This window comes from Coregonus lavaretus (genome assembly GCF_964263955.1).
Source record: "Coregonus lavaretus genome assembly, chromosome: 12".
NCBI lineage: Eukaryota > Metazoa > Chordata > Actinopteri > Salmoniformes > Salmonidae > Coregonus > Coregonus lavaretus.
The window spans coordinates 14730951-14798592 of record NC_139999.1 but is presented as its reverse complement, the minus strand read 5'-3'; the positions used below and the strand labels follow the sequence as shown (position 1 = coordinate 14798592).

Sequence of the window (67642 nt, the reverse complement as noted above, 5' to 3'; positions counted from 1 at the left end):
CAATTCAGAGAAACAGATCATCATTTTGGTGTGCATAGAAAGGAGTCATGAGTGCATTCAGGTGCGTGTTCTGTGACAAATTTTCTTCACAATAGATAAACAGGCTCATGCTGTTCAGAACAATCCAGGGTATGACGGCATGTCATCTTGCAGTTGTACATCAAACATAGTGATCATAAACGTTGACACTGTACAGTGGGGAAAAAAAGTATTTAGTCAGCCACCAACTGTGCAAGTTCTCCCACTTAAAAAGATGAGAGAGGCCTGTAATTTTCATCATAGGTACACGTCAACTATGACAGACAAAATGAGAAAAAAAAATCCAGAAAATCACATTGTAGGATTTTTAATTAATTAATTTGCAAATTATGGTGGAAAATAAGTATTTGGTCAATAACAAAAGTTTCTCAATACTTTGTTATATACCCTTTGTTGGCAATGACACAGGTCAAACGTTTTCTGTAAGTCTTCACAAGGTTTTCACACACTGTTTCTGGTATTTTGGCCCATTATTCCTCGCAGATCTCCTCTAGAGCAGTGATGTTTTGGGGCTGTCGCTGGGCAACACGGACTTTCAACTCCCTCCAAAGATTTTCTATGGGGTTGAGATCTGGAGACTGGCTAGGCCACTCCAGGACCTTGAAATGCTTCTTACGAAGTCACTCCTTCGTTGCCCGGGCGGTGTGTTTGGGATCATTGTCATGCTGAAAGACCCAGCCACGTTTCATCTTCAATGCCCTTGCTGATGGAAGGAGGTTTTCACTCAAAATCTCACGATACATGGCCCCATTCATTATTTCCTTTACACGGATCAGTCGTCCTGGTCCCTTTGCAGAAAAACAGCCCCAAAGCATGATGTTTCCACCCCCATGCTTCACAGTAGGTATGGTGTTCTTTGGATGCAACTCAGCATTCTTTGTCCTCCAAACACGACGAGTTGAGTTTTTACCAAAAAGTTATATTTTGGTTTCATCTGACCATATGACATTCTCCCAATCCTCTTCTGGATCATCCAAATGCACTCTAGCAAACTTCAGACGGGCCTGGACATGTACTGGCTTAAGCAGGGGGACACGTCTTGCACTGCAGAATTTGAGTCCCTTGCGGCGTAGTGTGTTACTGATGGTAGGCTTTGTTACTTTGGTCCCAGCTCTCTGCAGGTCATTCACTAGGTCCCCCCGTGTGGTTCTGGGATTTTTGCTCACCGTTCTTGTGATCATTTTGACCCCACGGGGTGAGATCTTGCGTGGAGCCCCAGATCGAGGGAGATTATCAGTGGTCTTGTATGTCTTCCATTTCCTAATAATTGCTCCCACAGTTGATTTCTTCAAACCAAGCTGCTTACCTATTGCAGATTCAGTCTTCCCAGCCTGGTGCAGGTCTACAATTTTGTTAAAGAAGAAGTTACAGGTATGTGAGAGCCAGAAATCTTGCTTGTTTGTAGGTGACCAAATACTTATTTTCCACCATAATTTGCAAATAAATTCCTAAAAAATCCTACAATGTGATTTTCTGGATTTTCTTTTCTCATTTTGTCTGTCATAGTTGACGTGTACCTATGAAGAAAATTACAGGCCTCTCTCATCTTTTTAAGTGGGAGAACTTGCACAATTGGTGGCTGACTAAATACTTTTTTTCCCCACTGTATATGACATGAGTTTTATGATATCAAAATGTGAAGTGAACATTTGGACTCAAGGGTGTTTGTCTTGCTTGTATGACATCACAGCGGTATTTATTATCATCCTCAACATCTCATCTTTCAAAATACATCGAATCCTCTTAATTTACAGAATTTCCCTCACTCAGACAACAAAAAATGTGCAACAGTTGCACGATTAGCGGAGGGATGGGGGTAAATTCTTGTCGCGTATGGCGCTCAAATTCAGAACGGCTGTCAGTCAAAACCTATTCAGTGTTGTGAAGCGCAGAGCCTGAGATCTGACGTCATTGACAGCATGTTACTGTACAGCCACTGCATTCCAATTTAGCTGCTTCTCAGTGCCCAAATCTGCCATTTTTAATCCGTATATGGGTACGAGTGTCACGTTCGTTCATCGACGGGTCAGACCAAGGCGTAGCGTGATATGCATACATGTTTATTTGCACTGAATAAACAACGACAAAAACAATAAACTAACGACACGTGTCCAAGGTACATTTACATTTACATTTTAGTCATTTAGCAGACGCTCTTATCCAGAGCGACTTACAGTTAGTGAGTGCATACATTTACACAAACAACATACCTCACACGGAACAAGATCCCACAACCCACTAGTGCCAATAGGCTGCCTAAGTATGGTCCCCAATCAGAGACAACAAGCGACAGCTGCCTCTGATTGGGAACCACACCGGCCAACATAGATCTAGAATTACTAGATCCTACAACATAGAACCAACACAACACGGAAATATACACACCCTGACTCAACATATATGAGTCCCCTGAGTCAGAGCGTGACAGTACCCCCCCCCCCCCCCCCAAAGGTGCGGACTCCGACCGCGCAACATAAACATAACAGGGTAGGGGCCGGGTGGGCATTCCGCCTAGGAGGCGGATCCGGCTCCGGGCGTGACGACCTCTTACTCTCCGCCTCCCTGTTGCGCCCCTGGTCTGGTCTAGACCTCGGCGCGCTGCTTCCCCTCTCCTTCCTCCCACGAAGTACCAAGCCCTGTCTGGACCCTGGTGTGGGAGACCCCGAACCTGGAGAGGGGCTGACGTCTGGGTCTGGACTGGAACCGCTGACTGGAGCTGGACCCGACAACGGTGGAACGAACTGCTCTGGCTCCGGAGTGGAGCCACTGACCGGAGCTGGATCAGGCACCGGTGGAGCGGACTGCTCTGGCTCCGGAGTGGAGCCACTGACTGGAGCTGGACTGGACCCCGGTGGAGCGGATTGCTCTGGCTCCGGAGTGGAGCAGCTGACCGGAGCTGAACTGGGCACCGGTGGAGCGGACTGCTCTGGCTCCGGAGTGGATCCGCTGACCGGAGCTGGACTAGACCCCGGTGGAGCGGATTACTCTGGCTCCGGAGTGGAGCAGCTAACATGAGCTGGATCAGGCACCGGTGGAGCGGACTGCTCTGGCTTCGGAGTGGAGCAGCTGACCGGTGCCGGACCAGGCACTGGTGGAACAGGCACGGGCCGTGCCGGACTGGACACACGCACCACTGGTCTGGTGCGAGGAGCAGGCACGGGCCGGACCGGACTAGGAACACGCACCACTGGCTTGATGCGAGGAGCAGGAACGGGCCGGGCCGGACTGGCGACGCGCACCACTGGCTTGGTGCGAGGGGCAGGAACGGGCCGGGCCGGACTGGCGACGCGCACCACTGGCTTGGTGCGAAGGGCAGGAACGGGCCGGGCCGGGCTGGCGACGCGCACCACTGGCTTGGTGCGAGGGGCAGGAACGGGCCGGGCCTGGCTGGCGACGTGCACCACTGGCTTGGTGCGAGGGACAGGAACGGGCCGGGCCGGGCTGGCGACGCGCACCACTGGCTTGGTGCGAGGGACAGGAACGGGCCGGGCCGGGCTGGCGACGCGCACCACTGGCTTGGTGCGAGGGACAGGAACGGGCCGGGCCGGGCTGGCGACGCGCACCACTGGCTTGGTGCGAGGGGCAGGAACGGGCCGGGCCGTCATCCACCCCGTGTGCCCCCCCCCCCCCAAAAAAATGTTCTTGGGGTTGCCTCTCGGGTCTCCGTCGTCGGCACGGTTGGCGCCGTTTCGCCTCTCCTGCCTGGGCATCTACCTTCGCCCATGGCCCTTTCCCTGCAAATATCTCCTCCCATGACCACCATTTGCCCACCGGTGACATGGCTATTCGCTCTTCCTGGGCACGCTGCTTGGTCCTCGTTTGGTGGTATCTTCTGTCATGTTCGTTCATCGACGGGTCAGATCAAGGCGCAGCGTGATATGCATACATGTTTATTTGCACCGAATAAACAACGACAAAAACAATAAACTAACGACACGTGAAGTCCAAGGTACACAAACAACATACCTCACACGGAACAAGATCCCACAACCCACTAGTGCCAATAGGCTGCCTAAGTATGGTCCCCAATCAGAGACAACGAGCGACAGCTGCCTCTGAATGGGAACCACACCGGCCAACATAGATCTAGAATTACTAGATCCTACAACATAGAACCAACACAACACGGAAATATACACACCCTGACTCAACATATACGAGTCCCCTGAGTCAGGGCGTGACAACGAGTGTAAAGGGCTACACAGAATTCAGGGGGTCAACTGTTTAATAAAAAATGAGAGTGCTATTGCGATAAACAAATAAATTGATGTTGGGGTGGTCCTGGAGATGATGAATATGAAGTTGAAAAATTGCGACATTTCCCTTTAAGTTTTGGGATAGGCTTAAAACTAAAATATCCAAACCAACTTTCTATCACTAGATTTGAACATGCAATCTTTGGAACTAGAGGCAGATGCTTACACCCATCTGCCATCCCCGTCCACAATGCTTTGGCTAAACCGAAACCTACTTGAAGGTAACAGCGCTCACTGTTGCCCCTAGTGGCCGGTTTCCACATCATCTCCTGACATCCTCAGACATGGATGGACGTTGAATACTGACTTGTATCACGGGTGACTTGCCTGGATAGCATATGGGGAGATGCTATTACCTTTCTTTTTCTGGAATACCAAGGATCTACAAGGATTATATACAGATAAGCACTCCATTCCAGGAAAAGCTTCAGTGGCGCCCGGCACACCTAAATACTAGCTAAAGAGTTCTCCGTTGCCATTGCTCTGTTTTTCTCCTTGTGCTCTTACCATAATCCCTCTCAGTGAAGGAAAAAGGGAACTAAAAAAACATGTGTTCCCACAACCTAGGAAGGATGATGTTTTGCCCTGACACTGTACAGTGTTGATTGCATACAGCCTTCAATTTCATTGATCGCTTAATGCATCTGTGGTTCCTGTGCTGCTGCTGAAATGTAGAGTATATGCAAACCTATTTTGGAGACTGTGTCTCTATTTTGGAGACTGTATCTCTTGGACTCTGTCTCACCCAGTGTGATCTCTCCTGCTGTCCTGTCCATCAGAGCATGGCAGCCAGGACAGCCAGTTCAGCCCTCTCCCATGTGCCAGGCCTAATCCTCCTTATCTTAATGGCATCCACCTGCTATTGGCAGCATGGTGGGAACAATCAACCCTCTGTGTCTCTTTATCAGCATGGCCACCTCCCCCTTCAATATCTCACTGCCACCTACTGTGACAGGTATCCCTTCTCAGCCTGATCCTATCACCCACCCTGACCCTTCACTGTCCATCACTATCTCTATGTTGCTCTATATGCTTACTGCTTATCAAACATTATTTCAAATGAGGAATATAAGAGGTGTCACTGTCAGGCAGTAAGCCTAGCCCCTAGACAAAAGTTTAAATCATAGAGTCAATATTTTAGAATCATATAGTTGAGATGAAATCATATCTTAAATCGAGAGGTAGCAGAGAGAGGGGGATTCCATCTCTTTGTGTGGCATTTACCTTGCCCTGGGCACCTTAAAAGAAAGAAGGTGGAGAGATTTAATGTAATGAAATGATGAATGATGATGGTGATGATTTTGCAATAAAACCAACTGTACAAATGATGGTATGTTCTGTATTAAATGGGAACCAATCCAGTCAGAGAACACCTTATGTGACTTATACAAACATTTGATGTATATTTACATTGGCTTTGGTTTATTTTTCTTTCCATGTACTGTAGCCTACTTCGACTGGTCTCCGTAGTCCCATAGTGACGCCTGCAGTTACGCAGCAGGGGAGCCCACAGGGAATTTCAGTTCAGAGGAAATTAGAAAGAGCAATATCATGTGGTAAAAACAAGGTTCCCATCTAGCCGTGAAGGACCCACAGTATTTCTACACCATGTAAAACTATGACGAGATCAATACATTGAGCTACTCCAGATGGGATTTGAAAGTAGTTTTAACATGGTTGGAACACTTAGCTCAGCCTCAGCATGAACACAGTGTCCTGGTTTGTTTGGTAGAACACTTTCATTCTTGTGTAAGACATTTCCATTTGTTATTGACTTTTACAGTTCATTCTTATCTAAAATAGTTATTTTAAAGTCACACGACATTGCCCTCTAGAGGGTATGAAATGGATCATATTAGAGACATGATTTAGTGTACCACAGTATGAGTCTCAATACCCATAAAACCTAGCGGTCAAACATGGAAATGGTTCAATCATTTTCCACCATTCATTTTTCCCATAGGGTATTTTAGAAACACTTCACATAATCGTGTAAATCTCTCTTGGACAAAGTGACTTTGATCAATATATTCGCCTGTATTTACATCCCCAAAATGAAATGCTAATTAGCTGCTAATGTCTATCATACAGAACTACAAATGCCTGTCTCAAGCTTCACGCCACTCACCAGGGCCATGATGATCTGGACGAGACTGCTGAATCAAGGCAAAGCAAAAAATCTCTGGATGAACTATCTAATGTTAGCTAAATTTAGCAATGAATAAATTGGCAAAAAAATAAATAACGGACAATTCTGTGAACTGTCTTAGGCAAGTTTTATATCTAGCTAGCTCATGGTTAGCTAGTTAGCAACATTAGTCTGGCTAGATGGCTACTTAAGCCGTCTATTTGTCTAGCCATTTAAATGCATGAGAAATTCATAAAAACAAGTTTAGATTTCTTTGGCTTTAATAAACCAACAGTCTAGCTTGCTAGATAACTAGCTAGCTAACTTTGATGGTGTCTGTGGGTGAGGGCTGGGGGGTGGGTAGTCTATTTTTCATTCTATAGCTTGTTTTCCATCTTCTTTTTAAATAGTGAGTCAACATGTTTTCAGCACTTTTATTTCCATGACTGATCAAAACTCATTTTCTCATGGTCTCTCTTCTCTCTTTGCGGCAGACATACACTGAGTGTACAAAACATTAAGAACACCTTCCTAATATTGAGTTGCACCCCCTAAGTGACCACACACATTCAAATGGACCTACAGCTGGGGTAAGACTCTTCCATCATTCACACACAGTAGACATAGTGTAAACCACCATGTTGTCAACAAAATGCTGTCCTCATCAATGCTTAAGTTGTATTGTGTATGACTCAATTTGTGGAAATGCTGTGATCACTCATCGTCTTTAATGATGTGATTCACAGACACGCAATGACCACGATTTGAATGCTGCAACTGAGACGGAATGGCGTCGAGGGACACACGCTAAGACCCCGAGTATGACTGGATATGGGCCAGATATTTGTGACAACGACCTAAACGGTTGCAGAAGCACACCCGCACCCCATCTTATGTTTATTCCATGGCCAACCATCCCTCTAGCTACCCCTTATTCCACACTATGACTTTTATGCCCCATGGTCCCTCAACTTCGGACACTTTGGAATTTTCCATCTTATCTCTATAAACCCACCCTACCTTCACTCCATCTTATCTCTATAAACCCACCCTATCTTCACTCCATCTTATCTCTATAAACCCACCCTATCTTCACTCCATCTTATCTCTATAAACCCACCCTATCTTCACCCATCTTATCTCTATAAACCCACCCTACCCTCACTCCATCTTATCTCTATAAACCCACCCTATCTTCACCCATCTTCCCTATGCTGCTTCCTTCACTTGTTCTTCTCCTGATTTGATAACATCTAGGCTCAGTCACACGTTTAAAGGCGCTGACACACGGGCCGTGGTAAACCTGCCTACCGTGTGTAGAGACCAGCTGTCCCGGTTGTTGTCAGTTCAAATGTCATTAAAACATCATCTTCGCCGCTTACCGCGGCCCGTTTGTAAGCGCATTAAAAGTGTTGTGGTGTACTGTTTTTTTCTACCTTTTTCCCCCTGTGTAATGCTGTACTCCTCTTATTCTGGGGTTCAAAGTGAATGCTGTGGTAAATGTGCTGCTCATAATTGACAGCAGCAACATGTTAAATTGACAAGAAGTGTATTGATATAGCTGCATTTAGGCATGGCTTCCTTGTTTTGAGTCTGTTAAGTGTGTTTCTCATTCTGCTGGAGTTGACCTAGCATTTTATATTAAACCTACTTTACGCATCCAGTTGTTTCTCCATTTGTAACTGACCCACCAAAAATTACAATATGCTGTTTTACATGTTGTGTTATTTGTGCTGGTCTAATTCCTAAAATGGAAAATCTGAAGAATTGTGCGCTCTCGGTTAATAATAATTACATAATGATTAATATGGTGCCCTTCGATGTCCCAGGTTTGAGGCATTGGTGAATAAATCATTGAATCTCTACTTCAAGTCAGATTTTTATATGTTATCTATAAAAGGCATATTGTATGCATTGTTTACTATTTCGATTTATTTAAAACAATGTAATTGTTGGAGTTCAGGTGTTTGACATGATTGATGGGTGACTAGGTGCATTCTTGTCAAATAAATATGCTTATTCATGATTCTGCAATTAGTTCATCTGGCTTTGAATGTCATCAAGTTAGTTCTCAATTGCTTTAATATACAGTATCTCACAAAAGTAAGTACACCCCTCACATTTTTGTAAATATTTGAGTATATCTTTTCATGTGACAACACTGAAGAAATGACACTTTGCTACAATGTAAAGTAGTGAGTGTACAGCTTGTATAACAGTGTAAATTTGCTGTCCCCTCAAAATAACTCAACACACAGCCATTAATGTCTAAACCGCTGGCAACAAAAGTGAGTACACCCCTAAGTGAAAATGTCCAAATTGGGCCCAATTAGCCATTTTCCCTCCCCGGTGTCATGTGACTCGTTAGTGTTACAAGGTCTCAGGTGTGAATGGGGAGCAGGTGTGTTAAATTTGGTGTCATCGCTCTCACACTCCCTCATACTGGTCACTGGAAGTTCAACATGGCACCTCATGGCAAAGAACTCTCTGAGGATCTGAAAAAAAGAATTGTTGCTCTACATAAAGATGGCCTGGGCTATAAGAAGATTGCCAAGACCCTGAAACTGAGCTGCAGCACGGTGGCCAAGACCATACAGCGGTTTAACAGGACAGGTTCCACTCAGAACAGGCCTCGCCATGGTCGACCAAAGAAGTTGAGTGCACGTGCTCAGCGTCATATCCAGAGGTTGTCTTTGGGAAATAGACGTATGAGTGCTGCCAGCATTGCTGCAGAGGTTGAAGGGGTGGGGGGTCAGCCTGTCAGTGCTCAGACCATACGCCGCACACTGCATCAAATTGGTCTGCATGGCTGTCGTCCCAGAAGGAAGCCTCTTCTAAAGATGATGCACAAGAAAGCCCGCAAACAGTTTGCTGAAGACAAGCAGACTAAGGACATGGATTACTGGAACCATGTCGTGTGGTCTGATGAGACCAAGATAAACTTATTTGGTTCAGATGGTGTCAAGCGTGTGTGGCGGCAACCAGGTGAGGAGTACAAAGACAAGTGTGTCTTGCCTACAGTCAAGCATGGTGGTGGGAGTGTCATGGTCTGGGGCTGCATGAGTGTGAACATTTTCAATATATATTTTGTTTTGGATCAAGGTAGCTAGTAGCTGACACCAAAGGTGCCGGAGCTTGCAGGGATTTGTAGTCTTGCACAATGTCTATGATGCTAATTAACATTTTAGAATCTGAGAGTAAATAGAGCCAAATATTTTGATAAAAGTCACCTTGTCCAAGAGAGCTTTACACGGTTATCAAAACGTCACACCGGGGAAAGCCTACATGAACACAGACCTTGTTTGAAGTGGTTCTAAAATCCCTTATGGGAAAAACGAATTGTGTAAAAACGATTGGAACCATTTCCGGATTTGACCTCTACGTTTTATGGGTATTATGACGTGTCCACTGTGGGGCTATATTCTCTGGTTCACCCTTTATCCTTTTAGTCCCCAAACAAGCTCCCAGAACTCTGGTCCCATGCACACATTAAGAATTGCCAGAATTGCTTCACATTTATCCACGATTACCAATGTCAAATGAACCAGGACTTTTACAGTACTGAGTTTCCCATTTATTCTAAATTCTAATAATGATATGTTTGTAAATTTTGTGTAAGTCCCTCTTTTGTTGTTGTTGTTGTGATGTCCGTTATCAGTGGTTAATGGACGATGAGGCATTCTGGCAGCAGGCAGTTGCCTAATTGCCTGGAGCACAACAGTGGGAGAGTAATTACAGGGACACAGAGGAGTATATGACTTCATGACTGGCACCATTTAATGATAATGGGGTGCAACTCACAGTAATGTGGTCAGCCAATCACACTGGACTGGCTGGGACACATCTCAATGCAAACGAGCCATGACTGGAATACAGAGTAGCAGCTCGCCCACACAGCTCAGCACCGTTCAACACGGGAGCATGCATATCATTATGACTGTGACCCCCCCCCCCCCCCCCCGCCACCTGCAGAGCCATGATTATGTCACCACGGATGGACAGGTTTAATTGTAGATAAACTAATCTCCTCCTGCCAGTAAGCAGTGGATGAATACTCAGAAATATCTAAGCTTTTACAAGCACAGATTGTCCTTTAGGATGGCACAATGAAAAACTTTGCATTAACCTTGTCTAAATTTCACATGTACCAGTATTCAGAAACGAATTAGGAATATGCCCATTATATTAGACAGTCATTGCACATCATACAGACAATCGGTAAGGGGGATTATAAAGTGCATTCAGAAAGTATTCAGAACCCTTGACTTTTTCCAAATTTTGTTACGTTACAGCCTTATTCTAAAATGGATTAAATTAATTTTTTTCCTCAGCAATTTACACACAATACCCCATAATGACAAAGTGAAAACAGGTTTTTAGAATTGTTTGCAAATGTATTTAAAAATAAAAACAGAAATACCTTATTTACATAAGTATTCAGACCCTTTGCTATGAGACTCGAAATTGAGCTCAGGTGCATCCTGTTTCCATTGATCATCCTCGAGATGTTTCTACAACTTGATTGGAGTCCACCTGTGGTAAATTAAATTGATTGGACATGATTTGGAAAGGCACACACCTGTCTATATAAGGTCCCTCAGTTGACAGTGCATGTCAGAGCAAAAACCAAGCAATGAGGTCGAAGGAATTGTCCGTAGAGCTCCGAGACATTGTGTCGAGGCACAGATCTGGGGAAGGGTACCAAAACATTTCTGCAGCATTGAAGGTCCCCAAGAACACAGTGGCCTCCATCATTCTTAAATGGAAAAATGTTGGAACCACCAAGACTCTTCCTAGAGCTGGCCGCCCGGACAAACTGAGCAATCGGGGGAGAAGGGCCTTGGTCAGGGAGGTGACCAAGATCCCGATGGTCACTGACAGAGCTTCAGAGTTCCTCTGTGGAGATGGTAGAACCCAGAAGAACAACCATCTCTGCAGCACTCCACAAATCAGGCCTTTATGGTAGAGTGGCCAGACGGAAGCCACTCCTCAGTAAAAGGCACATGACAGCCCGCTTGGAGTTTGCCAAAAGGCACCTAAAGGACTCTCAGACCATGAGAAACTAGATTCTCTGGTCTGATGAAACAAAGATTGAACTCTTAGGCCTGAATGCCAAGCCTCACGTCTGGAGGAAACCTGGCACCATAACTACGGTGAAGCATGGTGGTGGCAGCATCATGCCGTTGGGATATTTTTCAGCGGCAGGGACTGGGAGACTAGTCAGGATCAAGGGAAAGATGGACAGAGCAAAGTACAGAGAGATCCTTAAAGAAAAATCTGCTCCAGAGCGCTCAGGACCTCAGACTGGGGCGAAGGTTTACCTTCCAACAGGACAACAACCCTAAGCACACAGCCAAGACAACGCAGGAGTGGCTTCGGGACAAGTCTCTGAATGTCCTTGAGTGGCCCAGCCAGAGCACGGACTTGAACATCTCTGGAGAGACCTGAAAATAACCGTGCAGCGATGCTCGCCATCCAACCCAACAGAGCTTGAGAGGATCTGCAGAGAAGAATGGGAGAAACTCTCCAAATACAGGTGTGCCAAGCTTGTAGCGTCCTACCCAAGAAGACTTGAGGCTGTAATCGTTGCCAAAGGTGCTTCAACAATGTTCTGAGTACCTCCTGTACTCCCTGTTCACCCATGACTGCATAGCCATGCACGCCTCCAACTCAATCATCAAGTTTGCAGACGACACAACAGTAGTAGGCTTGATTACCAACAATGATGAGACAGCCTACAGGGAGGAGGTGAGGGCTCTCGGAGTGTGGTGTCAGGAAAATAACCTCTCACTCAACGTCAACAAAACAAAGAAAATGATCGTGGACTTCAGGAAACAGCAGAGGGAGTACCCCCTATCCACATCGACGGGACAGCAGTGGAGAAGGTGGAAAGTTTCAAGTTCCTCTGCGTACATGTCACTTTCAAACTGAAATGGTCCACCCACACAGACAGTGTGGTGAAGAAGGCACAACAGCTTCTCTTCAACCTCAGGAGGCTGAAGAAATTTGGCCTGACACCTAAAACCCTCACAAACTTTTAAAGATGCACAATTGAGAGCATCCTGTCGGGCTGTATCACCGCCTGGTACGGCAACTGCACCGCCCACAACCGCAGGGCTCTCCAGAGGGTGGTGCGGTCTGCACAACGCATCACTAGGGGCAAACTACCTGCCCTCCAGGACACCTACAGCACCCGATGTCACAGGAAGGCCAAAAAGATAACCAAGGACAACTACCACCCGAGCCACTGCCTGTTCACCCCGCTATCATCCAGAAGGCGAGGTCAGTACAGGTGCATCAAAGCTGGGGCTGAGAGACTGAAAAACAGCTTCTATCTCAAGGCCATCAGACTGTTAAACAGCAATCACTAGCACAGAGAGGCTGCTGCCTACATACACAAGTCACTTTAATAATGCCACTTTAATAATGTTTACATAACTTGCATTACCCATCTCATATCTATATACTGTATTCTATACTATCTATTGCATCTTAGCCTATGCCACTCTGATAATGACATTGCTCATCCATATATTTTATATATTCTTATTCCATTCCTTTACTTAGATTTGTGTGTATTAGGTATTTGTTGTGGAACTGTTAGATATTACTTGCTAGATATTGCTGCACTGTCGGAACTAGAAGCACAAGCATTTCGCTACACTCGCAATAACATCTGCTAACCATGTGTATGTGACCAATAAATGTGATTTGATATGAATACTTATGTAAATGTATATTTCAGTTTTTTATTTTTGTTTACATTTGTAAAAATTTCTAAAAACCTGTTTTTGCTTTGTCATTATGGGGTATTGATGAGGGGGGGGGGGGGAACTATTTAATCAATTTTAGAATACGGCTGTAACGTAACAATGTGGAAAAAGTCAAGGGGTCTGAATACTTTCCGAATGCACTTGGTCTGTATATTGTATATTGGTCTGGGGCATGTGTTATGTCACTCCTTGTCATTTGAATTACAAATAGAATCCTAACTTCCTGACAAGTCACAGAGTTTTGAAACCTAAATGTACACTGAGCGTACAAACACCTTCCTAATTTCATAGATAATATACAGAGAGGAGCAGCAACGTAAAAGGGGGGGGGGGGGGGATATAAATAGTCTGGGTAGCCATTAGATTAGATGTTCAGGAGTCTTATGGCTTGGGGGTAGAAGCTGTTAAGAAGCCTTTTGGACCTCGACTTGGCGCTCCGGTACCGTTTGCCGTGCGGTAGCAGAGAGAACAGTTTATGACTAGGGTGGCTGGAGTCTTTGATAATTTATAGGGCCTTCCTCTGACACCGCCTGGTATAGAGGTCCTGGATGGCAGGAAGCTTGGCCCCAGTGATGTACTGGGCCGTACGCAGTACCCTCTGTAGTGCCTTGCGGTCGGAGGCCGAGCAGTTGCCATACCAGGCGGTGATGCAACCAGTCAGGATGCTCTCTATGGTGCAGCTGTAGAACTTTTTGAGGATCTGAGGACCCATGCCAAATATTTTCAGTCTCCTGAGGGGGAATAGGCTTTGTCGTGCCCTCTTCACGACTGTCTTGGTGTGTTTGGACCATGATAGTTTGTTGGTGATGTGGACACCAAGGAACTTGAAGCTCTCAACCTGTTCCACTACAGCCCCGTCGATGAGAATGGGGGCGTGCTCAGTCCTCTTTATTTTCCTGTAGTCCACAATCATCTACTTTGTCTTGATCACATTGAGGGAGATGTTGTTATCCTGGCACCACACGGCCAGGTCTTTGACCTCCTCCCTATAGGCTGTCTCATCGTTGTCGGTGATCGGGCCTACCACTGTTGTGTCGTCTGCAAACTTAATGATGGTGTTGGAGTCATGCCTGGCCATGCAGTCATGAGTGAACAGGGAGTACAGGAGGGGACTGAGCACGCACCCCTGAAGGGCCCCCGTGTTAAGGATCAGCATGGCGGATGTGTTGTTATCTACCCTTACCACCTGGGGGCGGCCCGTCAGGAAGTCCAGGATCCAGTTGCCGAGGGAGGTGCTTAGTCCCAGGGTCCTTACCTTAGTGATGAGCTTTGAGGGCACTATGGTGTTGAACGCTGAGCTGTAGTCAATTAATAGCATTCTCACGTAGGTATTCCTCTTGTCCAGGTGGGAAAGGGCAGTGTGGAGTGCAATAGAGATTGCATCATCTGTGGATCTGTTGGGGCGGTATGCAAATTGGAGTGGGTCTAGGGTTTCTGGGATAATGGTGTTGATGTGAGCCATGCCCAGCCTTTCAAAGCACTTCATGGCTACAGACATTAAGGCAGGTTATCTTAGTGTTCTTGGGCACAGAGACTATGGTGGTCTGCTTGAAACATGTTGGTATTACAGACTCAGTCAGGGACATGTTGAAAATGTCAGTGAAGACACTTGCCAGCTGGTCAGCGCATGCTCGGAGTACACGTCCTGCTATTCCGTCGGGCCCTGATGCCTTGTGAATTTTGACTTGCTTAAAAGTCTTACTCACATCGGCTACAGAGAGCGTGATCACATAGTCATCCGGAACAGCTGATGCTCTTATGCATGCTTCAGTGTTGCATCTGGTAGGCTTGTGTCACTGGGCAGGTCGCGGCTGTGCTTCCCTTTGTAGTCTGTAATAGTTTTCAAGCCCTGCCACATCCGACGAGCGTCAGAGCCGGTGTATTATGATTCAATCTTAGTTCTGTATTGATGTCTGTTTGATGGTTCGTCGGAGGGCATAGTGGGATTTCTTATAAGCGTCCGGGTTAGAGTCCCGCTCCTTGAAAGCTACAGCTCTACCCTTTAGCTCAGTGGGGATGTTGCCTGTAATCCATGACTTCTGGTTGGGGTATGTACGTACGGTCACTGTGGGGAAGATGTCATCGTTGCACTTATTAATGAAGCCAGTGACTGATGTGGTGTACTCCTCAATGCTATCGGAAGAATCCCGGAACATATTCCAGTCTGTGCTAGCAAAACGGTCCTGTAGCAATAAAATGCAAATGAATTACTTAAAAATCATACAATGTGATTTTCTGGATTTTTGTTTTAGATTCCATCTCTCACAGTTGAAGTGTACCTATGATAAAAATTACAGACCTCTACATGCTTTGTAAGTAGGTAAACCTGCAAAATCGGCAGTGTATCAAATACTTGTTCTCCCCACTATATATATATATAAAGAAAACATGGGGGATTGGAAGTGATGCAGACAATTACATTGATGGAAGTTACAATCTATTTGCAATATTAAGTTGATCTACCCCCCCAACAACAACAAAAACGTGTTAGTCCTAATACAAAGTTGTTACCGTAGTAATTACCTTGTTACTACATAGACCGTATCAAGAAAGGTTACTACACACAGGTATATATTCTCCCACTAGATGGCACTGTATTATCAAAGTGGAGCAATACAACTGCTTGATCTACCATTGAACTCACTGTTGTGTTTTTATTAAGCGGCACATTCCACCTTTAATAGTCTCATTAAAAATGTTGCCGTCTGCTTGTGTCCATAGGGGGAGGTGGGTAATGTAACATTCCAATCCCCTGGACTGGCGCAGGCGTCAGCCTCAGAAAGACAGCGGCTGCAGCCTTTACTGGGCCATGACTGAATAGCAGAAATGAGTTCTATACAGAAATAAAGCTACCCAATCAGTTTAGTTGGGTAGCAGTTGAAATGTTTCTCTGTTTGAAATTGATGCACTGTTTTCTCCTCCTCGCTTAGGGACTGTGGATGCAGAGAGCTCCAGAGTGCTCTGACCAGTTCTTCAGTGATCTGCACACTTTCCGACAGGTCAACAGAGATGCGTGTGTCCACAGCCAACAAGCAGGGTAATTGCATTCACTTAATCTAATATATTTTTCTTGAGCTGTGAATATGATTTGGTGTTCAAGTATTTTTAATCAAAAGAATATGAGGGCTATGACTTATTATTTGATGAATGACTGTTGATATACCCTCCTCACAGATTATCTGAAGAGGACCTCTCACGCCAACCACTGTCAATAAAGAAGAAAGACCCACAGCACACCATGGGCATTCACCAGTGTATGAGTAACTTTAGCAAGCTTTTGGATTAGACCTAAATAATGTCACTATTGCTTACTGAAGAAGAGACCCTGAATAACTGTCCTGTCTGAATCTATTTATCCTTGTTGTTTAGGTACGTTCTGTTACAGGATCAACAGCCGACTGTTCCCAACCCTGTTGGATTCTCAGGAGTCATACCCCGTGTGTAAGAAGCCCAAATCCCAAATCCCCCACACTGCGGCCGAGACAGTCTTTATCAGGTGAGATCACCTCATCCTTTTGGTGTCACCTTTCATCCCACTGAATCTCAAAAATTATAATAAAGTTAAGTCCATTACAAACCAATATGGTGTATTAATACCATCATGTTATAACACTTGTCCTCGTCATAAAACATATGCTTTTGTTCCTGTGTTTCTGTCCCAGGGTAGGCATCCCTCGCTCTACCCTGTTGCCAGCATACTAGTACAAAGCCCATCGGAGGTGTAGCTTTGACCCTGCCGACAGCCTGGATCTACCATCGGTGTGTGGCCTGTGTGTGGTAGTAAAAGAAGGCATACTACATATCGCCACACAATGTGGATTTGACATTGAAACACTTTTCCGTCATATGAATTCTACTTAAGCAATTAGGACCGAGGGGTTGTGGTATATGGCCAATATACCATGGCTAAGGGGCTGTTCTTAGTTACAACGCAACGCGGAGTGCCTGGATACAGCCCTTAGCTGTGGTATATTGGCCATTTACCACAAACCCCAGAGGTGCCTTATTGCTATTATAAACTGGTTACCAACCTATTTAGAACAGTAAAAAGTTTATTTTTGTCATACCCTGTGATATACCACGGCTTTCAGCCAATCAGCATTCAGGGCTCGAACCACCCGGTTTATAATCTCTGTTAACTGTCATCTTGCTCATTCTCATTGTTTATCTGACCCATAGTTCAACCACAGGTTTTAGTTCTAGTTTTAGTTCACATCACAAGCCTTTGATTTTATATCACATCACAAGCCTTTGATTTTATATTCCCTACAGCACTGTTCTGTCAGGCTGGTCCAACACAGTCCAAAGCACTGGGCCCCAGCTCAGCAGCCTGGATCTGAGGAGCTCTGTGGACACGACGGCAGCATCCCTGGATTCCCATCTGCACAGGAGCAGCTGGTGAGCCATTGCAAGATGGAAGAACACATATCACAAGTCTTGGTGGTCATGGCAAAGCTTTGTGTGTCTTATGTTAGCATGTGTTTGTTTGGCATACTGGTATGGAGTGTCTGGTTGATTGGTTGTCTGTTTTTTTTCTTCAGGATCCCTGTGTTCAGAGTGTCTGGCAGCCAGCGCTCGACCGCTACTGTTTGCAGGGCCTGCCTCCCATCAGCAAACCACACAGTCCGTCCAACCCTGTGTTCTGACAACCTAACAGTACTGTAAAACCTGTGTAGTTGGATGATTTCATATTATTATTAATTGAACCTCAGAAGTTTTTAAGTAGGATTCTGAATGACATTGTGTATATTGAATCATTAATGTATCTTAATTTGTAAAATACGTTAAGTGCATTTGATTTTCGTGTTGGCAACGCTGAGCTACTGATTTTATTAAGATTGGTACTGTAGTGTATTAAGATTATGTCTTTGTTAAATGTTTTTCATGAAGAGAGGAATGTTGTTTATGTTAGTATCAAAAGGGAATGTTTTAGGGTGACGCCCCAGGGGAGACTGGTGATTGGCCAGAAGAGGGAGATAAATAGGGGGGAAAACGAAGGAGAGGGCAGAACGAGCAGCCATTCTGAGGCGTCACTCTCCGGGTGTCATGTCACCTGTCACTCATGCTGAAGCTTCTGATCTGAATAAACCTTATGATCAACGTTCAGTATGAGCAGACTCCTTTTGTTCATCAGCAATAATTGCCACCACTCACTCGATACGACAAATGGCGAGCTTGCCAGGAGGGGTCTGCACTTCTCCTCTGCTGCATTTGGAGCCGCCAAGCTAACTCAAGCTAACTTCGGTCTGGAGTCATGACCAGACCAAACACAGCTAAGTTGTTAGTTTTGTTACTGCTTGTGTACACTGGAGGAATGTACCATTACGACTGTGCCTCTGGTGGTGTTTTTGCTGATGACTGGGGGGTCTGGCTAATCATTATACAATTTTGAAAACAGCGCAAAAGTGGTTAGAGTTTATGGATTGTTTATAGAGATGTGTTGCTTGAATAGTAAGTCAAGAACAGTCGGGGCCAAGATATGTATACAATTTTAGAGCATTGCAGGTTTAGATAAGCCCTCGTGACGAACGAGGCGACCGCAGGATGGGCCACAAAATCCTGGAAACGCATTAGGAGTTTTCAGGTCAGTCTGGGACTGGGGTTGGTGGGAAATTTTCTTGGGGGTTGGCTGCTCATCTTCTGTCTGACGGGATATTTGCATGGGTGGAACTGCTCATTTAAATAGCCATACTCACGGCAGAATAAATGTAGGACAAACGAAACAGTAATTAAAGACGCAATGCGGGTTTTGTTACAGGTTGTAGGCCGCAGTTGGCTAAAGGCTAATGCTAATGCTAAATGCTAAATGTGTGTTGTGTCACATTGTACCTAAAGCTAATGCTAATGCTAAATGCTAGATGTGTGTTGTGTCACATTGTACCTAAAGCTAATGCTAATGCTAATTGCTAAATGCTAATTGTGTTGCGTGCTACATGATAATCTTAACCTTAGAGGTCCACTGCGATGGATTCAAGCCTCTTAAACTTGTTTGTATGTGGGGGGAACTGAAAGTTCTACGCAAATGTGAGCTCTGTTATGTGTAATTGTGTGAGTATAATGTATAAAATAGTGAAGCTGTAGCGTAATGCTATCTTTCTATTGTATGGCAAGCATGGGATTAAATGGATGTGCGCATGTGCATGATTTTACGGCGCTAAAACTACGACATGCGGTTGTGCTAAGCCTACAAAACAAAATGGTGGGTAAAGGTCATAGGTCCCATCTGGGAGCTGCAGGGGGAGACAGAGAAATGGACACAGACAAAGAGGAGAGATTTTAACACGAGTATTCTAGTTTAAACTGCGGTTGGTTAAAGATGAAACTTGTTTTGTGACCTATTGAATTTATAAATTAAATATATGTTGACGGAGTATAATGAATTAAATTAAATGACGGATTAAAATAAAATAAAAATGTTTTTGAGCGATCTATTTAGTTCTGAGGTTAGTCTTAGAGTGAATAATGGGTGAACGAAGGAATATTGAATATGGTTGAAATAACTCAGTGATTGCATTAACTACTAAAATGTGATGCTGTGTCTCTGTTTTTCTGTCATATGAGGCTATAGAACGGAGCAAAGGAGAGAGAGGGGGGCTAACGTGTGCGTGACGTGACGTGACAAGGTGTGACGAGGCAGAGGATCAGATATCAGGCTAGTTCACAAAATCATCCTAACAAAATATGTGATGTTATGACAATTCTACATAGGCTTGGCAAATGATTCATTAAAAATTGCATTTTGGAGGCTATGTGCATCACTGGGGTTTGATGGGAATTGTGTTGGGAATCAAGGACTGACATTATTCTGTAAATTTAAGATAATTAGGTGCCTATAGAGCAAGGGGGTTTATGGGAATTGTAGTATTGAAGGGTTAGAGGCTTTGTTTATGGGTATTTTAGTCTGAAGTTGACTACTTGCATTTGATGGGTTGTGGTAAGATAGCCACCACTAATTGATAAATTGGTGACATAGGATATAGGAATAAAAATTGGTTTTAATTATTCAGGATTTTTAATGGATTTATTTAAAAAAAAAAAAATATATATATTAATAATTAGAGGGGGGAAGCCATAGGCTATACAGTCTAAAATAAAATAGTTCACAATAAAGGAATATAAAAGGGTTAATATAGGGGAAGAATAGTAATCCTTTAACTAAAGTAGTCTTAGAAAAACTAATGGCAGAAGTTAGTACACCTTTCTCACATACGGATTCAGCAAAAAGTAGAGCTTAGGGATGTTTATCCTCAGCTTTCAGTGATCATCCAGCAGGGTGATTGTTGCATCAGAGATGAAGACGAATAATAGATAGAGGACAAGCCCATCTCCCGGCTATCTACCTCTCTGTCAACCGGACGGGACCACCTAGTATTGACACGGAGCCCCGCCGATCCTACACGACTGGTCTGCCGACGAAATCGTCTGATGTGGTTACGACGTTAACCACGAAGATTCCATCCATCTGCTAGCCCCGGCCCGCTAGCACACGCTAGCCGTGGCCTCTTACTCACTAGTTTACCACCGGACCTTATGATAACTCAGCTATACAGCTGATATCTGCTGGACTGTTCCTTTTTACGGTACTACATCCTGTTTATGTTTAGCCTCAGCCCAAACATGGTTAGTTTATTGTTGTTTCGGTTATTTCTAATTGTACTATATCACTGCAGACCCCCCAGCCTAGCTAAACTTGCCTTAGATAGCTCCTTTGCACCTCCTCCAATACACGCGGAGACCGACTCAATTTATGCCTCTAGAGATACCTCCAGCGATGCTATCTCTTTCATCGTTACCCAACGCTTAGGTTTACCTCCACTTTACTCATATCCTTCCATATCCTTGTCTGTACATAATGCCCTGAATCTTTTCTATAACACCCGGAAATCTGCCCCCTTTATTCTATGTACCCAACGCACTAGAAGACCAGTTCTTAAAGCCTTTAGCCGTATCCTTATTCTAGTCCTCCTCTGTTCCTCTGGTGATGTAGAGGCTAACCCAGGCCCTGCAGCCCTCAGTATCACTCCTACTCCCCAGGCGCTATCATTTGATGACTTCTGTAATCGCAAAAGTCTTGGTTTCTTGCACATAAATATCAGAAGTCTACTTCCTAAGTTTGAGTTATTCACTGCGTTAGCACACTCTGCCAACCCTGATGTTCTAGCAGTGTCTGAATCCTGGCTCAGGAAGGCCACCATAAATTCTGAAATTTCCATCCCCAACTATAACATTTTCCGTCTAGATAGAACTGCCAAAGGGGGTGGAGTTGCAATCTACTGTAGAGATAGCCTGCAGAGCTCTATCATACTATCCAGGTCTGTGCCCAAACAGTTTGAGCTTCTACTTTTAAAAATCCACCTTTCCAGAAATAAGTCTCTCACTGTTGCCGCTTGCTACAGACCCCCCTCAGCCCCCAGCTGTGCCCTGGACACCATATGTGAATTGATCGCCCCCCATTTATCCTCAGAGTTTGTACTGCTTGGTGACCTAAATTGGGATATGCTTAATACCCCAGCCATCCTACAATCCAAGCTAGATGCCCTCAACCTCACGCAAATTATCAACGAACCTACCAGGTACAACCCAAAATCCGTAAACATGGGTACCCTCATAGATATCATCCTGACTAACATACCCTCTAAATACACCTCAGCTGTCTTCAACCAGGATCTCAGCGATCACTGCCTTATTGCCTGCGTCCGTAACGGGTCCGCGGTCAAACGACCACCCCTCATCACTGTCAAACGCTCCCTAAAACACTTTAGCGAGGAGGCCTTCCTAATTGACCTGGCCCAGGTATCCTGGATGGATATAGATCTCATTCCGTCAGTAGAGGATGCCTGGTTGTTCCTTAAAAGTAATCTCCTCTCAATCTTAAATAAACATGCCCCATTCAAAAAATACAGAACTAAGAACCGATATAGCCCCTGGTTCTCCTCAGACTTGACTGCCCTTGACCAGCACAAAAACATCCTGTGGCGTACAGCATTAGCATCAAATAGCCCCCGCGATATGTAACTTTTCAGGGAAGTTAGGAACCAATATACACAAGCAGTCAGGAAAGCAAAGGCTAACTTTTTCAAACAGAAATTTGCATCCTGTAGCACTAACTCCAAAAAGTTTTGGGACACTGTAAAGTCCATGGAGAATAAGAGCACTTCCTCCCAGCTGCCCACTGCACTGAGGCTAGGAAACACTATCACCACCGATAAATCTACAATAATCGAGAATTTCAACAAGCATTTTGCTACAGCTGGCCATGCTTTCCATCTGGCTACCACTAACCCGGCCACCAACTCTGCACCCTCTGCTGCAACTTGCCCATGCCCCCCCCGCTTCTCCTTCACACAAATTCAGACAGCTGATGTTTTGAAAGCGCTGCAAAATCTGGACCCCTACAAATCAGCTGGGCTAGACAATCTGGACCCTTTCTTTCTAAAACTAGCCGCTGAAATTGTCGCTAACCCTATTACTAGTCTGTTTAACCTCTCTTTCATAATGTCTGAGATCCCCAGAGATTGGAAAGCTGCCGCGGTCATCCCCCTCTTCAAAGGGGGTGACACTCTAGATCCAAACTGCTACAGACCTATATCCATCCTGCCCTGCCTTTCGAAAGTATTCGAAAGCCAAGTTAACAAACAGACCATCGACCATTTCGAATACCACCGTACCTTCTCCGCTATGCAATCCGGTTTCCGAGCTGGTCACGGGTGCACTTCAGCCACGCTCAAGGTCCTAAACGATATTATAACCGCGATTGATAATAGACAGTACTGTGCAGCTGTCTTCATCGACCTGGCCAAGGCTTTCGACTCTGTCAACCACCGCATTCTTATTGGCAGACTAAATAGCCTTGGTTTCTCAAATGACTGCCTCGCCTGGTTCACCAACTACTTCTCAGATAGAGTTCAGTGTGTCAAATCGGAGGGCCTGTTGTCTGGACCTATGGCAGTCTCTATGGGGGTGCCACAGGGTTCAATTCTTGGGCCGACACTTTTCTCCGTGTATATCAATGATGTCGCTCTTGCTGCTGGTGACTCTCTGATCCACCTCTACGCAGACGACACCATTTTGTATACATCTGGCCCTTCATTGGACACTGTGTTAACAAACCTCCAAACGAGCTTCAATGCCATACAACAATCCTTCAGTAGCCTCCAACTGCTCTTAAACACTAGTAAAACTAAATGCATGCTTTTCAATCGAACGCTGCTGGCACCCGCCCACCCGACTAGAATCACCACTCTCGACGGGTCTGACCTAGAGTATGTGGACAACTACAAATACCTAGGTGTCTGGTTAGACTGTAAACTCAACTTCCAGACTCACATAAAGAATCTCCAATCCAAAGTTAAATCTAGAATCGGCTTCCTATTTCGCAATAAAGCCTCCTTCACTCATGCTGCCAAACATGCCCTCGTAAAACTGACTATCCTACCGATCCTTGACTTCGGCGATGTAATTTACAAAATAGCCTCCAACACTCTACTCAGCAAATTGGATGTAGTCTATCACAGTGCCATCCGTTTTGTCTCCAAAGCCCCATACACTACCCACCACTGTGACCTGTACGCTCTTGTTGGCTGGTCCTCACTACATGTTCGTCGTCAAACCCACTGGCTCCAGGCCATCTATAAATCACTGCTAGGCAAATCCCCGCCTTATCTTAGCTCATTGGTCACCATAGCAGCACCCACCCGTAGTCTACGCTCCAGCAGGTATATCTCACTGGTCATTCCCAAAGCCAACACCTCCTTTGGCCGCCATTCCTTCCAGTTCTCTGCTGCCAATGACTGGAACGAATTGCAAAAATCTCTGAAGCTGGAGACTCTTATCTCCCTTAATAACTTTAAGCATCAGTTGTCAGAGCACCTTACCGATCACTGCACCTGTACACAGCCCATCCGAAATTAGCCCACCCAACTACCTCATCCCTATATTATTTATTTTGCTCTTTTGCACCCCAGTATCTCTATTTGCACATAATCTCTTGCACATCTAGCATTCCAGTGTTAATACTATTGTAATTATTCTGCACTATAGCCTATTTATTGCCTTACCTCCATAACTTGCTACATTTGCACACACTGTATATATATTTTCTGTTGTATTTTCTGACTTTATGTTTTTTTACCCCATATGTAACTCTGTTGTTTTTATTGCACTACTTTGCTTTATCTTGGCCAGGTCGCAGTTGTAAATGAGAACTTGTTCTCAACTGGCTTACCTGGTTAAATAAAGGTGAAATAAAAAAATAATAAAAAAAAAATAAAAAAAAGAAACGACGATAAAGATGAATCCAAAACTCCAGAAGGAAGAAAATGTGATGTCTGGAAGAGAAGAGGGAGGTTAAGGAGGATGGAACTTAAAGAAGATGAGGATGATGAAGATGAGTGATGGGTGGATATGACTCTGTGATCAGAAGGAAGTTGGCAAGAGAGGAAAGAAGAAGGATACTAGAGATTTGATCTCTGATGAAAGTTGAAGGAAGAAGGATACAAGAGATTCGAGTTCAGATGAAGAAAGCGATGAAGATTTGGAGATTAAAGGTGCTTTATGTTCAAGAGGATTTTATCCTACAATGACTAGCAAAGAAGAAATAGATATATAGACCGATGTTTATCATGCCTGGATAAAGCAAATAGTTTAGAAGAAGTAACACAGCTGAAGATACAGAAGAGGAGAAACTGCTGAGAGGATCCCAAGAATTGGAGAAGAAGAAAGAACAGGACGAAGAAACTCTGAGAAAACTCAATCATACAATGGGTGGAGAAGAGAAGCTTTGGTTATGAAGAATCAGAATGAACCAAATCAACAATCACTGTTACAGCTTCAACTGAACAATATCAAATGCAATTGTACCAGCCAAGGGGGGTACCAGATGTTCCATATCCACAGCCAGTTTCTGGACAGACACAGAATTGGAGAGGAAGAGGACGAGAAGAAATAGAAGGAGGAGGAAGATTTCAGCTACACTTCCAGCAACTTTCAGAAGACTGTTATAATTGTGGACAGATTGGGTACTTTACCTGTGATGGAAATGCGTCAGGAGGAAACAACAGAGGAAGATAAAGGAGCAAGTGAAGATCACCTGTTAGTGCCTAGAAGATCCGGAAGGGGGGTGTCAGCTGAGAGCATCGATTAGAGAAGAAGAGAAAATAGCTAACAATTGAAGTAAAACCAGAGGACTATGAGAAGTGATGGTGAATAGTGGAAAAACCTATCTGTGTTCAGCCTAAAGAGGTTAAACATATCGCTATGTAAAATTAACTAATTAGGATAGGGATTTGAGGTAGTAAAACAGTTAATTACTCTTAAGATACTAATATTAGAAGATACTGTTATTGCAGTATTGGAAAGAGATGCATTGTTTATTCTGGGTTACATTCTTACACTAAGGGATTTCAGGTTAGGCTAAAAGGTGTTTAGTTTGCCAAGTCTGTGTGTAAAAAAGTCAGAAGCAGGTTGGGAACTTTCTCAATCACGTATTCTAAAATTTGGTGGTAAAGGGATTTTGTGAATAAATCAGTGGAAAAGGTTTTTAAAGGTTATGAGAGAAAAGATTAGATTAAAATAAGTTAGGAGGACTGGGTTGAAGGAACTCTAAGACAGTAAGCTAAGTTTCAAAGTTAGTAGTAAGAGAGAGAACAATGGTGAAGGACACTTTCGAGTAGGGAGATCAAGGTAATTATAGGTGTATTTTTTTTATAATCAAAAGTTTGAAAGTCAGGGATTATAGAGAGGACTGAGATTTGGGGAAAAAGTGACACTAGTGGTGATAGATGGAAGTACAGGCAAAGACAACTTTTCTTTGGGGAAAAACTAGGAGTAACTAAGGACATTAACACTTCAGTGTATTATAACAACAGTGAGAAGCAATTTAACTCTTTCAACATTGATAGTTATTAAAGCCATAAATATATCGCATTTGATTATAAGGGAACCAATAGCTCCAGTGCCAATTTTAGGGTTAGGATGGGGACGTTTCTCCCCCATGGAGAAATAATTATGGAGAAGAAGTATACTTATCTAGGGCAAGCATTAGAATTTGTTCCGGTTAAGAATTATTGGTTAAAAGGCTATGTAATTCATAAAGTAACGCTTATGATGGAAGAGTTGAGGTCTGTTGTAGCCTCCACAGTCATTGAGGGAGTTCAGGAGGAGTAGGTTACAGTAGCCACTCCAACAGTAGATAATACACAGAGGATAACGGGAACTTTCGCACTAGAAGTAATTAAGGTTAATACATCAACTACTTTAATGGTAACTTTGGAAGGGATTAATGATACAATGGCAATAAGCAAATGTAGGAAGTATGACACCGACAACAACTTTTCTGAAATTAAAGGGGGTAGCAAGACGAATAGGGTTAAAATAGGAGAACAGATAGTAGTAGAGAGAATATAGATTTATCATGGAGGACAGGATGAGGTCTTTGATTTTAATGACAGACAAGGAGAGGTATCTGCAGTACCGCTCGTTAGGGAAGAGAGAAACTAAAGGGAGTGGTTTGATTCTTCTGTTGTGAAAATTAGAGATAGATGGGCAGGTTCCAGCAGCTCATTCTGTAAGATCAGGGAGGAATCTGGAGGGTCCATGTCTGTTGAGAATTCCAGAATCAAACATGTTAGAGACGGTCGTTCGACCTCTATCAAGTATGTGTCAATCTTATGCGTTGTCATGACTGTTGTATCAGCAGCAACAGTCAGTAACAGATAAAATAATGTCGTTGTCAAAACATTTGTTTAAGCCTAGGGTTAGGTGGTATTGGGTTAAGTGAATTAACTTGGGTGCATTTGTTAGATGGAAAGTAAAATCAGGTAACAGCGTAACTGAAGCATTTGAGGTGTAACCATTGAGGGCTAAAAGTTGTTTGGTTCTAATAAAACATATGAGGTAAGGGGTATGTTTATGGGAATATCAGATAGTGATGATTATATGATGACTTTGGATAAGCATGAACATAAGGTTAGAGATGACAAATATAATGTAATTTTTATGTACCAGTTAGTAGGAACAGCAGGACTTTGATGGTTAAAAGATTAGCTTTTGCCTGACAATGTGACTATGGGGAATTTTAGAGATATTTGGAGGGTTTCTGGTGATAAAGCATATATATTCTTACACTATGGATAGACAGGATGTTGTTACATGTCAACGTTGAAGCTTCCATATGAGGTTTTTACCATTATAAGAGGGATAGCACCGGACACAGCTAAATCTAGGGTTAAAAGGGTGACATGGCTACATGTCATAGTCTTCAAGCCTATCATTGAAGGATAAATCTAAGGGAGAAGGGGGGACTTTTTCCATGGTATGGTGTAACATTTGGAAAGATCCTATTGATAATATTAGGTATACTTTGAGTCCAGATAGTTCGATAATGTCACGAGTGTTATATATGCATTTAAGAATATAAGGGATGTGTTTGGGAGATCTGAGAAGATTTGGTTGCAAGATCAGGTAGGCCAGTAGGGGCAGTGATGGGTTACATTTAATGGCAGCTTTGATAACACTGTGTGATGTTTGTAATTTGTTACTGACCTTTGAGAAAGCTATGATATTGAGCTAGGTTGGAGAGTGATTCCTGGAGACAACACGCAGATGCCGGTGTTGACTGTTCCTGATCTGGATAAAGATGGACAAGTGGAACTGAATGGATAAATATCATTTTTGATTATTTGATGATTTTTCAAAAAACAATTTTTTTTCAATATTAGGGTGATGTTGGTATGATTTATGAATCAAAGGGGGGAATGGGTTTATGTGATTCATGCATCATTTATATATCATTTCTATATTCTTAGGTGATATTGATGTTCAATTTGAAAGTGTTTGTTTTGCAAAAGATACTGTTTGGTTTCTTTTCTTTTCTTCCAGAAGCATTTGGGGAACATATGGAGATTGAAATACTCAAACAGGGACAATATGAAGGGACAATATGACTGGAGGAGATGAAACAAGGAGGGTGTGGCCGATTCCATCATCAACAGTCCATTGGAAGAGGAGACTACGGGGAGATGAAGTGTAGTGGACTACATTCCAGTGTCTGCAATGAAATATAGACATGTGTAATACATAATTGTGTCATATTCGTAGGTATTAATTTTTTGTAGAATTATGTTTGATGTTATTGAATACATGTGAGGATCTTAGATGTTTTTGTTTATTTCGGTGATGTTTAGGGACAGGAAATTTAGGCAGGGAGAGGTTCACTGTACGGTCCAATGGGTTGACCAGCCTTACAAGTGGATGTTTTTGGATAGGATTTTGTTTGCAGGGGCTTACATGTGTATTTAATTGCATCATAGTTTCAAATGCATTTACATGGTTTATGAGGTTATCTGGAGTACCGAAGGTGGTTGCCTGGGGCAGAGGGACCGTGAGAGAATTTTACTGTCTTGATTGATGGATGGAAGGTTGCCGGACAGTTTTTCGCTCTTACACTTCATAGAGATTTGTTCATATTTCATAGTAATGTATTCACACTTCATAAAGATAGTAATGTATTCACACTTCATAAACAGTTATTGCATAGAAAGGTATTTACACTCTAGAGAAGAATGTTTTTGGTTTAATGTTAAAGATACTCAATAAGAAATTGTTACTGGTCATAATCCTATTCTGTTTGTTTTCGAGACGTTTAGTTCGTCTCGAAGGGGGGAAATGTAGTGTATTAAGATTATGTCTTTGTTAAATGTTTTTCATGAAGAGAGGAATGTTGTTTATGTTAGTATCAAAAGGGAATGTTTTAGGGTGACGCCCCAGGGGAGACTGGTGATTGGCCAGAAGAGGGAGATAAATAGGGGGGAAAACGAAGGAGAGGGCAGAACGAGCAGCCATTCTGAGGCGTCACTCTCCGGGTGTCATGTCACCTGTCACTCATGCTGAAGCTTCTGATCTGAATAAACCTTATGATCAACGTTCAGTATGAGCAGACTCCTTTTGTTCATCAGCAATAATTGCCACCACTCACTCGATACGACAGTACCAAGACAATAGGGAAGGGAAAGGGGATACGTAGTCAGTTGCTCAACCGAAATGTGTCTTCTGCATTTAACCCAACCTCTCTGAATCAGAGAGAGGTGCGGGGCGCTGCCTTAATCGACGTCCACATCATCGGTGCCCGGGGAGCAGTTGTTGTTGGGGGTTAACTGCCTTGCTCAAGGGAAGAACGGCTGATTTCTTTTCCCACCTTGCCAGCTCGAGGATTCGAACCAGCAACCTTTAGGTTACTGGCCCAACGCTTGGCTACCTGTGTAAATCAAGGTTATTATAGTAAACTGAAACTAAAACTAAAACGAATCATGAAAAAACGATTTAGTAAACTGAAATAAAATAATTTAAAAATCTGCTTGAAAAACTACTGTCAGGGCGTGTGTAGGTGTGGTGTAGGAAATCAGATGCAGGACGCAGACGGTAGGTTCCAAAAGCTGTATTCCGACCCAAACACAGGCAACAGGGCAACAAAGCCCAACAGCTAAACTACGCCCAAGGCGTGTAGGCAAAATGCGCACAAACAGGTGCGACAAAATAAGTAGTGCACGAAACAAGTGCAAACGAGCTCCAGCGCAGTGGAGAGAAATATGCTCAACCGAGCAAACACAACACTGACGAAAACAATCACACACAACACAAGACAAACACAACGAGAAACTTATAGGACACTAATCACGTAAAACAGAAACAGGTGTGACACAAACAGACAAAAGCAAACGAACATGAAAACATAAATCGGTGGCAGCTAGAATTCCGGAGACGACGAACGCCGAAGCCTGCCCGAACAAGGGAGAGAGGCAGCCTCGGCCGAAACCGTGACAGTACCCCCCCCTTGACGCGCGGCTCCAGACGCGCGCCAACTCCGGCCTTGGGGACGACCCGGAGGCCGCGGCGCAGGGCGCGTCGGATACCCCCGATGGAATTCCGTCAGGAGCGACGGGTCCAAGATGTCTCTCCTCGGCACCCAGCACCGCTCCTCCGGACCGTACCCCTCCCACTCCACTAGATACTGAAGACCCCCTCTCCGACGTCTAGAATCCAAGATGGATCTCACGGTGTACGCCGGTGCCCCCTCGATGTCCAACGGGGGCGGGGGGGTCTCCAAGATCTCATGTTCTTGGAGCGGGCCTGCTACCACCGGCCTGAGAAGGGACACATGGAACGAGGGGTTAATACATTTATACTCCACTGGCAACTGTAATCTATAACAAACCTCGTTCAACCTTCTCAGGACTTTAAATGGCCCTACAAACCGCCGACCCAGTTTCCGACAGGGCAGGCGGAGGGGCAGGTTTCTGGCAGAGAGCCAGACTCGATCTCCAGGTGCGTACACAGGCCCCTCACTGCGGTGTAGGTCGGCGCTCGTCTTCTGTCGACGTATGGCACGCTGCAGATGGACGTGTGCAGCGTTCCACGTCTCCTCCGAGCGCCGCACCCACTCATCCACAGCGGGGGCCTCGATCTGGCTCTCATGCCATGGTGCCAGAACCGGCTGGTACCCTAAAACACACTGAAAAGGGGTTAGTTGGGTGGAGGAGTGGCGAAGAGAGTTCTGTGCCATCTCAGCCCAGGGCACATATCTCGCCCACTCCTCCGGCCGGTCCCGGCAGTATGTTCTGAGAAACCTGCCCACATCCTGGTTTACGCGTTCCACCTGCCCATTACTCTCCGGGTGGTAACCCGAGGTGAGACTCACCGAGACCCCCAACCGCTCCATAAAAGCTCTCCAGACTCTGGAGGTGAATTGGGGACCCCGGTCAGCCACAATGTCCTCGGGCACCCCGTAGTGCCGGAACACATGAGTGAATAGTGCTTCGGCGGTTTGTAGGGCAGTAGGAAGACCCGGCATGGGGAGCAAACGACAGGCCTTAGAGAACCGATCCACAACGACCAGGAGTGTAGTATTCCCTTGAGAGAGGGGAAGGTCAGTTATAAAATCCACCGAGAGGTGGGACCATGGTCGTTGTGGAACGGGCAGGGGTAGTAACTTACCCCTAGGCAGATGTCTAGGCGCCTTACACTGGGCGCACACCGAGCAGGAGGAAACATAAACCCTCACATCCCTGGCCAACGTAGGCCACCAATATTTGGCACTAAGACAGTGCACTGTCCGGCCGATACCCGGATGTCCAGAGGAGGGTGACGTGTGAGCCCAATAGATCAATCGATCCCGACACTCGAGCGGAACATACCTCCGACCCTCCGGGCATTGTGGTGGACTAGGGTCGGTGCGTAATGCCCGCTCGAGCTCAGAATCGAGCTCCCACACCACCGGTGCCACTAGACACGACTCCGGCAGTATGGGAGTGGGCTCCACGGACCTCTCCTCCCCGTCATACCGCCGAGACAGTGCATCTGCCTTACCGTTTTGTGACCCAGGGATGTAGGTGATCTTAAAAGAGAAACGGGTCAAAAACATACTCCATCTAGCCTGTCGAGGGTTCAGCCTCCTCGCTGCCCGGATGTACTCCAGGTTACGGTGGTCCGTCAAAATGAGGAAAGGGTGTTGAGCCCCCTCAAGCCAGTGCCTCCACACCTTAAGGGCTTGGACCACAGCTAACAGCTCCCTGTCCCCTACGTCATAATTTCGCTCCGCCGGGCTGAGCTTCTTGGAATAGAAGGCAACGGGGCGGAGTTTAGGTGGCGCGCCTGACCGTTGGGACAGCACGGCGCCAATACCGGCTTCAGACGCGTCCACCTCTACCTGAAATGGTAAAGAGGGATCCGGATGCGCCAGCACCGGAGCCGAGGTGAACAGGTCCTTCAGCTTCTTAAAAGCCCTGTCCGCCTCGACTGACCACTGCAGACGCACCGGGCCCCCCTTTAAGAGAGACGTGATGGGAGCTGCCACCTGCCCAAAACCCCGGATAAACCTCCGGTAGTAATTCGCAAACCCCAAAAACTGCTGCACCTCTTTCACAGTGGTTGGTGTTTGCCAATTACTCACGGCTGACACTCGGTCTACCTCCATCTTCACCCCTGACGCAGACAACTGATACCCCAAGAAGGAAATCGACTCCTGGAAAAACAGACACTTCTCTGCCTTCACATACAGGTCGTGCTCCACCAGCCTCCGCAACACTCTGCGCACCAGGGCCACATGCTCGACACGGGTAGGTGAGTACACGAGGATGTCATCTATGTACACCACCACTCCCTGTCCCTGCATGTCCCTGAAGATCTCATCCACGAATGATTGGAAAACTGACGGAGCATTCATCAACCCGTATGGCATGACGAGATACTCGTAATGGCCCGAGGTGGTACTAAAGGCTGTTTTCCATTCATCATCCTTCCTGATGCGCACCAAGTTGTACGCGCTCCTGAGATCTAATTTCGTGAAGAAACGCGCCCCATGCAACGACTCAGTCATGGTCGCAATCAGCGGGAGTGGATAACTATACTTCACCGTAATCTGATTGAGACCACGGTAGTCGATGCACGGACGCAACCCCCCATCCTTCTTCTTCACGAAAAAGAAACTCGAGGACGCGGGGGAAGTGGACGGCCGTATGTATCCTTGTCTCAGTGATTCGTCTATGTAAACCTCCATAGCTTTCTTCTCCTCCTGAGACAGAGGATACACATGACTCCGTGGGAGCGCAGCTCCTGCCTGAAGGTCTATCGCACAATCCCCCTGCCTATGGGGTGGCAATCGCGTCGCCCTCGCCTTACTAAACGCGATAGCCAGATCCCCATACTCAGGTGGAATGTGCAATGCGGGCACCTGGTTTGGACTTTCCACCGAGGTAGCCCCTAAGGAAACGCCCAAACATCTACCCACACACTGAGCAGACCACTCCTTCAGAGCCCTCTCCTGCCACGAAATAACGGGGTTATGGGTACTTAACCAGGGCATGCCCAGCACCACCGGATATGCAGGAGAGTCAATCAGAAACAGTTGTATTATCTCCTGATGACTCCCCTGCGCACACATCCTAAGTGGCGCCGTGACCTCCCTGATTAAGCCCGTACCCAACGGACGACTATCTAGGGCGTGAACGGGAAAAGGAACTTCCACAGGGAGAAGGGGAAACCCTAACTCTAAACAAAACTTCTTATCAATGAAATTCCCAGCCGCGCCTGAATCTACCAGCGCCTTACACTGGGAATGAGGTGCCACCTGCGGAAAACACACAGGCATACAAAAATGGGCAACAGTGAGCTCTGGGTGAGTGGGGCGCCTACTCACCTGGAGGGAATCCCCAGTGCGGGACCTGTCGTCATCTCCCCGAGGAGGCCATCCCCAGCACCTAGCCGCGGTGTGTCCTCCCCGACCACAGTTGGTGCAGTGGATGGACCCCCCACTCTGCCGACTCCTCCTACCTCTAGCGCCAGCGCCCCCGAGCTCCATAGGACACGGCTCGGGTGCGCTGGAGGATGGAATGGACGGACCCCCCTCAGGACGTCCGCGGGTAGCCAATAGGTTATCCAACCTAATTGACATGTCGACCAGCTGGTCGAAAGTGAGACTGGCGTCCCGACAGGCCAGCTCCCGACGGACGTCCTCTCTGAGGCTACATCGGTAGAGATCGATGAGGGCCCGATCATTCCACCCTGCATCTGCCGCTAGAGTACGGAATTCGAGTGCGAATTCCTGGGCACTCCTCCTCCCCTGCCTAAGGAAGACCAGACGCTCCCCCGCCGCTTTCCCCTCCGGGGGATGGTCGAACACCGCCCTAAAGCGGCGGGAGAACTCGGTGTAGGTAATGGTCGTGGCGTCGATCTTCCTCCACTCCGCGTTGGCCCACTCCAACGCTTTACCGGCCAGGCAGGAGATTAGGGCGGACACGCTCTCATGCCCTGAAGGTGCCGGATGGACTGTGGCCAGGTACAGCTCGACCTGGAGCAAGAACCCCTGACACCCAGCCGCTGTCCCGTCGTAAGCCCTCGGGAGAGATAGACGGACTCCTCGATGTTCCGGTGCTGGAACGGGCGGGCTGGCCGATGGTGCTGGCTGGGCGGGCGGTGGTGGAGGCGAACCCCAGCCTCGGAGTGTGGAAATAACCTCCTGCAGGGCGTTCCCCATCTGCAGGAGTTGCTCCTGCTGATCCCGAACCTGGGCTTCCAGTCTTGTCTGGGCTGCTTCTGCTCCTGCTGATTCCATGGGTGGTGTGTGATTCTGTCAGGGCGTGTGTAGGTGTGGTGTAGGAAATCAGATGCAGGACGCAGACGGTAGGTTCCAAAAGCTGTATTCCGACCCAAACACAGGCAACAGGGCAACAAAGCCCAACAGCTAAACTACGCCCAAGGCGTGTAGGCAAAATGCGCACAAACAGGTGCGACAAAATAAGTAGTGCACGAAACAAGTGCAAACGAGCTCCAGCGCAGTGGAGAGAAATATGCTCAACCGAGCAAACACAACACTGACGAAAACAATCACACACAACACAAGACAAACACAACGAGAAACTTATAGGACACTAATCACGTAAAACAGAAACAGGTGTGACACAAACAGACAAAAGCAAACGAACATGAAAACATAAATCGGTGGCAGCTAGAATTCCGGAGACGACGAACGCCGAAGCCTGCCCGAACAAGGGAGAGAGGCAGCCTCGGCCGAAACCGTGACAACTACAACTATAATAAAACTATTATCTTTGACTCCAAAACTAAAATAAAATGAAAACCATCATGAATTATGTTCAGTTGTAGTTTTTTTCCTAAACTTTGTGCAAAAATCTAATGGGGGTTTCAAGTTTCTGAGTCTGGCAGGTAAATGCGGCCTGGAGATAGCAACGTTTCAAATAGGCCTAGCTTGTGCATCACTATCACTAGCTAATCTATCACTAGCTAACAGGAAAAAATGGTCTAGGTAGCTAACTTGATACTTCTTACATTTACTACTAAAGTTCAAACGGAGTGGCTGCGGATCCGACTTTTCTAGACCCCTCTTCCCGACAGCTAAAGGTCCCGAAGCTTCTGCGCATGTGGAGGATTCTCTAATTTACGCACAGTCTCTGCTCTACTCGTACAGAACAGGCTACTCTAGCGAATGTTGCTTGTTTAATAATGTTAGATAAAAGATAAATCAATGTCTGCAAGATCACATAATAATAGTATCCTACATAACAGAACCGAATATAATAGCATAGTATAACGTTACTGTAAGACAAACACCACCTCATTTATTATGAGATTTCAGGATGATTGTGTGAATGGTTGCATTTTTCTCTTATGTGGCCAAAACTCAACAGCGTACGCCACTAGGAAAAATATGTGCTTTGATTGAAACTAAACACAGGTAGGCTATGCTACAGTTTGTTAATGGCTATCTGCTCTAAAATTCGCTCACTGTTTATAATTCAAAACAACACTGTAGGCTATTTTGAAACAACACTGTATAACTCAAGAAGATCTAAATGCATATCCCCATGAAACTGATTAAGATCAAATGGTTGGCATGCAGATGCTGCATGGACGTTTCACCGGTAAAATTGGATGAATGATCATTCACGATTTACAGTGAGAAATGTGAAGGGACGGTGACCAAATGTGTGCGTAAAGTAAAGAAACACATGCGCAGAACGTGATTCAGATCTTCAGCTCTGGGGAAAAGGGATCCAGGGGGGCGGGACGGGGCGGTTACCTATGGATCCGCAGCCTCTGCCAAGTTAAAAAGCATTGGATTGGTGTAAACATGGGCGAGAGAGAGTTTCATTCCACCATATTCTTTGCACCAGTCTCCGCGCTATTCCTTTTAAATCCAAGTCACATTGAGATTGACTTTATAATTCTAACCTGACCCATCACCTAATGTATTACGGCCCCCCACTGCAAGAAGTTACGTCCCAAAAAACACACACAAAAAACTATACAACCCAAATGGCTCCTAGCCTCCCATGTATGCTTTATTATTATTATAATATTTTAGAAATATATATTTTGGGGATTTTTTTAATGTGAAAATAATTATTTTAGTAATATCACTAGCTGCAACAGAATACCAATCGTGGATACCCCTTTTATGTCTCTGCGTCCAGTATGAAGGAAGTTAGAGGTAGTTTCACAAGCCAATGCTAACTAGCGTTAGCGCAATGACTGGAAGTCTCAGGAACAGTTAGCATTCTACCTGTTCCTGTTCATCCAACTCTGGGTAAGTAGATAAATGGCTTCATTGGCAAAATCTCGAACTAGCCCTTTAATAAGGCGAAAATTACAGTCATTGGAGCTAATTACAGGTTTTTTACAGTATAGAAAATTCTTAGGCTGGTCATCAAAGTGGTAATTTTCGGGATGGAAAAACAATTACAGTGTCAACTTAAATTACCAAAACCAGATAGAAAGCATGCAGAACAGATATTTAACTATATCTATTTTTAAAGCTGCAATCTGTAACTTTTTGGGGACCCAACCAAATTCACAAAGAAATTGAGTTACAGTGCATTCAGAAAGTATTCAGACCCCTTTACTTTTTCCACATTTTGCTACATTACAGCCTTATTCTAAAATGGATTAACTTGTTTTCCCCCTCATCAATCTACACACAATACCCCATAAAGACAAAGCAAAAACAGATTTTTAGAAATGTTTACACATTTATTAAAAATACAAAACTGAAATATAACATTTACATAAGTATTCAGACCCTTTACTCAGTACTTTGTTGAAGCACCTTTGGCAGCGATTACAGCCTCAAGTCTTCTTGGGTATCACACTACAAGCTTGGCACACCTGTATTTGGGGAGTTTCTCCCATTCTTCTCTGCAGATCCTCTCAAACTCTGCACAGCTATTTTCAGGTCTCTCCAGAGATGGGTTCAAGTCCGGGCTCTGGCTGGGCCACTCAAGGACATTCAGAGACTTGTCCCGAAGCCACTCCTGCATTGTCTTGGCTGTGTGCTTAGGGTCGTTGTCCTGTTGGAAGGTGAACCTTCGCCCCAGTCTGAGGTCCTGAGCGCTCTGCAGCAGGTTTTCATCAAGGATCTCTCTGTACTTTGCTCCGTTCATCTTTCCCTCGATCCTGACTAGTCTCCCAGTCCCTGCTGCTGAAAAATATCCCAACAGCATGATGCTGCCACCACCATGCTTCACCGTAGGGATGGTGCCAGGTTTCCTCCAGATGTGAGGCTTGGCATTCAGGCCAAAGAGTTCAATCTTGGTTTCATCAGACCAGAGAATCTTGTTTCTCATGGTCTGAATCTTTAGGTGCCTTTTGGAAAACTCCAAGTGGGGCTGTCATGTACCTTTTACTGAGGAGTGGATTCCATCTGGCCACTCTACCATAAAGGCCTGATTGGTGGAGTGCTGCAGAGATGGTTGTCCTTCTGGAAGGTTCTCCCATCTCCACAGAGGAACTCTGGAGCACTGTCAGAGTGACCATCAGGTTCTTGGTCACCTCCCTGACCAAGGCCCTTCTCCCCCGATTGCTCAGTTTGGCCGGACGGCCAGCTCTAGGAAGGGTCTTGGTGGTTGCAAATTTCTTCCATTTAAGAATGATGGAGGCCACTGTGTTCTTGGGGACCTTCAATGCTCCCAAAAAAATGTGGTACCCTTCCCCAGATCTGTGTCTTGACACAATCTTGTCTCGGAGCTCTACGGACAATTCCTTCGACCTCATGGCTTGGTTTTTGCTCTGACATGCACTGTGAACTGTGGGACCTTATATAGACAGGTGTGTGCCTTTCCAAATCATGTCCAATCAATTGAGTTTACCACAGGTGGACTCCAATCAAGTTGTAGAAACAGCTCAAGGATGATCAATGGAAACAGGATGCACCTGAGCTCAATTTCGGGTCTCATAGCAACTTACATAAATAAGGTATTTCTGTTTTTTATTTTTCATAAATTGGAATTAGGAAAAAAAAATATTTAATCAATTTTAGAACAAGGCTAACATAACAAAATGTGTAAAAAGTCAAGGGGTATGAATACTTTCCGAATGCACTGTATAGATCTGTCATTCTCATTGAAAGCAAGTGTAAAAAGCAGTAGATCTGTTCTATGTGTGCTATTTCTATACTTCCCGTTCTTAAGTTTCGTTTTGGCATCTTTTACTTTGGGTTTTCGGAAAAGTAACAATCAAAAGCTCGACAGTCGGGGATAATTGAAAATGAGATAAAACCAGGGATTCAGGGCACATGCAGATTGATTTTGTTATAATGTTTGAGCAGCGGAACAGCATTAGCCATGGCAAAATGCATAGAAGTGCTGGAAATTAGCTTCAAAACTGCAACATTTTGTCTCCAATTTTTTTTCTCTATGCCGCCAATATACCAACCTTTCTAGCTAATAGATAAAGAACTAAAGTAAAAGTCTAAAAGTATCTGGTTTTAAATATACACTACCGTTCAAAAGTTTGGGGTCACTTGCAAATGTCATTGTTTTCTAAAGAAAAGCAATTTTTTTGTCCATTAAAATAACATACAATTGATCAGAAATACAGTGTAGACATTGTTAATGTTGTAAATGGCTATTGTAGCTGGAAACAGCTGATTTTTTATGGAATATCTACATAGGCATACAGAGGCCCATTATCAGCAACCATCAGTCCTGTGTTCCAATAGCACATTGTGTTTGCTAATCCAAGTTTATCATTTTAAAAGGCTAATTGATCATTAGAAACAGTGAAGAGGCGACTCCGGGATGCTGACCTTCTAGGCAGAGTGCCCATCTTAATCTTTTATTTTTATTGGCCAGTCTGAGATATGGCTTTTTCTTTGCAACTATGCCTAGAAGGTCAGCATCCCGGAGTCACCTCTTCACTGTTGATGTTGAGACTGGTGTTTTGCGGGTACTATTTAATGAAGCTGCCAGTTGAGGACCTGTGAGGCATCTGTTTCTCAAACTAGACACTAATGTATTTGTCCTCTTGCTCAGTTGTGCACCGGGGCCTCCCACTCCTCTTTCTATTCTGGTTAGAGACAGTTTGCGCTGTTCTGTGAAGGGAGAAGTACACAGCGTTGTATGAGATCTTCAGTTTCTTGGCAATTTCTCGCATGGAAATGCCTTCATTTCTCAGAACAAGAATAGACTGACGAGTTTCAGAAGAAGGTTATTTGTTTCTGGCCATTTTGAGCCTGTAATCAAACCCACAATTGCTGATACTCCAGATACTCAACTAGTCTCAAGAAGGCCAGTTTTATTGCTTTTTTAATCAGCACAACAGTTTTCAGCTGTGCTAACACAATTGCAAAATGGTTTTCTAATGATCAATTGGCCTTTTAAAATTATAAACTTGGATTAGCAAACACAATGTGCCATTGGAACACAGGACTGATGGTTGCTGATAATGGGCCTCTGTACGCCAATGTAGATATTCCATTAAAAATCAGCAGTTTCCAGCTACAATAGCCATTTACAACATTAACAATGTCTACATTGTATTTCTGATCAATTTGATGTTATTTTAATGGACAAAAAAATTGCTTTTCTTATGAAAACAAGGACATTTCTAAGTGACCCCAAACTTTTGAATGGTAGTGTACTTAAGAAGCAAAAGTAATAGTACATGCTAAAATATACTTAAGTATCAAAAGTGAAGGTAAATGCTATAAATAATTTCAAATTCCTTATATTAAGCAAACCAGATGGCACAATGATCTTGTTTTTAAAATGTACGGATAGGTATGGGCACACTCCAACACTCAGACATAATTTACAAACAAAGCATTTGTGTTTAGTGAGTCCACCAGATCAGAAGCACTAGAGATGACCACGTGTTCTCTTGATAAGTGCATGAATTGGACCATCCTGCTAAGCATTCAAAATGTAAAGAGTACTTTTGGGTGTCAGGGAAAATGTATGGGAGTAGAAAGTATATATTTTCTGGAGGAATGTAGTGGAGTAAAAGTAGGCCTAAAAGTTGTCAAAAATATAAATAGTAAAATAAAGTACAGATACTCAAAAAAACGAAGTAGTACTTCAAATTATTTTTACTTAGTTACTTTATACCACTGACTGAAAATGGTAATTACTTCTACTTGCCATTATCATTCACCTGAAGACAGGACAATCCATTTTTTTGTTGTTGTTGCTAACATATGATGGGGGTCACTGGGTCGCTGGTTTGCCTGGGCGGGGTCGGTGGGCAAGAAAAGTAACAAAATAAATCCCTGCTTTATAACATGAATAAATCAACAGAGAGGAAGACCCTGTTTGAATACTCTTAAAAAGCAACCCTCTCGCTCCTTTCCTTTATCTGACATTGTGATAGGTCGAAGCTGTAGAGGTAGGCTAGGGAAAATGTCCCCTTTATCACAAAATTGGATAGGTCTATAGGCTAAAATCAACATTCAGGATCTTCAAGTTTATATCAGAAAGTTGGTTTTTGTGATGCAGCCAGCCTCTAGTAGTCTGGGTACCAATCTTTTTAGCTAACATTCTGATATTTGCCAAATGACAGGAGCAGCAAGGAGGGGATTGTAATAAATGAACAGAGATGGCAACCAGGCTAAGCCTCTAATGCTATAACTTCGTCACCACAGGTGTGATCTGGGAAAACCCGAATTTAAATGTCACGTAATTGCTTCAATTTCCCCCGTATTGTTATATTGCGTGCGTCTGTCCACGAGCGATTACCACAGATGGAAGTGGCCAACAAGCGCGCTATGTTAATCTGCTTCTTTATTGGACAACCCACTGACGACATAACCCCGCCAAACTCGAACATGAACAAAACCTCCACTGCATCTATTTGAGCACCTTGACCAGAGATTCAACGAGGCATGGTAAATCAACCATTTTCGGCATGTTTCTTTTGAAAGACGACATTTTTTTACAACTATCATCTCAATAGTTTGAAATGGATTATCAGCGCCGTATTACCTCATGTCCCTTGAGAATACTTTGCCTTTTTAATCTGGTGAGTAGCCTAGCCTACTGTATGTTTTACAGATGCGATTGGGTTTAGTTTAGGTAGACCTAATGTAATTGTATTTTTAATGAGGAGGATGATGAGAGACCTAGACAATTATTATGATTACATGTTTATGATTATTGTGGAGATGATGATGGTGGTTGTTTATGATATGTTACTATGATTGTTGTTATTGGTGTTATTATCTGTGTTTATAATAAATATTTTATACTTACAGTTACAGTAGTCTATCACATTTTATATTGTTACAAATTGCAGTATAACCATTATTCTGAAACTTAACACTCTTCTCTCTCAGTTGATACCTGCAGGCTACTTTCCATTATTAAAACATGGAGTCAACAAGAAAGAAATGACTAGTTAGCGCTCTGTTCTTACAGGAACTGAAACCGTTTTAACCATAACCCTAGCGAGGCTTGGTGGTAATTGGTCCTATACTGCCAGTAAAAAGTAATTCTGGTATTGTGCATAGTTATATGTAGAGCAGGTCATCCACTGAAATCAAGAATGCTCTCATAACATGTTAGTTAACACTAGGGTTTATCGACAGATTTAGAAAGCTTATAAATCTGTAATAACTGTTAATATAAGAGTTTAAATTGTGTAGTTGTTATTTTGGTGCTTAACAAAAAGTGAACTTATGACAGCACTATTATTGATTTGGCCGACTGTTTTGATTGCCAGTAGCCTACAGCCATAATAAGCTTAGTATTTGTCAACATGAACTTGAATGTGGACCTCATGTTGACCCTTTGGAATTTGTCCATTTAGTCAAATAATACTATACTATTAATAATAATTAGTATTAAAATACTATTAATGTTTTTGTTTTTTACCAATATTTTGTTGGTTTGTTTGTGTGGGTGGTTTTGCCAGGTTTTTGTTGGTACATTCTGTGACTGGTCACGGTTTTCTGAACTGGATACTGTTTGGTCTGTGGTTTTGGCAGGAACTGTAGGTGTAGTGTAGATAAGTGTGAGATGGCCTTGGCATTTCCATCGTGCAATCGTGCGTGCAATGTTCGTCATAGCTGACGTTCACTCTGGGAACTGGAATATCCTGTTGTTGCGAAATAAAATAATGATTATTCTAATGAAAAATATTCTCTCTCTCTCTCCCAGGTATGCTCTGTATTGTTGTCTAGCTGTCCTCGTACCTGTGACTCAGGTAAAGTCATCAGCTTCCCCCCCTGAACTAGAGTGTAAAAGTGGGGTGAAATATTATACTTGTCTCACAGTAGCTAGGTGTCCATCTACTTGGCGACAGATTTTCATGCGAATATTCTAAAATCCGCATAAAAACAATATGCGCATTTTCCCACCAGAGATGTTTCCATCAAATTGACCAGTTGCGGATAAAAGGCTGTGCGTGATGACGTGGTGCACATAAACATAACTTTTGCGGTTAAATGCCCATGTACCAAATAAAGAATACAAGTTTAATGGGTTTCCATCGCATTTTCAACTCTACTATTGGTTTTGTAAAAAAATAAAATAAAAGTGATGATTTAGTAAAAAAATGGTTTGCCTTATATTGGAAATGTGCCCACTCTGATCTTGGTTACATGCGCTCTAGCCAACAGCTCAGCTCGCAGAAACAGTGCGGGTAGGATAGCCTACATCAGGGGTGTCAAACTCATTCCACGGAGGGACGACTGTGTGTGCGGATTTTTGGTTTTTCCTTTCAATTAAGACCTAGACAAACAGGTGCGGGGAGTTCCTTACTAATTTGTGACCTTCATTCATCAATCAAGTACAAGGGTGGAACGAAAACCTGCAGACACTCAGCCCTCCGTGGAATTAGTTTGACACATGTAGCCTACATGATGACATTATTATGGATGAAAGAGCGATATTATTTTTATTTGTCAAAAAGCAGCCAAGCATCGATAATCATGTCTCCAGAATAAGGCCCTCGATATTTATTGGAAAGGAGCATTAATCACCACGTGCACTTTCACCACCTTGTGAAGTTCATAATCAGGTATTTCATCTTTAGCCTAATAAACAGTAGCGGTGCGTGGGTAAAATGTGTTGTGATAATTGCGTTGTTTGCTCAATAACGTGTTAGTTTAATTTCATATGCCTTGACACCGTGATATATAGTCCTAAAACCGAGACAATAAGAATACACAGTGGCAGAATAAATTCAACCACACATTTGTTTCATTCCAAAACCGGAGAGCAACATATGTCCGGTGAAGTCCACAAAACAAATTGCATGTAACAAACAGTTACACGACCTACAGCATGGTCAATCAGAGCTATTGATTTAGAACCACGGAGTTACCGCAAGTCGCAAAGAAAACAGGAGCTGCCTCCACTATTCCAGAACCATTTCAACTTCAACATTTCAACATCATCTATGCTTAGTCTAATACGGTGAAAACTAAAACATACCAAAAACGATTTAGTCCAATCAACGTAAGCTAAATATGATGTGGCTGTCCATGGTACTGATTTCTGTGTGCCTGTGTATGTCCGTGCGTGAAGGTAGAAAAAACATGCTGACTCACCCTACTTGTAGAGAAACGCCAACGCCATCCTCCTCTTTCATATTGACTTAACGGTCTATGACTGTCATACAGTACACGCATTAATCTTTTGTTGTCCTACGCTACCTGGCTAAAATACTTGCTAGCCTAACTTACTTTATTTTATTTATTTTTTTAAATATTTTTTAGTCATTTAGCAGACGCTCTTATCCAGAGCGACTTACATGAGCAATTAGGGTTAAGTGCCTTGCTTAAGGGCACATCGACAGATTTTTCACCTTGTCGGCTCGGGGATTAGAACCAGCGACCTTTCGGTTACTGGCACAACGCTCTTACCCACTAAGCTACCTGCCAGTTAGTTAACATTAGCATACTACATCTACTGTGGCTACAATGATTTATATACTGTATACACTAGATGACTGACATTGGTTCGGATGTTTTAATAATTTTGGATAAACTTGCAAAGGCAACATGTCACCGGCTCTGTGTGTGTACTGTCTAACAGAGACTAATTTAAGTACTTACTCTTCAACTTCCTTTTTCATCCTAAGTTGTTGCACATACCACAGAACACTTCCTTATGACACAATCAGTAAAATGACGTGTTGCTGGCGTCATACATATTATACAGTATTCTATCATGAGTGACTATCCTTTCAAGCTGTAATATGTAACTTTTTGGGCGACCCCAACAAATTCACATAGAATGTGAGTTATAGATCTGTCATTCTCATTGAAAGCAAGTCTAAGAAGTGGTAGATATGTTCTATGTAGCTATTTCTATGCTTCCCGTTCTTAAGTTTCGTTTTTGCATCTTTTACTTTCGGTATTGTACACCAGCTTCAAACAGCTGAAAATACAATATTTGGGGTTATTGAAAATATATTTCACAGCAGTTTAGATGGTACAATGATTCTCTACACTATACTTGCTTGTTTTGTCACATAAACTGAAATTAGGCGAACAATTATAATTTTAGTAACGAGGAACTGGCAGAGCGATGTCTGCATATTGTATCTTTAAAAGGAAAGAGTGGTTGTGGTTCGCAGGCAACTCCACATTCAGAACAGTCTTTGAGGAATCATTTTCTTCCATTCCTGGCTCCTAACTTCAGTGAACCCATTGTACTTACTAAAGTGACAATGCACTGAGAGAGAGAAAGAGTCAGGGAAGGAATGAGTGTGTAATCAGGATGTTGATATGTCTAGGCCCATTACTTTTTTCAATCTTTACTAATGACATGCCACTGGCTTTGAGTAAATGCAGTGTGTCTATGTATGCGGATGACTCAACACTATATATGTCAGCGACTGAAATGACAGCAACATTTAACAAAGAGTTGCAGTTAGTTTCAGAGTGGGTGGCAAGGAATAAGTTAGTCCTAAATATTTCTAAAACTAAAAGCATTGTATTTGGGACAAATCATTCACTAAACCCTAAACCTCAACTAAATCTTGTAATAAATAATGTGGAAATTGAGCAAGTTGAGGTGACTAAACTGCTTGGAGTAACCCTGGATTGTAAACTGTCATGGTCAAAACATATTGATACAACAGTAGCTAAGATGGGGAGAAGTATGTCCATAATAATGCGCTGCTCTACCTTCTTAACAGCACTATCAGCAAGGCAGGTCCTACAGGCCCTAGTTTTGTCACACCTGGACTACTGTTTATTCGTGTGGTCAGGTGCCACAAAAAAGGACTTAGGAAAATTGCAATTGGCTCAGAACAGGGCAGCACGGCTGGCCCTTAGATGTACACAGAGAGCTAATATTAATAATATGCATGTCGATCTCTCCTGGCTCAAAGTGGAGGAGAGATTGACTTCATCACTACTTGTGTTTATGAGCGGTGTTGACATGTTGGGTGCACCGAGCTGTCTGTTTGAGCTACTGGCGCACAGCTCGGTCACCCATGCATACCCCACAAGACATGCCACCAGAGGTCTCTTCACAGTCCCCAAGTCCAGAACAGACTATGGGAGGCGCACAGTACTACATAGAGCCATAACTACATGGAACTCTATTCCACATCAAGTAATTGATGCAAGTAGTAAAATTACATGTAAAAAACAGATTAAAAAACACCTTATGGAACAGCGGGGACTGTGAAGCAACACAAACATAGGCGCAGACACATGCATACACACACACGATAACATACGCACTATACACACACGTACACATGGATTTTTGAACTGTAGATATATGGTAGTGGTGGAGTAGGGGCCTGAAGGCACACAGTGTGTTCAGAAATTTGTGAATGTATTGTAATGTTTTAAAATTGTATTAATGCCTTAATTTAGCTGGACCCCAGGAAGAGTAGCTGCTGCCTTGGCAGCAGCTAATGGGGATCCATAATAAATACAAATACAAATACAAATGTGAACACCTCCCTGTCATTTGTGTTTGTAGGCTTGATCATTAACAAGTGTAAGTGTGTCCCTTGTCCCGATGGCTACTACTGGTACAAGCAGAATGGCCATCCTAAGTGTGACTTCTGCACTGAATTCTGCTCAGGTAACTTTTTGATTTAGGCATTACATTTTGTTAGTTCATTCCTCTACACAATAGACATCATACCCATAATATATTGTTTATCTCAAGGAAATACAGTATGGTAACAATAGTTTCATATAAAATGCTATCGTTATTTTACTTTAGTTGATTAGAGTGGATAAACATATTCAGAGCAAATGTCTCATTGATAATTTGTGTGTTCGTGGGTGTTTGTGTGTCTTGTATTTGTTTGTGGGAAAAGTTGATCAGCACTTGACACAGGTGAAGGAATGCCGCTGGGACTCAAACCGTGAGTGCCACTGTGACAGGGGCTTTTTCTGTGCCAGCACTGCCCAGTATACCTGCAGGAGGTGTAAACCGTGCCCGCCCGGCACCTTCTCCAACACACCAAACCTAGCCATGTCCTGCAAACCCCACACAGAGTGAGTCCACAGCTACAGAACACTGGTGCTGAGCACCAAATGCACTGTACTGATTCACATGTTGTCTACCTATAAATATCTAAAATATGAAACTGTAGCTCCCTCTACTGGATTTTTGAGTCATTTGAAACTACTACTTTTACAGTAAATGAAATGATTATTAGTACTAGTAGTATCCAACACTGTACTTTCTCATTTAGATAACAAGTTATCTCCTGGCTTCTCTCCTACCAGTTGTGGCCATAAGGGAATGACCATGATAACAGAGGGGACTGCCTCTCAGGATCGTGTGTGTGCCCAGACTTCCCCCACCTCTCCTACAACTACTGCACCTCCACCTGTTCACAGCTCAGAGATGGCCCTTCATTCTGCTACATCCAGTGTAGTCAGCACCAACAGAAAACTCCTCATCGTGGGATCCCCATCTCCCCCATCTCGACTGGTTAGGTCTCCTGAGGGTATGGCTCTTAGGAAAACGTTCTCATACTTGAGGGAAATCCAAGCATTTCCTGCTTTGTCCCCTGGAGCTCTTTAACAAGCTTCACCAGTCAAGCACTAGAGGTCTCACTGTCCCATGATGTTATCCTGTCATTTAATCACACAAATTCTCTATTTATTCCAGCCTATCCTACAGCCCCAATGTACGAATCTGCAGACCGTTCACCAGCCTTTCTCACCAGGTCCTATCTGTCCCAAGCCAGGAGCGACCCCTCCACCTCCCTCCCAACAAAGCTCACCACCAGGAGAAAGCCCCGCAAGATGGACAGTGACACCTCACCTGCAGAGTCTGCCTCTGCGCCCCCTCTTACCACAGAAGACAATGGTATAGTTATCAAAAGACTAGAGTATCCCCTCTCTCAATTTCTACTAGATGTGACAATTCATAATTATTTCAGAAATTAATTTGTAGTTAGTGTAGGCCCTTAAAGGATCTGTTATATTCAGTGAAAGTAACATAACACTGACATGGTAAACCACTACAGGCAGCCTGCTTCTGTCTCTGCCTTTCCATAACAATGATACAGTACTTTCTCTCTGTTCACCCCAGACTCACCTCATCTCCCAGCCCCAGCCTCTGGACAGAGCCCTCCCAGTCCCCCTTGGCTGCTGCTGATAGTTGGGCTCCTAGGGGTGGTTCTGCTGCTGGTTGGTTACTTTGTCGTGTGTAGGGGGAGGTCACTGGAGTCCATGCACAAGTGGAAAGGTGAGCGAGTAAAGTGGTTAGATAACACAAACACATATGCAGTGATGCATGGAATTTTTCTATAAGACACAGTAAGTAGATAAATACACACAATTATTGACAAAGCTAACGCTAACACCACCTATTCTCCCCTGCAGGGGGAGACAGTGAAACATTGTGTGTATACAAATGTGAAAAACAATGCATTTGAATTACTTTTATACTCAGAGTCAAATACTTGACCACTTATAAAGATAATTTTGATTCCTTTAGGTCCAATATTTGGGAAATATGTGAGTACAGAACTTAATCTCTATTTGCGTAAAGTATGAATAGAACTACTGTCCATTGTTACTAGAAGTATAAATTTACATTTAAATTTTAGTCATTTAGCAGACGCTCTTATCCAGAGCGACTTACATGTCGACTTCTCTACCGTTAGGACGTCCAGATTTGTATGGAAGTTCTAAGAGGGAGCTACAAAGCGTGGGAGTGCCAGCCTTGTCCTGCTGCCCTACAGACGGCTTCCTATAAGCAGGCCCAGCTGCCACAGGAGAGAATCCCACACCTAGAGGCCCAGCATCTTCTGGGGAGGGAGACTGGGGGAGATCCTAGACTGGAGTGTACAGGGTCGCAACCTCCAGGGGGCATGCAGCATGTCACAGTGGACCACTCTGGAGGAGAAAACATTAGCAACATAGTGGGTAGGTGTAGTGCATCGCTTTGCACTGTAACTGATATTTTTAAACTGCATGAATGTCATATTATTACACTGTATCTTATGTTTGCGTGCTGTACAGCCGCATTTGGCCTGACATATTTTCTGCTACATTGTCCGATAACTAGGGCCTAGAGCCCTCAGACTCAACTCTGGACCTCGAAACGCTGGACCTTTTTTTCATTGTTCCCCTTTAATCAGGGATTGATTTAGACCTGGGACACCAGGTGGATGCAATTAATTATCAGGTAGAACAGAAAACCAGCAGGCTCCGGACCTCATAGGGTAAGCGTTGAATACCCTTGGCCTATAGGTCCGGGAAAACTCAGGTCTGGAAAATGTTTGTGACTCAATGTTCTTTGCAAGGAAGTGAGTTTTATTTTTTAAACTTGCGTCCGAGTTCACATTTCCCCTTCCAGTTGTTTTCTTTGGTCGGGAGTTGAGACATACTTCTTCTAGTTTGAACTTCCTGTTAACGTTTCCCTTCCAAGACACAGTAGCATCAATGCAGTGCTGCAGTGTATATTGTACATCAGTGTCAGAGGTTAATTTAGTGAAGATACAGGAAACCAGAATCATGCACACAAAAACAGAAGCATATGCTGGTGAGTGAGGCCAGCTTTTCACTTCCTCTCTGTCATATTGTTAATTTATTACACTACCAAGTCCACCAGGTTTTATATCAGCATTTACTGTTCATAATAGATATGAATTTGTGTGTCACCTGTTTCAATAATTTCATCTAATAATGTTTGTGCTTGTTGGTGTTTGATTCAGGGTCCATATACATCTACTCTCCAGGGACGGTTGTCCTGGGATCCAACAAATCAGGGAGGGAGGAGGATCAAGGGGAGAGTGGAGGAGAGGGCTGTCCCCTCACCAGCACACCCCAGCAGGAGTCCTCCTGCCCCCTCCCTGGGGCCCCCGCTCTGGGGCCAGAGAGAATGAGCTACCCCGTCCCAGCCACCAGCAAAGAGCTGAGCTACCCCGTCCCAGCCACCAGCAAAGAGCTGAGCTACCCCGTCCCAGCCACCAGCAATTGAAAACTACAAAAAATAGGAAATTGAGGATTAATATAGGGAAGAGTATGAGGGGGAGCAAGTTCAGTCAATATCATACCATCTCTAGGAGAGTGGAGACTTAATATTATTTGCTACTGTAAAGACTGAATTGCAAAATCCACTGGGGTCTATGGGTCTTCTATTATTAAAGAGTGACAACTGTTTGAACTGTATGTTATGGTCTTACTTCACAGCAGCAGTGCTGGGAGGGTACGTGAGAGGAAGGTGTGTTCTGTTTGATATGGGGTGATGACGCTGTGAATTGTAGTTTCCCATGCTAGGGTACATGTTCACAATGGCGCCAGACTGTGAGATCTGCCCTCAGCGTTCTGCTCAAATTAAACTGCCTGTATCAACCACAGAAACTGCAAAGACAAGCATTTCATATGAGGTGTGAAGTAACTTCAATAACCATGATACAAGTAGGGTGTTGGGGTGTAAAGAGCATACCATTTGCATTGTGAAGTAATACATGGACTGTCTGGGCAATTTATACTCAAACATAGCTATGTTCAGCATAGGGCATATTTTCATTTGAATCATTTGAATGACAGCATCACATGATGTGGGAAGGATTTGACATGTTACTGTACAATTTTACAAGGCTACTGCCTTAATGTCCTCTTACAGGGCAGAGCAATAATAATAAATCCCCAAAAAGTTATCTTTCAAATAAAATGATCCACATTTGCAGACATGAAGCCGCATATAATTGCTATGTTATCAGTAGCCTACATCTGGTCACAAGCATTGTTCTGTGAATTTATGTTCAAGACATTGCTATACAGTAACCTGCAAAATGTCTGAAACTGTGAGGTGAAACTATATGGGTGAAAGATGATTTGATAATAGACATAACAATCTTTTCCAGTCTGTTCCTTGACAGAAATAGGAGCAAATCAAATTGGGTATCAAATGAAAGCTCAGAGTCTAAATTTTTGGGAAGTGAAGGCATAGATACATTTTTCAACCATTTTCCATCTTAAAAACTAGGCATAAGTAAAGGCTTTGATTTCTGGACAAACCGATGGAAAAGGGGTCTTAGAAAACATCTACTAGAAAAAGTCTTAAAAGGTATCAGAAATACATCAAAACACAATAATGTTGACATAAAGACCCCAACTAATATAAACACATATTTAGTTTTGGAGAATTTGTTTACCTTCTGTACGTTTAAGAAATATTGTCTTGTGCCTTGTAATTCCGTTACCAAAAACCCACATACTGTATCTTTAAGATATTTTCTAATTTATCTCCCTCATGAGGAGGGAGGATAATGAAAGTTCACAGAAGTAACAAGTATTTATTCCTAGTGTCACTCCTTATATTTGAATTGTATCTTTATCTTTAACTCTACATTGTTGGAAAAGACCCGTAAGTAGTCGATTTGATTTGGTTTTAGATTTGATGGTAGACCTACCAATAAGTTATATAGATTTGACTGATGTCCATTTTGTTTATGAATTATTAAGTGATTAGAAGTCGTATTTCCGTTACCAAATTGATAACTGCTGAAAGTAGAAAGACGCCCTGTTTCCTCAAACACTAAGCGTTTCCAGAAAACGAGCATTGATCTTCCGGTCGGGGCAGTAATTCGAGCATTCTCTTCAGTATTATATGGACTTTTTCTCAAGATCTTAAAGGGGCAATAATAATTTAATCAATCATGATACTAAGCACTGTAAGTGGCATTCTTACAGTAAGGATTATTCTCGCGATCATGGTTCAGCCTGTTGAGAACACGGTAAGTGTCCAGCGGACTTTAAGGAATGTAGAGTTGAAGCGACCAAAACAAGCGAGACACGGGTGTAACGGGGGGCTTAACAGTGGCATGTATTCGTGGATGCCAAGGGGAGCCAGGCTTCCCAAAGAAATTGGCCAATGCAAAATTACCAAATATAAAATAATCTTTCTTTCGTCCCTCTGTGTTTCATAATTGTCCTTCAATTCACTAGAGGCTGAATGTATCTCACAGGAAAAAGCATCCGAGCGATCGAAACAGCGCCTCTATGTCTCTCTATGTGTAGGCCATCTATCTGATGCTGTCTGGTCCAAACGAGTATTACATTGTTGCCGCCCATAGTATTATAGGCAAGGGAAGCCAGCGAGCATTTCAAATCAAATGTTATTGGCCACATGCGCCGAATACAACAGGTGCAGACATTACAGTGAAATGCTTACTTACAGCCCTTAACCAACAGTGCGTTTATTTTTAATAAAAAAGTAGAATAAAACAACAAAAAAGTGTTAAGAAAAAAAGAGCAGAAGTAAAATAAAATAACAGTAGGGAGGCTTATATATACAGGGGGGTACCGGTGCAGAGTCAATGTGTGGGGGCACTGGCTAGTTGAGGTAGTTGAAGTAATATGTACATGTGGGTAGAGTTAATGTGACTATGCATAAATAATTAACAGAGTAGCAGCAGCGTAAAAAGATGGGGTGGGGGGGGGCAGTGCAAATAGTCCGGGTAGCCATGATTAGCTGTTCAGGAGTCTTATGGCTTGGGGGTAGAAGCTGTTGAGAAGTATTTTGGACCTAGACTTGGCACTCCGGTACTACTTGCCGTGCGGTAGCAGAGAGAACAGTCTATGACTAGGGTGGCTGGAGTCTTTCACAATTTTGAGGGCCTTCCTCTGACACCGCCTGGTATAGAGGTCCTGGATGGCAGGAAGCTTGGCCCCAGTGATGTACTGGGCCATACGCACTACCCTCTGTAGTGCCTTGCGGTCGGAGGCCAAGCAGTTGCCATACCAGGCGGTAATGCAACCAGTCAGGATGCTCTCGATGGTGCAGCTGTAGACATTTTTGAGGATCTGAGGACCCATGCCAAAACTTTTCAGTCTCCTGAGGGGGAATAGGCTTTGTCGTGCCCTCTTCACGACTGTCTTGGTGTGTTTGGGCCATGATAGTTCGTTGGTGATGTGGACACCAAGGAACTTGAAGCTCTCAACCTGTTCCACTACAGCCCCGTCGATGAGAATGGGGGCGTGCTCAGTCCTCTTTTTTTTCCTGTAGTCCACAATCATCTCCTTTGTCTTGGTCACGTTGAGGGAGAGGTTGTTATCCTGGCACCACACGGCCAGGTCTCTGACCACCTCCCTATAGGCTGTCTCATCGTTGTCTGTGATCAGGCCTACCACTGTTGTGTCGTCGGCAAACTTAATGATGGTGTTGGAGTCGTGCCTGGCCATGCAGTCATGGGTGAACAGGGAGTACAGGAGGGGACTGAGCACGCACCCCTGAGGGGCCCCCGTGTTGAGGATCAGTGTGGCAGATGTGTTGTTACCTACCCTTACCACCTGGGGGCGGCCCGTCGGGAAGTCCAGGATCCAGTTGCAGAGGGAGGTGTTTAGTCCCAGGATCCTTAGCTTAGTGATGAGCTTTGAGGGCACTATGGTGTTGAATGCTGAGCTGTAGTCAATGAATAGCATTCTCACGTAGGTGTTCCTCTTGTCCAGGTGGGAAAGGGCAGTGTGGAGTGCAATAGAGATTGCATCATCTGTGGATCTGTTGGGGCGGTTCGCAAATTGGCGTGGGTCTAGGGTTTCTGGGATAATGGTGTTGATGTGAGCCATGACCAGCCTTTCAAAGCACTTCATGGCTACAGACGTCAGTGCTACGGGTCGGTAGTTATTTAGGCAGGTTATCTTAGAGTCCTTGGGCACGGGGACTATGGTGGTCTGCTTGAAACATGTTGGTATTACAGACTCAGTCAGGGACATGTTGAAAATGTCAGTGAAGACACTTGCCAGTTGGTCAGCACATGCTCGGAGTACACGTCCTGGTAATCCGTCTGGACCTGCGGCCTTGTGATTGTTGACCTGCTTAAAAGTCTTACTCACATCGGCTACGGAGAGCGTGATCACAAAGTCATCCGGAACAGCTGGTGCTCTCATGCATGCTTCAGTGTTGCTTGCCTCGAAGCGAGCATAGAAGTGGTTTAGCTTGTCTGGAAGTCTTGTGTCACTGGGCAGCTCACGGCTGTGCTTCCCTTTGTAGTCTGTAATAGTTTTCAAGCCCTGCCACATCCGATGAGCGTCAGAGCCGGTGTAGTACGATTCAATCTTAGTCCTGTATTGACTCTTTGCCTGTTTGATGGTTCTTCGGAGGGCATAGCGGGATTTCTTATAAGCGTCCGGGTTAGAGTCCTGCTCCTTGAAAGCGGCAGCTCTACCCTTTAGCTCAGTGCGGATGTTTCCTGTAATCCATGGCTTTCCTGTAATCCAGACGGATTACTTTATCCTATCCCAGGTATTCCTTAAAGAGGTGGGGTTTCAAATGTCTCCGGAAGGTGGTGAGTGACTCCGCTGTCCTGGCGTCGTGAGGGAGCTTGTTCCACCATTGGGGTGCCAGAGCAGCGAACAGTTTTGACTGGGCTGAGCGGGAACGAGCGGGCCTGCTGGCTTCCGCAGAGGTAGGGAAGCCAGCAGGCCAGAGGTGGATGAACGCAGTGCCCTCGTTTGGGTGTAGGGACTGATCAGAGCCTGAAGGTACGGAAGTGCCGTTCCCCTCACAGCTCCGTAGGCAAGCACCATGGTCTTGTAGCAGATGCGAGCTTCAACTGGAAGCCAGTGGAGTGTGCGGAGGAGCGGGGTGACGTGAGAGAACTTGGGAAGGTTGAACACCAGACGGGCTGCGGCATTCTGGATGAGTTGTAGGGGTTTAATGGCACAGGCAGGGAGCCCAGCCAACAGCGAGTTGCAGTAATCCAGACGGGAGATGACAAGTGCCTGGATTAGGACCTGTGCCGCTTCCTGTGTAAGGCAGGGTCGTACTCTCCGAATGTTGTAGAGCATGAACCTACAGGATCGGGTCACCGCCTTGATGTTAGCGGAGAACGACAGGGTGTTGTCCAGGGTCACGCCAAGGCTCTTCGCACTCTGGGAGGAGGACACAACGGAAATAGGGATTTGGACTTAATTCTCTGTACTGGCCAGTGATTACAGTGGCTTGCGAAAGTATTCACCCCTCTTGGCATTTTTCCTCTTTTGTTGCCTTGCAACCTCGAATTAAAATTGATTTTTGGGGGGTTTGTATCATTTGATTTACACAACATGCCTACCACTTTGAAGATGCAAAATATTTTTCTTGTGAAACAAACAAGAAATAAGACAGAAACCTTGAGCGTGCATAACTATTCACCCCCCAAAGTCAATACTTTGTAGAGCCACCTTTTGCAGCAATTACAGCGGCAAGTCTCTTGGAGTATGTCTCTATAAGCATGGTACATCTAGCCACTGGGATTTTTGCCCATTCTTCAAGGCAAAACTGCTCCAGCACCTTCAAGTTGGATGGGTTCCGCTGGTGTACAGCAATCTTTAAGTCATACCACAGATTCTCAATTGGATTGAGGTCTGGGCTTTGACTAGGCCATTCCAAGACATTTAAATGTTTCCCCTTAAACCACTCAAGTGTTGCTTTAGCAGTATGCTTAGGGTCATTTTCCTGCTGGAAGGTGAACCTCCGTCCCAGTCTCAAATCTCTGGAAGACTGAAACAGGTTTCCCTCAAGAATTTCCCTGTATTTAGCACCATCCATCATTCCTTCAATTCTGACCAGTTTCCCAGTCCCTGCCAATGAAAAACATCCCCACAGCATGATGCTGCCACCACCATGCTTCACTGTGGGGATGGTGTTCTCTGGGTGATGAGTTGTTGGGTTTGCACCAGACATAGCGTTTACCTTGATGGCCAAAAAGCTACATTTTAGTCTAATCTGACCAGAGTACCTTCTTCCATATGTTTGGGGAGTCTCCCACATGCCTTTTGGCGAACACCAAACATATTTTTTTATTTAAGCAATGGCTTTTTTATGGCCACTCTTCCGTAAAGCCCAGCTCTGTGGAGTGTACGGCTTAAAGTGGTCCTATGGACAGATACTCCAATCTCAGCTGTGGAGCTTTGCAGCTCCTTCAGGGTTATCTTTGGTCTCTTTGTTGCCTCTCTGATTAATGCCCTCCTTGCCTGGTCCGTGAGTTTTGGTGGGCGGCCCTCTCTTGGCAGGTTTGTTGTGGTGCCATATGCTTTCCATTTTTTAATAATGGATTTGATGATGCTCCATGGGATGTTCAAAGTTTCTGATGTTTTTTTATAACCCAACCCTGATCTGTACTTCTCCACAACTTTGTCCCTGACCTGTTTGGAGAGCTCCTTGGTCTTCATGGTGCCGCTTGCTTGGTGGTGCCCCTTGCTTAGTGGTGTTGCAGACTATGGGGCCTTTCAGAACAGGTGTATATATACTGAGATCATGTGACAGATCATGTGACACTTAGATTGCACACATTATTTAACTAATTATGTGACTTCTGAAGGTAATTTGTTGCACCAGATCTTATTTAGGGGCTTCATAGCAAAGGGGGTGAATTCATATGCACACACCACTTTTCCGTTATTTATTTATTTGAATTTTTTGAAACAAGTAATTTTTGTAATTTCACTTCACCAATTTTGAATATTTTGTGTATGTCCATTACATGGTTGTAATGCAACAAAATAGGAAAAACGGCAACAGGGATGAATAGGCTCTAGAGTCACAGCCCCTTTCAGTCTCACAGTTCCAACTTTGTCAAGTACTTTATTGTCTCTCCATATTTTTTTACCTTTATTTAACTAGGCAAGTCAGTTAAGAACAAATTCTTATTTACAATGACGGCCTACCCGGACGACGCTGGGCCAATTGTGCGCCGCCCTATAGGACTCCCAATCACGGCCGGTTGTGATACAACCTGGAATCGAACCAGGGGGTTTGTAGTGACGCCTCAAGCACTGAGATGCAGTGCCTTAGACCACTGCGCTACTCGGGAGCTATCATGTTGATTAGCTTGCTCTCCTCACCCCGTCACACAGAAGTATAAACCCTCTTCCATCTCCAGCTCATATAATCCCAGAGGCCTCGTCTTCGACCACAACCAACCAAGACTACCTCTTTAGGACTCAATTATGGACTTTTCAACACTCCTGCATGCAACAGCTCAGGTAAGACCCTAGAGCTCAAGTTACAAGCCATGGACCCACTGTCAAGCAAAGCTCTCACTTCCACTTTTCCTCCTTTTAACACCTTGGCATAGAATAAATCATCATACGTGGAAAGTCTCTGTGTGTTCTGCATTATGATACTCTTCTCAGTCTCCATTTTGTCACAAACACTTTTATATACAGACTCCAAATCAACATCTCTCACTGATGGGGACTCTACAAAAGGCCCAACACTCTCCCCTTCTACATGCAGGCCTACTAGTTTTCCGGGAGCTGAGCAGTGATTACTGTAGGGACTCCACCAGCTGTGCTCAGGGCTGCGGCCTTGGGGCACTGAGAGTGTGCGTGGCCAGCTACATCACAAAGAAAGCAGAGGTGATTGGCCCTGCAGTGTAAGTAAGTATCGTGTCCAGTTTCCACACTTCACATGGCCCATTAGACCTCAACATGGCCCATTAGACCTCAACATGGCCCATTAGACCTCAATTTGTTCCTATTATTTTTTTGGAACAGACTGTTAGACTGGTGTGGCCTCTGCTCCAGCACCGCAAGGATACGTTCCATCAGCCCAGCTGATCCCTGAGTAGCCTGGTCTGGGGAAGGCAACACATTAGGTGATTCCGTGTGGGGCCTCACAGCAGGCATGGTGAGCGGCCTGACAGCACCAATTTCCTGCTTCATTGTTGCGATGGCTGGGGTCACCTTAGATAAGTGAGAGTACCTCTGCTCCCTCCTGTATTCATCCAACCTCTCATGAACATCTGCAGCGGTCCACTGCTGTAATGGCTTGCACTTAAAGATAAGCGACAGTTCAGCATTAGGGCAATGTCTGATGAACATGACCGTGAGCTCACGAGATGGGTCTTCAACACTTTTCTTCTGTCTCTTTAGACAATCTTCAGCAACCTCCACAGCCCTGTTCAGTCTGAGCCAATAGTCGAATGGTTGTTCATCAGTCAGAGGTAATGTGGCATAAAAGTCAGCGAGGGGCACGCTTGAAAAAGCAGTGTCACTAAAAATGTGTTTCAGTACGTCAAAGATGGGACTTGGGTATTTAGATAAATCAACAGAGGGATTGCTGCGTATGCCCACTTTAACAACATCGCGGGACCTTCCCATAAGCCTACCCATAACCTCATCTGCTTGGCCCACCACAGATACGCCCCTCTTACGCATGTAAACCATGACCATATCCTCCCACTCATGCACTTTTCACTTTTCAGAGCCATCCCCCTAAAGCACACCGGCTCCCTGATATCAGACTTCAATACCAGGTTTAGGCCCGACACATCCATACCCCAAGAGCTGCATGCATTCCCCATAACATTGTCCCAAACATGTCCAACAATTGCCTTTGACTCCGAACAGGAGGCAATGTTCTCCCCAATGGAATGACCAATCTGCTGTACAATGTCTCCTATGAAATCCATGGAGACTGTCTCCCCACTCCCTGTATTTGGCAAACCTCTTTCATTCACATCCTTGGGCATTTCCCTGTGGAAACTATCATCAAAACCCCCCAAAACCCTCCAGTTTAGGCATGGGTGTAGAAGCAACTGGAATACTGGCTGAACCCCTACCAACAGATGGTGACAGATTAAATGTCAGGAAACCCCTACCTCTCCCAACACCTTCCATCTTAATAATGGGAAATGAACACACTAAAACAAAAATGCAAACGTTTGCAATGCCAGGGTTGTGGGTTCGATTCCCATGGGGGGCCAGTATGAAAATGTATGCACTCACTAACTGTAAGTCGCTCTGGATAAGAGCGTCTGCTAAATGACTAAAATGTAAAATGTAAATGTTAAACCCACCCCAGTTATATCAGATATACATTACAATTGCAAATAAATAAGTAACAAGTTATATCGTTTATCCGTTAAAAGAAAGTCCCAATCAATATAGAACGTCACAATAAGAGAAATCATCAACGTAACTAATCACAAAACGATGCACTAGCGCCCTCTTGTGGCGAAATGCGATATTGCATTAACTGCACTAGCAACGTCTTATCTGATTTTCCAACGGCAACCACGGTGAACTTCTGAGATGGAAATCCAGCGAAGGACGATCCGATCCAGAAGAACGGTCACGGCACCACTATAACAGTACTCTTCTTGCATTGTGTACAATCATCGACACGGACTCCAACTTGTAGCACCAGTCATGGAGATTTATTCTGATAGAAACAGCACAAAATTGCACATCATGCAATGCACGGCTCACCATCCAAGTCTGCACTCACGCACGCTGGTTTGATGCTTGTTCACTGGGGCAACGTAGTTACCAAAATAATACAACAATTACAATACACAATATAATATTTTTAACAATGTACCTGATAGAAACAGCACAAAATTGCACGTCATGCAATGCACGGCTCACCATCCAACCCTGCACTCACACACTGTACAAAATATACGAAACCCCCCACCAGACACAGTTAGTTGCTAGGTAGCATTAGCTGAAATTATCTACAACAAAATGCACAACAAATATGCACCAAAAACGCTGCATCTTATGTGTGATGTTCTAATAATATTTACAATCAAATTGATATAAATTGTACATTCAAATCATCACTTGGGAGTATAAAAATCACTTTTGACATACAGTGCTTTGCAACCAACAACCTACCGCTGGTTTGGTGCTTGTTCACTGCAGTGTTGCCAACGCCTCAGTAAGGAAAGTAGCTATTGGCTGTCCTAAAAGTTGGTAAATGACGTCATCATCCAATTTGCATAATTGGCCATGTGCATGTAATTGTGATGGACGCTGTAGGAGAGAGGAATAACGTTGTGGGAGAGACAAAAAGTGAGTAAAAAACACCCTACATTTACATCGGGATCAGCCAGCGGCGGCTTCCCGCATGCGCGATTCATTTACAGTCTGGATGCGGAGGGTTGAACATCTCCTGCTCTGACTGCAGCTGGGAGGGACTGCTGCGCGAGGACTGGGCCACCTGTGAGTGCTTTGGGACGGGGGTAACAAAGCACCCGCTGCTCGTTGAGAAGAGTAAGAACGATACATGCTTTCACATCAGAGTCTCCAATAACACCAGAAAAAGTCGCTAGATTTGTCGCTAGTCGCTTTTTTGAAAATGTGTTGCTAGAGGGGTCTGAAAACTCGCTAAATATAGCGACAAAGTCGCTAAGTTGGCAACACTGGTTCACTGGGATGATTCTAACTTAAACATCCAACCTCGTAAGCAAGCCACGCAAACCAGCCAATAAGACCTTTATGCCAAGGCAGAAAAGTGTCTGTTTTTCCAACAGTCCGTCTCCTTCCTCGGATACCGCATTACCACCTCAGGTGTGGAGATGGAGGGAGATCGCGTTTCAGCCGTGCGTAATTGGCCAACTCCAACCACGGTTAAGGACGTGCAGCGCTTTCTTGGTTTTGCCAACTACTATTGGAGGTTTATTCGGGGCTTTGGCAAGGTCGCAGCTCCCATAACATCTCTGCTGAAGGGTGGGCCGTCCTGGCTCCGCTGGTCTGCTGAGGATGACAGGGCCTTCAGTAACCTGAGGGTTCTGTTCACCTCAACCCCGGTACTGGCCCATCCCGATCCATCACTACCGTTCGTAGTGGAGGTGGATGCGTCCGAGGTAGGGATAGGCGCTGTCCTATCTCAACGCTCGGGCATGCCACCCAAGCTCCGCCCCGTGCCTACTTCTCCAAGAAGCTCAGCCCAGTGGAACAGAACTACGACGTTGGTGATCGGGAGCTGTTGGCTGTTGTCCGAGCCCTGACCGTGTGGAGGCACTGGCTCGAGGGGGCGAAACACCCTTTCCTTGTCTGGACGGACCACCGTAACCTGGAGTACATCCGGGCAGCGAGGACGCTGAACCCTCGCCAGGCCAGGTGGGCCATATTCTTCACCCAGTTTGATTTTACTCTATCATACATCCCGGGTATGAAGAACGTGAAGGCAGACGGACTGTCACGGCTGTACGACACAGAGTAGAGGCCCATAGACAACACCCCCATACTCCCGGCCTCCTGTATTGTGGCGCCTGTAGTTTGGGCGATGGACACGGACATAGAGCGGGCATTACGCACAGAGCCATCTCCACCTCAGTGTCCAGCTGAGCTGCAGTACGTGCCTTCTCTTGTCCGTGACCGTCTGATCTATTGGGCACACACGTCCCCCTCCTCTGGTCACCAAGGTATCGGTCGTACAGTGCGCTGCCTGACAGGAAAGTACTGGTGGCCTACCTTGGCTAAGGACTTGAGGGTGTAAGTCTCCTCTTGCTCGGTGTGCGCCCAGAGTAAGGCACCTAGGCACCTCCCAGCGGGTAAGTTACAGCCCTTACCAGTTCCACAACGGGCATGGTCCCACCTGTGTATTGACTTTCTCTCTGATCTTCCCATCTCTCAGGGTAACACCACCATCCTGGTCGTTGTAGACCGCTTTTCAAAAGCCTGCTGCCTCCTTCCTCTGCCCGGTCTCCCCACGGCCCTGCAGACTGCGCAGGCCCTGTTTACTCATGTCTTCCTGCAGTACGGGGTGCCAGAGGACATAGTGTCTGACCGGGGTCCCCAGTTTACATCCAGGGTCTGGAAGGCGTTCATGGAACGTCTGGGGGTCTTGGTCAGCCTGACCTCTGGGTTTCACCCAGAGAGTAATGGGCAGGTGGAACGGGTGAATCAGGATGTGGGTAGGTTCCTGCGGTCCTATTGCCAGGACCGGCCGGGGGAGTGGTCAGTGTTCTTGCCATGGGCCTCGTTCCATGTGTCTCTCCTCAGGCCGGTGGTGGCTGGTCCGCTCCAGGAGTCTGAGGTTTGGGAGTCTGGACATCGAGGGGGCCCCGGCGTACTCCGTCCGTTCCATCCAAGATTTGAGGCGTCGGGTGGGGAGCCTTCAGTACCTCGTGGGGTGGGAGGGGTACGGTCTGGAGGAGCGGTGCTGAGTTCCGGTGAGGGATATCCTCGATCCCTCCCTATTGTGGGATTTCCACCGTCGCCTTCCGGCTCGCCCTGCTCCGCGTCCTCCTGGCCGTCCCCGAGGCATTGCGGCAAGTTACACAGGTTAGCTTAAGCCTTGTGGCGAGAGCTAGTCCTTTGTGTGGTTAGCTAGCCTTGCAGCTAGTTAGCCAAGTTAGCTAAAGGCCTGCGGCGATGGCTAACCAAATCTCAATAGCTAGCCGTGTGGCGCAAGCTAAACGGAGACTGTTGAGTAAAAAATAAATTGTACTCGAAGCAAAGCCTTTCGATCGGTACTCAACCCAATTGACAGGAGCTGAAGTCCTATGTTCGGCAGCATTCACTTCACGATTCGCCTGAGAACAGTTCAGTAGGAAACCAGAAATCTAGTCGTGCAAGGAGAGCTTTTGTGAACGCTGTCACTTCCGCAAGGAAGAGAGACGAGAATGACCCGTTGGTGAGCGAGTGGCTCCCTTTACGGAGGAGAGGGGCTCACCTCACTCGCCACTCAACCTGTCTGTCTCCAACAGATGCTGTGTGATTGGTTACTTCGAGCTTGTGGACACACCGAGGCATATCCCATAGTGAGACACAAAACAAGTATTTGAAATAGAACACATACTGTATCAAATCAGGAAAACTCCAGATTCACTTTACCTGATTTGTTATCTTTGTTTTGGGTGGCTGCCATAAATGAAAAGGAAATGCCTGTTAGAGGCTGCGAGGGAGGATGATAGTGTGAGGCCTTGGCAGTGGTGTATCTTTATTGTTCAGTCAGACCACATAGCCAGTCCTGGCAGCTTATCGAAAGTCTCTCTTTCTCTCGATCTCTCTCTCTCCCGTCTCCTCCTACCACTTCCTGTCATACATGAGATACTGGAGATACACAGGGGCTTTTTTATTTATTTTACTGTCAGTACATTGGGTGTTTTACATGTCCTGTGTCTACTGGCAAATAATGACTATACCACAAAGGTTTCAGTGTATATTCCCCAGTCTCCAACAGATAGAATAGAATAGGTCTTCTTCGGACACAATATCCAACCCTTGGGTTGTACTAGAAGTTTAAAAAGAAGGGAAAGGAAAATATTGGTGGGATATGTTACTCATCACTCCTCCTCCTGATCAGGTGCACTTCATGGTCTCTTTTTCCCTACAGGTGTACACTCTGCCATACACACCAGACTCTGCTGAAGACTGTCGCAACAAAACAGCTGAATACTATAACATAGATATAAACCTGTGCTGCAGCAAGTGTGCTCCTGGTAAGGGATGATCATCAACATGAATGAAACTGTTTCTGTACATATTATGAAAGTTAGGATTTCAGGGATAGCATACACTGTGCAAAAAGACAGCAAGAAAGATGTACAGTGTACATGTAGGTAACTTTAAGTTATGCATTATTATAAACTGGGTGGTTCGAGCCCTGAATGCTGATTGGCTGACAGCCGTGGTATATCAGACCGTATACCACGAGTATGACAAAACATTTATTTTTACTGCTCTAATTACGTTGGTAACCAGTTTATAATAGCAATAAGGCACCTCAGGGGTTTGTGGTTTATGGCCAATATACCACGACTAAGGGCTGTATCCATGCACTCCGCATTGCGTCGTGCTTAAGAACAGCCCTTAGCCGTGGTATATTGGCTATATACCACACCCCCTCGTGCCTTATTGCTTAAATGTCATGACAGGGACACGCCGGAAGAATGTATGCAGCACTACCTCAGACACAGAGTGTGAACCATGTCCCAGTGGCCAATACAGTGGGACCTTCAATTACTTCCCAAAATGCTTCAGATGTCACAAGTGTTCCGAAGGTGGGTGGATTATATTGCAGTAAATTATTGGTCATGTTATATACAGTGCCTTCAGAAAGTATTCAACCCCCTTAACTTTCCACATTTTACAAAGTGGGATTAAAATGTATTTAATTGTTATTTTTGTCAACGGTCTACACAAAATACTCTAATGTAAAAGTGGAAGAAAAATCCTAACATAAAAAACTAATGGAACATAAAACACTAATATATTTTTTTGTTATATTTTACTTTACTTTATTTGACAATAAATAAAAACATACATAGACAAAAACAATAGACAACTTAACATTTACATACCGTACATTTCAACAAACATTAATGACATCACACTTGCTCAGACCCACATGTTCCCACCGTATCCATACCCACTGAAGCCCCATATGACTTCAGAATGTGTTATGTTGTTCCGTCTGTAGCCAGATTTTTTTCAATATTTAAATAATAAAGCATTTGATTCACTAATATATCTTGATTAGATAAGTATTCAACCCCCTGAGTCAATACAGGTTAGAATCACATTTGGCAGCGATTACAGCTGTGAGTCTTTTTGGGTAACCCACTGGGCACAGACATCAATTCAATGTCTTTTCCACGTTGGGTCAACGTAATTCTGTTGAAATGACGTGGCAACAACGTTTATTCAACCAGTGTGTGCCAGTGGGAAGTCGCTAATAGCTTTGCACACCTGGATTGTACAATATCTGCCCATTATTTATTTTTTAACGCTCTGTCAAATTGGTTGTTGATCATTGCTAGACAGCCATTTTCAAGTCTTGCCATAGATTTTCAAGCTGATTTAAGTCAAAACTGTAACTAAGCCACTCGGGAACATTGAATGTCGTCTTGGCAAGCACCTCCAGTGTATATTTGGCTTGTGTTTTAGGTTATTGTCCTGCTGAAAGGTGAATTTGTCTCCCAATGTCTGTTGGAAAGCAGACTGAACCATGTTGTCCTCTAGGATTTTGCCTGTGCTTAGCTCTATTGCATTTATTTTTATCCTGAAAAACTCCCCAGTCCTTATCAATGACAAGTACACCTATAACATTATGGAGCCACCACCATGCTTGAAAATATGAAGAGTGGCACTCAGTGATGTGTTGTATTGGATTTGCCACAAACATAATGCTTTGTATTCAGGACAGAAAGTTTGTTTCTTTGACACATTTTTGCAGTATTACTTTAGTGCCTTATTGCAAACAGGATGCATGTTTTGGAATATGTTATTCTGTACAGGCTTCCTTCTTTTCACTCTGTCATTTAGGTTAGTATTGTGGAGTAACTACAACGTGTTGATCAAACCTCAGTTTTCTCCTATCACAGACATTAAACTCTGTAACTGTTTTAAAATCACCATTGGCCTCATGGTGAAATCCCTGAGCAGTTTCCTTTCTTTCCAGCAACTGCGTTAGATTGGACACCTGTATCTTTGTAGTGACTGGGTGTATAGACTCACCATCCAAAGCGTAATTAATAACTTCACCACGCTCAAAGGGGTATTCAGTGTCTGCTTTTTTTTTTTTACCCATCTACCAGTAGGTGCCTTCTTTGCGAGGCGTTGAAAAACCTCCCTGGTCTTTGAGGTTGAATCTGTTCACTACCCAACTGAGGGATCTTACAAATCATTGTATGTGTGGGGTACAGAGATGGGGTAGTCATTCAAAAAATCATGTTAACCACTATTATTGCACACAGAGTGAGTCCATGCAAGTTATTATATGACTTCTTAAGCACATTTTTACCCCTGAACTTATTTAGGCTTGCCATAACAAAGGGGTTGAATACTTATTTACTCAAGACATTTCAGCTTTTCATTTTGTATTAATTTGTAAAAATGTCTGAATACTTTCTGAAGACACTGTAACAGTGACTTAGATTTGTTGTATTTATTCCTTAGGGCTTACATGTGTGTGTGCGCACACGTGTGTTTGTGTGTTTATGTGTGAGTTGTTTGTGTGTGTGTATATGTGTGTGAGTTGATGCATCTAATCTGTAATGAGCATCTTATTTGTTTATGTGAGAAGACAAAGGCCTGCAGTATGCCCAGAATTGCTCCAGCATCACCAAAGCCCAGTGTGTGTGTCAGACTGGGATGTTCTGCATAATGGATCAGCACCCAAACTGTAAGGAGTGTGTCAGTTATACACACTGCAAACCTGGCCATGGTGTCTCCATAGAAGGTACTATAGCTGGACAGGAGGCCGGTCTGACAGTATTTCTCACACATTCAACATGTTTCTGTCCTCAATAAATATTACATTGAAAGTTTGAATATGACTGTTCACTGTAAGAGTGTGAGTAAATGTGTTTGTGTGTTGGGGTGGATGTTTCAGGGACAACAGAGTCAGATGTGAACTGTGCACCATGCCCTGATGGAACCTTCTCTGACCAGCACTCCTACACCCAGACCTGCCAGCACCACACAGAGTAAGTGACACACACACACACACATATATGAACTGTATTATGTTAACAATAACACTGTATCCTCAGCTGTGTTTCTCAGAGAAGGGGTGTACTAACTTATGGTACCACCACCTCAAATGCGGTGTGTGGACCTAAGGTTAGCCCACCGGCCAGCCCACCGACCACAATGCCTACCTCTGGTACAAGGCATACCACACCAAGTCTACAGAGCCTGCATAATGAGGACAAATCACCAGGCTTTGACCTTCGTATAGGTAAATATAGATAGCTATATACAGATGTAGGATCTTAAATTGAGCCAGTTTGCTACAGCAAGAAAATAATCCTGCAGCAAGAGGAAATGTGAATTATTATGTGGATTACAATTAATGGAAATATTTTGTAGGGGTTGATACATTTTTTGTTAGGGAAAATGAAGTCTGACATTTTAAAGGGGAAATGACAAACATTAGAAATATTTTTAAACCTAGAATACATTACATGTTTGCATTTCCTGCTGTGCAGGAGAATTCTCACCAAAAAAAAGAGTGATCAAATTAAGATCCTACAACTGTACAGAGACATGAAGTTGTCGGACTACACTCATGATTTTCACATTTCTTTGCCTCCATCTCTCCTATTTGCGGACACCGCTTTGTTGTACCTCTTGTTCCTGTGTCTATTAGTTGCAGGCGTTATCGGAGGTGTTATCGGAGGTGTTATCCTGCTGCTGATCATAAGCACAATCATTTACAAGAAGGGTAAAGTATTAGAGATGAAGCACTTGATTAGGGTAATAACAATATAACAGACCTACTGTAAGCATGGATATGCATATACCAACATTTTAGTGTAGGTTTACTATGTTCTCTTACAGCCTTCACAGGGTCCAGGCTTGTATCTTCTACAGAACATGTAAATGGAAATTGTGAGGCCATTAAAGTGAGTTTTTTTTGTTGCCCTAAGAAAAGGAAATGTTAGAGACAAGAACATTTCAACAGCTTCAACTCAATCTTAAACATATCACATCTCTCTCTCTCTCTCTCTCTCTCTCTCTCTCTCTCTCTCTCTCTCTCTCTCAGTTTGATTGTGATGGACCAATGATTCTTCAGAACAGTTCATTCATTACCAGCTATCAGGAACAGCAGCAATGTCTGCTGGGAAAGGGAAACTGCATATATCCCAGTCAGGCAGAGAACCAGCAGGATGCTAGAAGGACCAGGGTGTTAGGGTGCTCCAACATCCTCGAGGGCCTGTCAATAGGCCCCCTCCAGTCCACCCCTCCACCATCCAGCACCCAGTCCAGCACCAACCAACCCAGCCCTCAACCCATCAGCCCCCAGCCTATCAGTCCCCTGCCATCTAGCCCCCTAGTTAATGTCAACATCACTGTTAACTACCCTATAGGAAATGGGTCATGCTCCACACCTACCAGCACCCACATAGACTCATCCCAGGCTGACTCTGAGCTCCCTCTATCAAGGGAGGAGGAGGTGTATGTCAATATGCCACAGCAAGAGGGCGGAAAAGAGGCACTACAGGAGAGTGGAAATGATGTTTGAGGACTGGCAGCAGTTAGGGCAGCACCAGACAATAGATTTGGTTTTAATTATGTTTTTTCACACTAGTTGTTGTCTCTGTTTTTATATGAATGCTACTGAAGTTCTGTTGCTGACTTTGAATTGGTGGAGAGAGACTGCACAGAATGACGATTCATGTGCCTCAGGCATGGACTTGTCATAATGTACTGTGCTGTGCTGGAAAGCCTTGAGCACCTGAATATATTGTCAATGAATGTTCAAAGAATGATTGATATGTGAATGATGTATGTAATTATTGTGAATGTTGTAAATATACACTGAACAAAAATATAAACGCAACAATTTCAAAGATTTTACTGAGTTATAGTTCATATAAGGAATTAGTTTTTCCCCACAAAAGGGCTTTATTACAGACAGAAATACTCCTCAGTTTTATCAGCTGTCCGGGTGGCTGGTCTCAGACGATCCCACAGGTAAAGAAGCCCGATGTGGAGGTCCTGGGCTGGTGTGGTTACACGTGGTCTGCGGTTGTGAGGGCGATTGGACGTACTGCCA

At 44.5% G+C, this 67642-nt stretch overlaps 2 protein-coding genes across 4 annotated transcripts; both read left to right on the top strand.

Moving 5' to 3' along the window:
• Nucleotides 1-40781: 40781 nt before the first annotated feature.
• LOC311138730 (uncharacterized protein) lies at nt 40782-49575 on the top strand. 3 transcript variants are annotated; one of them, XM_084173530.1, is made up of 11 exons: nt 40782-40997; nt 42134-42179; nt 45923-46027; nt 46269-46449; nt 46684-46907; nt 47072-47272; nt 47498-47653; nt 47906-47925; nt 48084-48336; nt 48842-48955; nt 49128-49575. In XM_084173530.1, the coding sequence occupies exons 1-11, from the start codon at nt 40938-40940 to the stop codon at nt 49391-49393; spliced, it is 1626 nt and encodes a 541-aa protein (XP_084029656.1). In that variant the 5' UTR covers nt 40782-40937; the 3' UTR covers nt 49394-49575. The 3 variants fall into 3 exon arrangements, with proteins under 3 accessions (XP_084029656.1, XP_084029655.1, XP_084029657.1); XM_084173529.1 differs by having other exon boundaries at nt 40784-40997; nt 48075-48336; XM_084173531.1 differs by lacking the exon at nt 48842-48955 and having other exon boundaries at nt 40787-40997; nt 48075-48336.
• A 1399-nt stretch (nt 49576-50974) lies between these two features.
• On the top strand, nt 50975-67438 carry LOC311138032 (uncharacterized protein). The gene is made up of 9 exons (XM_084172681.1): nt 50975-51155; nt 62474-62579; nt 63015-63140; nt 65165-65320; nt 65474-65567; nt 65634-65821; nt 66233-66307; nt 66424-66488; nt 66629-67438. Exons 1-9 carry the CDS (start codon nt 51078-51080, stop codon nt 67106-67108), a joined length of 1368 nt encoding a protein of 455 aa, XP_084028807.1. The 5' UTR covers nt 50975-51077; the 3' UTR covers nt 67109-67438.
• The last annotated feature ends 204 nt before the right edge of the window (nt 67439-67642 follow it).

What these genes read in the sequence shown, in the direction of transcription:
- LOC311138730 (XM_084173529.1), top strand. Translation starts at nt 40,938, where the DNA reads ATGGATTATCAGCGCCGTATTACCTCATGTCCCTTGAGAATACTTTGC. An exon ending in TACTTTGCCTTTTTAATCTG is followed by an intron (nt 40,998 to 42,133) that starts GTGAGTAGCCTA and finishes TCTCTCTCCCAG; the next exon opens with GTATGCTCTGTATTGTTGTC. An exon ending in AAACATTAGCAACATAGTGG is followed by an intron (nt 48,337 to 48,841) that starts GTAGGTGTAGTG and finishes TTCCCTTCCAAG; the next exon opens with ACACAGTAGCATCAATGCAG.
- LOC311138032 (XM_084172681.1), top strand. Translation starts at nt 51,078, where the DNA reads ATGATACTAAGCACTGTAAGTGGCATTCTTACAGTAAGGATTATTCTC. An exon ending in ACCTGCCAGCACCACACAGA is followed by an intron (nt 65,568 to 65,633) that starts GTAAGTGACACA and finishes CTGTATCCTCAG; the next exon opens with CTGTGTTTCTCAGAGAAGGG. An exon ending in GAAATTGTGAGGCCATTAAA is followed by an intron (nt 66,489 to 66,628) that starts GTGAGTTTTTTT and finishes TCTCTCTCTCAG; the next exon opens with TTTGATTGTGATGGACCAAT.